Source organism: Juglans regia, chromosome 13, assembly GCF_001411555.2.
Source record: "Juglans regia cultivar Chandler chromosome 13, Walnut 2.0, whole genome shotgun sequence".
Taxonomy (NCBI): domain Eukaryota; kingdom Viridiplantae; phylum Streptophyta; class Magnoliopsida; order Fagales; family Juglandaceae; genus Juglans; species Juglans regia.
The window spans coordinates 12,992,144-13,064,232 of NC_049913.1; the positions used below are offsets into that span (position 1 = coordinate 12,992,144).

At 37.4% G+C, this 72,089-nt stretch overlaps 7 protein-coding genes across 7 annotated transcripts; 4 read left to right on the forward strand and 3 right to left on the reverse strand.

Annotated features, from left to right (window-relative positions):
- Window positions 1–13,771: 13,771 nt before the first annotated feature.
- Window positions 13,772–17,006, forward strand: LOC109015340 (probable isoprenylcysteine alpha-carbonyl methylesterase ICMEL1). Its single transcript, XM_035684313.1, has 8 exons — window positions 13,772–13,798; window positions 13,956–14,071; window positions 15,021–15,100; window positions 15,237–15,306; window positions 15,385–15,462; window positions 16,018–16,095; window positions 16,647–16,748; window positions 16,862–17,006. The coding sequence occupies exons 1-8, from the start codon at window positions 13,772–13,774 to the stop codon at window positions 17,004–17,006; spliced, it is 696 nt and encodes a 231-aa protein (XP_035540206.1).
- A 6,119-nt stretch (window positions 17,007–23,125) lies between these two features.
- LOC109015341 lies at window positions 23,126–24,856 on the forward strand. Its single transcript, XM_018997815.2, has 2 exons — window positions 23,126–24,314; window positions 24,426–24,856. The coding sequence occupies exons 1-2, from the start codon at window positions 23,126–23,128 to the stop codon at window positions 24,854–24,856; spliced, it is 1,620 nt and encodes a 539-aa protein (XP_018853360.2).
- A 15,119-nt stretch (window positions 24,857–39,975) lies between these two features.
- LOC108989317 lies at window positions 39,976–42,298 on the reverse strand. Its single transcript, XM_018962871.2, has 2 exons — window positions 41,354–42,298; window positions 39,976–41,169 (listed from the first exon to the last, which is right to left on the reverse strand). Exons 1-2 carry the CDS (start codon window positions 42,296–42,298, stop codon window positions 39,976–39,978), a joined length of 2,139 nt encoding a protein of 712 aa, XP_018818416.2.
- A 475-nt stretch (window positions 42,299–42,773) lies between these two features.
- On the reverse strand, window positions 42,774–43,541 carry LOC108989318. The gene has a single exon (XM_018962873.2). It carries the CDS (start codon window positions 43,539–43,541, stop codon window positions 42,774–42,776), a length of 768 nt encoding a protein of 255 aa, XP_018818418.2.
- A 333-nt stretch (window positions 43,542–43,874) lies between these two features.
- Window positions 43,875–44,900, reverse strand: LOC118344200. Its single transcript, XM_035684314.1, has 2 exons — window positions 44,754–44,900; window positions 43,875–44,576 (listed from the first exon to the last, which is right to left on the reverse strand). Exons 1-2 carry the CDS (start codon window positions 44,898–44,900, stop codon window positions 43,875–43,877), a joined length of 849 nt encoding a protein of 282 aa, XP_035540207.1.
- A 1,941-nt stretch (window positions 44,901–46,841) lies between these two features.
- LOC109013287 lies at window positions 46,842–48,050 on the forward strand. Its single transcript, XM_018995325.2, has one exon. It carries the CDS (start codon window positions 46,842–46,844, stop codon window positions 48,048–48,050), a length of 1,209 nt encoding a protein of 402 aa, XP_018850870.2.
- A 19,076-nt stretch (window positions 48,051–67,126) lies between these two features.
- LOC108998778 (aldehyde oxidase GLOX) lies at window positions 67,127–68,830 on the forward strand. Its single transcript, XM_018975480.2, has one exon. The coding sequence runs from the start codon at window positions 67,127–67,129 to the stop codon at window positions 68,828–68,830; it is 1,704 nt and encodes a 567-aa protein (XP_018831025.2).
- The last annotated feature ends 3,259 nt before the right edge of the window (window positions 68,831–72,089 follow it).

The window sequence follows — 72,089 nt, forward strand, 5'->3', positions numbered from 1 at the left end:
GGATAAATCTGAAATAGTAAATACATAAAAGATCATAACATCAAATGATCAAAGAACCCAAATGAAGAAGATAAAGAAATAAAAAAGTCTCTACTATAACTACAACTCTAATCTCTTTAATATTATCATCTTCACTCCAATCTCTTCTTCTTAAACCCTCTCGCACCAGAATAAGGTTATATGTGTATGTATATATGTATGTATGTATCTTTATATGTATGTTGTATGTATGTATGTGTGTATGTATATATGTATGTATGTGTGTATATATGTATATTTATGTATGTATGTATGTATGTATGTATGTTTGTATGTATATCTGAATGTGTGTATGTGTACATTGTTTGTATGTGTATATGTATTTGTGTTCGTGTTCGTGTGTTTGTATATGTATGTATGTATGTATGTATATATGTGTGTATATATCTATACATGTGTATGTCTTTATGAATTCATATGTATGTCTAAATGTATGTATGTGTATGTATATATGTGTGTATGTTTGTATACGTGTGTATAAATGTTTGTATATATGTATATTTTTATGAATGTATGTATGTCAGTATGTGTGTATGTTTGTATGTGCATATATGTTTGTATGTAGGTATATATATATATATCTATGTATGTGTGTGTGTCTGTAGGTATGTAAATGTATGTATTTATGTGTGTGGTATGTATATGTATGTATGCATGAATGCATGTATGTATGTGTGTGTATATGTGTACATGCATATATGTATGCATGTATCTATGTGTGTGTGTGTGTTTGTGTATATGCCATATAAAAGTCAAAAGTGTTTTATGCAAAGAAAAAGAAAGAGAGAGAGAGAGAAATACTCGATTAATCATTGACCTTGCATGAAACATCTCTTTCGCAGCAATCGCTCTTCTGTTGTAAATTAATTTATTCTAATTCATCCTAAAATATTGTTAAAATAAAATTTAAGAAACGAATTAGATTAGAGTAGCAAGAAATGTGGAGCTAAAAAGGGAAAAAAAAAAGTCACTAATCTTCCAATACAGAATATAAAGAGTTTTAATCTTTTCATTCTGCCCTCCTAGGCTGCAGAAATTGAATGTACACATTGATAAAAAAAATCTATTAATATAAAATATTTGGTATCAGATAATATCTATTAATTCTAATTTTGGAAATAATATACAATAATTCTAAAAGTGATTTTATTATAAATGAAATAATTTACACATCTTACATTAAAATTTCAAACATTTGAGTTGTTTACAAAACGAAAAGGATTAAAACAGTCAATTACACTGATAAATTTTGAATGAAATAAATAAAAAAAGTTGGTAAATAATTTGTCTAGGATGGAGTATAGACCTGAAGTAGTAAATCCACAGGAGATCAGATGTGTAAAGAATCCAAATGAAGAATACGAAGAAACCAAAAAGCCTCTACTATAACCACGACTCTAATCTCTTCAGCATTATTGTCTTCACTCCAGTCTCTTCTTATCAAACATTATCGCACCGAAATAAGGTAAATGTGTATATATGTATATATATATATGTGTATGTATGTATATATGTATGTATGTATGTATGTATGTATGCAAGCATGAATGTATGTATTTGTGTGCGTGCGTGCGTGCATATGTATATATGTATACATGTATGTCTTTATGAATGAATTTATGTATGTCTAAATGTATGTATGTGTACGCATGTCTATATGTGTATATGTTTGTATGTGTGTATAAATATTTGTATGTACGTATGTATATATGTATGTGTATGTTTGTATGTGTACACATGTTTCATGTAGGTATGTATTTCTGTATCTATGTGTGCATGTGTGATGTATGTTATGTGTATGTATGTATGTATGTATGTATGTATGTATGTATGTATGTGGTATGTGTATATATGTTTCTGTGCATGTATGTATGTATGTATGTATGTATGTAGGTGGTATGTGTATGTATGTTTGTGTGCATGTATATATGCATGCATGTGTATGTATGTATGTATGTATGTATGTATGTATGTATGTATGTATGTATGCATGCATGCATGTATGTGTGTGTGTGTGTGTTTGTTTGTGTATATGCCATATAAAAGTTAAAGTGTTTTAGATAAAAAAAAAAAAAGAAAAAAAAGAAAGAGAGATAGATTGAAATACTCGATTAATCAACCTTGCATGAAACATCTCTTTCGCAGCAATCGCTCTTCTGTTGTAAATTTGTTTATTTTAATTCATTCTAAAATACCGTTAAAATAAAATTTAAAAAACGAATTAGATAAGAGTATCAAGATATAGGGATTGAAAAAAAAAAATACAAGTCACTAATCTTCTAATGCAAAATACAAAGAATCTTGATCCCTTCGTTTTGCCCTCATATGCTGTAGAAATTAAATGTACACATTGAAAAATATTTATTAATATAAAATATTTTGTATAAAATAAAATCTATTAATTCTAATTTTTGAAATAATATACATTAATTCTTAAAAATGATTTTATTGCAAGTGAAATAATTAACATATCTTACACTAAAATTTTAAACATTTGAGTTATTTATAAAACAAAAAATATTAAAACAGTCAATTACACTGATAAATTTGAAATGAAATAAATAAAAAAACTTGGTAAATAATTTATCTAGGATGAATGATAGACCTAAAGTAGTAAGTTCAGAAGAGATCATGATATCAGATGGCCAAATAATCCAAATAAAAGAAGACAAACAAACAAAAACTTAAAATAGTAAGTCCACGAGAGATCATGACATTAGATGACCAAAAAATCCAAATGAGGAAGTGAAGAAACCAAAAAGACTCTGTTATAACCACAACTCTAATCTCTTCAGTATTATTATCTTCATTCCAATATCTTTTTCTCAAACCATCTCGTACCAACGTACCAAAATAAGGTATGTATGTATGTACGCGAGCATATGTATGTGTATGTATGTATATATGTATACATGTATGTCTTTATGAATGATTGTATTTATGTCTGAATGTATGTATGTGTATATATGTCTTTATGAATATATGTACATATGTTTGTATGTGTATAAATGTTTGTATGTAAGTATGTATATATGTATGTATGTGTTTGTGTGTGTATGTGTGTAATGTTTGTATTTAAGTTTGTATGTATGTATGTATGTATGTATGTATGTATGTATGTATGTGTGTGTGTATGTATGTATGTGTGTGTGTGTATATATGTTTGTATTTAGGTATGTAAATCTGTATGTATGTATGTGTGTGTGTGGATGTATGTATGTGTATGTATGTATGTATGTATGTATGTATGTATGTAGTATGTATGTATGTATGTGTTTGTGTGTGTTTCAAAAGTTAAAGTGCATCCATTTCGCAGCACTCGATTTTCTATTGTAAATTAGTTAATTCTAATTCATCTTACAATACTGTTAAAATAAAACTTAAGAAACAAATTAGATGAGAGTACTAAGATATAGGGAACAAAAAATGAAAAAAAAAAATGCAAGTCACTAACCTGCAATGCAATACGAGAATTTTAATCCATTTATTTTGTCCTCTTAAGATGCAATAATTGAATGTACATATTGACAAAAAATATCTCTATTAATATAAAATGTTTGGTATCAGATAATATTTATTAATTCTAATTTTTGAAATTATATATATTAATTCTTAAAAGTGATTTTATTGTAAGTGAGATTACTAACATATCTTACATTTAAATTTCGAACATACATTTAAATTTCGAACATTTGAGTTGTTTACAAAGCGAAAAAGATTAGAACAGTCAATTACGCTAATAAATTTGAAATGAAATAAATAAAAAAAAATTGGTAAATAATTTGTCTAGGATGAAGGATAGACCTGAGATAGTAAGTCCATAAGAGATCATGATATTAGATTGCCAAAGAATCCAAATGAAGAAGAAGAAGAAACTGTCTCTGCTATAACTCTAATCTTTTCAGCATTATCATATTCACTCTAATATCTTCTTCTCAAACCCTCTCGTACTGAAATAAGGTATATGTATATGTATGTATGTATGTATGTATGTGTCTATATGTGTATGTATGTGTATATGTGCATATATGTGTATGTATGTATATGTATATGGATGTTTGTATGTGTGTATAAATGTTTGTATGTAGATATGTATATATGTAAGCCTTTATAAATATATGTTTGTCTGAATGTGTATGTATGTCTGTATGCGTATATGTTTGTATGTGTGTATATTATATGTTTGTATGTAGGTATATACGTATATTTGTATATATGTATGTACGTGGTATGTGTGTGTGTGTGTGTGTGTGTGTGTGTGTGTATGTATGTATGTATGTGTGTGTGTATAAATGTTTGTATATAGGTATGTATATATGTACATCTTTATGAATATATGTTTGTCTAAATGTGTATGTATGTCTGTATGTGTGTATGTTTGTATGTAGGTATATACGTATTTTTGTATGTATGTGTGTGTATATATGTATTTGTATTTCAAGGCTGTGCAGCAAATGAATGCCCTAACATCTCTAAAAAGATAGATTCTATTAATATAAAATGTTTAGTATAAGATGTGTTAGAATGCACAGTGGAAAAATACCTCAAGTTCAGTTTAAAGAATTGCTCCACAAGTTTTTCCAGATTGATAAACTCCAAGCGTTTCCTCTTAGTGGCGAAAGTGTACTACGTAGTATGGAACAAGATTAACACTTAACAAATCCACAGCCTAAGTATTTTATCAAGAGAGAACAAAAAGAGAGAGAGTCTTTTTCTATTTTTCAGATGGTGCCAAAAATACAATTGATGCATGGCTGGCCTTTTAAGGCCAGCCTTCAATTGTTTCATGGAACGGCAGTAACGCATGGCTCATGCGTTATAAAAGTCATGTGTTACAAGCAGGAGGGGGTCAGCCCCACTTGGGCGCCCCTCCATCTAATATCTCCCACTCGCACACAGTAGGCATGACCCCAGCTCAGCATCTCTCTAATGTTCTCAATCTTGTTCATACAAATAAATAAGCCGTGCGACCACAAGCACATCTGTAGAAAGGAGGGAGTACATACACCAAATCTCTCCCAGAGAAGACCAGCATAGTAACATCCCTAACGTGTCTGGTCATGTCCTAGACTTATTCGATCGCATCAAGATCAAGCATTTTCGAACCCTCTTGAGTTTAAAAACTCAGAACAATGCTTGACTACCTCCAAATATTTCAATGTATTCACAACCTTTAGCCGCTACCGAGATGTAGCGTCATTTGTATGACGTCAGCAAACACTATCGAAGATACGATATTGAATAGTCTTCCCTTTACACTCATATCACTCAATTTTGGTCGAACTGTTTTCCCAACAATGCCTCTTTAGACCGTATCAATCATGGCCATAGACAGCATGCCAAAGTAGCAAACATCACAACCTCCATCTCGTGACATAGTTAAAAGTAAATGACATTTTTTAAGAAATGAGACTCACACAGTGAGAAAGAGGAAAACATTTTACTCACTTACTCATATGGTCGTATAAGCGCATATAGTATGAAACACATGCTACGGTGGATTTCTCTTTCTCAAAGAGCATATGTCTATATCAACACCGTACAGATCTCAGTCTAGCCGCTCCTTAAGCGTCTAACCCGAATTCCTCAATTTGCAAGTCTCCAAGGCGTCAAAGAGGAACTCGCATCTAGCTTACTACAGGCTACATGGATGGTGGGGTAACCCATGCATAGTCCTATCAATGGACCTCATCTTAACTCCCACTAAGGCGACATAACTTTATGTCAACCAACTTATCCATTTGGACAAGTACCTAGGGACACAATGTCTCATCTCTACTCGCTACTTAAGCGCTAGAGGTGATCGCTCGTGTGAGTGAGTCGATCTAAACCTGTTGACATATCTTGTGTATGTGTATTAAAATCAATACGATAAAGACAAGAACTGAATCATATTGTATTAATATCCCAAAGGAAATGTTACATCTTTATGTCATTTGAAACACAAATTACATTTATAGTCTACGCAGTCCTAGATTCCTAACATGAGCCTCAAATATATCTCTTGCTATAAGCTTCGTTAAGGGATCAGCAACCATGCGACTCGTAGAAAGATGTTTCAGAACCACTTCCTTTTGCGCTATCATGTCTCTGATGTAGTGATATCTGATATCTATGTGTTTGGTTCTTCCATGATACTTTGAGTCCTTAGCATATGCGAGAGCTGCCATGCTATCGCAGAATATTGTCACCGGATCTGATGTATCCGTGCCAATATCTAAATGCTTGAGGAACCTCCGTAACCAAACAGCTTCTTGAACTGCTGCAGAACATGCTATGTATTCTGCCTCCATGGTGGATAACGCTATACAGGGTTGTTTCTTGCTGCTCCATGTAATGGCGCCTTGGTTGAGCAGAAAGACATACCCAGTGGTTGATTTGCGCTCATCTAGGTCGCTGCCCCAATCGGCATCACTGTAACCTCTTAGCTGCAAATCTGAACCCTGATAGCACAGCACATAGTCCGCAGTTCCCTTGAGATATCGCATAATCCTTTTGACCGCTTTCCAGTGAGCTAGTCCGGGGTTTGATTGGAATCTACTCACTAAGCCAACTGCATAGCATATGTCAGGCCGAGTACACATCATTGCGTACATCAGACTACCCACAGCATTAGCATAAGGGACACGGGCCATCTTTTCTTTTTCTTTTTGAGTCTTAGGACACATCACTTTAGACAAGTTCTCACTCCTTGCAACATGGGTGTCAATGGGTTTACATCCATTCATTAGGAAGCGCTAGAGGACAAACACAAAAATCTCTTTGAGCGATCTCTGTAGATCTTAACTTCCAAAATGTATTCTGCCTCACCCATATCCTTTATCTCAAAATTGAAGGATAACCACTCTTTTGTGGCAACTATCAACCCTTTATCATTTCCAGCTACTAGTATGTCGTCAACATATAATGACAACATAATGAAACTCTTCTTAGACCTTTTGACATATACACAATGATCCTCTGTGATCATCGTAAACCCATTAGAGAGAATGGCTCGATGGAATCTGAGATACCATTGTCTAGATGATTGTTTTAGGCCATATATAGATCGTTTGAGCTCGCACACTTTGCGCTCTTGACCTTTGACCACAAAACCCGTTGGTTGATCCATATAGATCTCCTCATCTAGTTCTCCATTGAAAAATGCTGTCTTAACGTCCATCTGGTAGAGTTCCAAATCCATGTTTGCTACTATAGCTAGAATCAGGCGAATTGAGGCAAACCTCACCACTGGTGAAAAAGTCTCCTCATAGTCTATACCCTCCTGTTGGGTATATATCTTTTCGCCACTAAGCGAGCTTTATACTTATCTATTGATCCATCCGACTTGCGTTTGACGTTAAGAACCCATTTGTTCCCAATAGTCTTACGCCTTATTGGTAGATCAACCAGATCCCAGACCTGGTTGGTCTTCATAGACTCAATCTCATCATTAAGAGCTTTCATCCACTCATCTTTAGTAGAAGATGAGAGAGCCTCATAAATTGTCCTAGGCTCGTCATCATCATGCGGAGCTACCATAAAAGCTTCCCCTTCAATCTCAAAACGACGACGGGGAACACTTTCACGTGTGCTTCTACGCGGCTGAGGTTGTTGTGATTGATTGACAAGTGATGTGCTCCCACTCGGATTCAAATAATTTGTAGGAGTTTGAAGAATTTCTTCCTCATTCTCAACTAAATTCCTTGGAGCACTTTCCTCTTGTTCCACAATCTCATGAAGTTCTAAACTCCTATCAACCTCACCTCTACTTGGAAACTGATCTTCAATGAAATCCACATCTCGTGACTCAATCTCAGTCACACTTCCATCAGATTGTTCACCTATTAATACATACCCTTTAGAGTGTTCTGAGTACATTATAAAGATACACTTCTTCCCTAAATCCGTTGAACCCCATGGCTGCAAGTTACTCAAATTGAGTTTCTCGCCGGTCCATAGTTCATATGGGGTGGAAGTTACTAATTTGGAGGGCACTCGGTTAAGAATGTAGGCAGCAGTCAAAAGTGCATCCCCCCAAAAAGAAATTGGTAGGTTTGCTTGCGCCATCATTAACCTAACCATCTCAAGCAGTGTTCGATTTCTCCTTTCCGCCACGCCATTTTGCTGCGGCGTACTCGGCATTGTCAACTGTCTTTTGATTCCTTTTTCATCACAGAGCCTTTTAAATTGCTCAGAGAGATATTCTCGTCCTCGGTCAGTTCTTAGAGCTTTTAAACTCTTGTCTAACTGATTCTCAACCATTCTTAGATATCGCCTAAAGCATTCCAATACTTCAGACTTATGGGAGATTAAGTAGACATGACCGTAACGTGAAAAATCATCTATAAATGTGATGAAGTAGACACCTCCGTGTCTTGCCCTCACACTCATTGGACCACATATGTCTAAGTGGACTAATTGCAGTGGAAAAGATGCCCTTGTGGCTTTTCCAAACGGTTTTCTCTTAGCTTTTCCCATTAGACAATGTTCACATGTGGGCAAGATGACCTTAGCGAGATTGCCTATTAGGCCTTCTCTAGCTAACCTAGTCATTCTATCTTGCCCTATATGGCCAAGCCTAGCATGCTATTTATATGAATCCAAATTATCAGATGTAGAAAGAAAAGCAATAGACTCATTTATGAATACTCTAAATTCAAAATCATAAAACCGTCTTGAAGAAAAACATTGCCATAAAACACATGGCCCAAATGAAAAGAAACATAATTGTTTTCAAAAACAATTTGAAAACCAAGTCTTAATAAGTTTCGTCGGATCTCGGGAGCGTATAGCACATTGTGAAGGAAAAGAGTGCGGCCACCCCGCAAGTCCAGCTTGTAGGTACCAAGTCCCAGTACCTCCACGCTAGCTCCATTCCCCACCTTGATATCACGACTCCCAGCTGGAATCCGGCGATACTCAACAAATCCGACTCTGTCTCGCGCTATGTGTTCGGTCGCTCCTGAATCAACAGTCCACACAGGATAGGAGTGAGCAACCATCACATGGCTAGTTACAAAAACAATACGAGAAAAGTCAGAGTGTACCTTCTTCGGCTCAGTGCAGTCACGAGCGAAGTGGCCATTCTTTCCACAGTTGAAGCACTCTAATTTCAACTTGTTCTTCCCGCGCTTACCCCTTTTGCTGCGCTGATAAGTTCCTGACACCTTCTTAATTTGTCCAGCAGCTACCCCATTCTTGGACTTCTTGCGCTTAGGCCTTGATGCCTTACGCGAACCAGAATCAGCCACATAGGCCGTGTGATTGGGCTTGGCAGCCTCTAGGCGCTCAGCCTCCAATTCCAAGTGACGCGAGACATCATCAAAGTCTTTGATATTCTCGTTATGCGTCAGGTTCTGGCTTATATTCTCCCAAGAAAGATCACTGCCTGGACTTGCTGTTCATCAGTCAGGTTGTTTCCTACCGACTTAAGTTCGCGGATCATGGTTGACATAGCCCTAAGATGCTGCTTCATCGTGTGGTCAGAGCGCATCTTATAGGAGTCAAACCTCATGGTTAACCCACGCAACCTAATGGCTGAAGTTCCACCAAACTTCAATTTCAAAGCCTCCCACATGCTTTGGGCAGTGTCATATATGTCGAACTCACACATTAGATCATTGTGCATGCTGCTTAACATTATTATGCGCGCGCACCGACTTTTCTTAGCCCATTGAGTATAGGCTAGTTGATATATTTTGTGTTGTTCCGAGGTCCCTTCCCCGGGCTGAGTAAGGGAGTGAGATAAGGCCTCCAAGACCTCTTGCTCATTTAAAACATATTGGATCTTGCGATGCCAAATGTTGTAGTTCTCCCCATCAAATTTCTCCCATTTGTTTAAAGCGGCCATTTCATTACAATACGCAAAGCAGGGATATTACACACATAGCTAAGAAATCTGCCGCGTCCATCCAAGTTAGAAAAAAAATAATTTAGACATGTCGCAAGATCGAAAAATCGCTAGGCTTCAGAATCATCTCTTGCACCACAATATCCAATTATTAAATTTCTAACCTAATTCCCGCGCAAATTCAAAAAAAAAATATGGGAGAATTAATCATAAATCTCAACCATACTCCCACTATCTTAAGTAGTCATCTAGTCCTAGTCACATGTAAAGACATAACCTATTAAAATCGCAGTAACCTTTTGGGCCAGTCTACAAGGACAGCTACTCCAACCACAGTAACCTGTTGGGCCAGTCTACAAAGATGTTCATATAAGACCATTACAGTCCATTTTCTTGTTCCATCAGTGCATTTACAGTTCTTACTGGGGTCACTGTGGTCTTTTGGCTATACAGTGCATTTACAGTTCTTACTGGGGTCACTGCAATTTTTTTTTTCAGTCTATCATTTACACTGACAATTCTAACTAAGACTATTTAGTGGGAATTTTTCTATTTTATCAATAAAGACTAATGTATAAACATTCAAGCCTAACATTCATAGATGATAAAATAATCACATATCCACATATTCAATTCACATATACATGTAATCACATTTAATATAACAAATTAAATAAAAGATCACATGTAATATAACATAATGGAATAAAAAAAAAATAGCATGAATATAACTATATATTCACATGTGATCACATTTAATCTAAAACATTAAATAAATAAAAATCACATGTAATATAACAATATATCTTAGCATATATTAAGTCATGCAATTTTTTTTTAATAGAAACAAAATAAATGTATAATGAATACATTAAAAAAAACCCCACCTAAATCAAAGGGAAGTCGCAACCCAATGGTGCGCGCAGCCTTTGACCGGTGGTCCTGGGTTTGAGTCCCAGAGATGTCAATTTTTATCCCCTTCATTTTATTTTCTGTAAAAAAAAACAAGGTTGGGCCTTTTTTTTTTTTTAAACACTGAAGGGCCGAATGGCCCAAAAAAAAACAGTGGGCCAAGCCCAGCCCGAGTCACCTTCAACCTTCAGAATCGGTACTGTTCATGTGAACAGTACCGAGAAAACACAGTGGCTTGAAGCCACCGTGACAATGCGCCACCGTCCTTGGGCTGGACGGCAGAGCACTCACCGGAGTGCTCCGAACGCCGTGGGCTGCTCCACACGGTGCGCGCGCGGTGCGCGCTGCATCATGCGGTGCGCGCTGCATCAGGCGTTGCGCGCGGCACCGCTGGGTGCAAGCCATACCCGCCAGGTGCGCGCGGCACCGCTGGGTGCTTGCAGCACCGCTGGGTGCGCGCGGCACCCCCCAGGTGTGCGCGGCACCTCTGTGGTGCGCGCAGCACCTCGCTGGTGCGCGCTACACCGCAATGGTGCGCGCTGCACAGACAACACCTTGCGATGGTGCGCGCAGCACCACCGCGTTGGTGCTCGCAGCACCTTGCTGCGCGCAGCACCACCTGGTGCGCATTTTTTTTTTAAACAGATAAAAAAAAAAGAGGATAAAAAAAAGACACCATACAAATCTCAAGCATATGCAAGAAAAAAAATAAACTGGAAGCAATTCAAAAAAAAACCTGGCTCTGATACCAATGTTAGAATGCATAGAGGAAAAATACCTCAAGCTCAGTTTAAAGAATTGCTCCACAAGTTTTTTCAGATTGATAAACTCCAAGCGTTTCTTCTTAGTGGCGAAAGTGTACTACGTAGTATGGAACTAGAGTAACACTTAACAAATCTACAGCCTAAATATTTTATCAAGAGAGAACAAAAAGAGAGAGTCTTTTTCTATTTTTCAGATGGTGCCAAAAATACAATTGAGGAGGACTATCTCCTATGCACGGCTGGCCTTAAAGGCCAGCCTTCAATTGTTTCATGGAACGGCAGTAAGCCATGCGTTACAAGCAGGAGGGGGTCAGCCCCACTTGGGCGCCCCTCCATCTAATAAGATGTGTTTATTAATTCCCAATATTTAAAATAATATAAAATATAAAAGCAATTATATTGCAAGTGAAATAACTAATGTATTTTGTATTTTTATTTGCATGGATAGTAGTATAAATTTCATTAATATTTTAAACATTTTAGTCATTGTAAACGATTAAAAATATTAAAACAAATAGATAAAAAGATTATGATAAATAATTCACTTTTGTGAAGCTTGATCATAAAAACAAAGAATACTAGTTGAGAAAAAATAAGAAACGTCGAAGTTGCTAAAGCATTGTTTGGATAAATCCTAAATTGACCTGGGCCCTATAATAATAAAACATATTAAAAGTGAGATTCGATATATATATATATATACATATATATTGGTAAATAAGATGTAAATTTTTTTGATAAGATGTAAAGTGAAATTCAATAATTTTAGACCAACTAACCTACTCTCAGCATTAATACTACAATACATTAAAAAAAATCAAGACATTCGTAATAGCAAGAAAAGCACTCAATGGTCAGAAAAAACATACATACATATACACCTCTTGGTGGTAATAGCCTGAGCAACCTGTCAAAACAAATAACCATTTTATGATGATATTTGCATTATCAATTACAGTTTTCAATACAAGAAAACTAAGCTGCAAATGTGTTCAAGAACAAAATCCAATTACATTTCAGTTTCTTAGAACCAAACATCCCAGAGAAAATTAAGAAAATAGAAAGGTAAAGAACATAAAAAATTAGAGCAACATGATTTACAGTTAAAACTTGTGTTGAGATTTTGTTCTTGAAGATGTTCATGGTTGCCACGAGCAATCTTCTTCTGTTGTTTAATTAAATCCTTAAAAAGTCGAGAATTTTTTAATTTTATTCTCAAATAATAGCCTTTTCATCTTCTCTTCCAGGCACTCTCGGTCTCTTCTTTCTCACTATGATATAATTTACCAAAGATAAAAAATCAAACAACTGGCTAAAGGTGGGAGAAACATGCACTTGCAGTGACATACAAACATTTCTAATGTATATTTCACACCAATTTATATTTTTCCGTGACATACAATCAATTCAAATCTTCCAAAAAAACTGATAGCTCTGTATGATTTCAACACAAACAAACCAAATTTATCAACTGTAATTCTAAAATCTTCAGAGTCGACAATTCTCAAACCTTAAAAATCATTAAGGTAAACATTTTTCCCCTGACAATGAATGTAAATACATGGTTTAAGCAAAATTTCATTCCAACAAATAGAGAAATCATTTCTCATCTGAATTTTTCTCTTCATAAGCAAGCCCATATCAAAACACTCATTCACAAGAAATCAATCGCAGGGGACTGGAAAGATTACCGTAAGTGTGGCTGATTGAAATAGGAACGACAATGCAACAACGGTCCGAATTGGGTTGTGATGGGGTTAGCTGAGAGAGAGAGAGAGAGAGAGAGAGAGAGTGGAAAAGAGGGACAGTCGACAGAGTGGAGCTCGGAGGGGGAGAAGAGAGAGGGCGTGGAAGAGAAAAGAAAATGGCTATGTGAGAATTTAAATAAGAAAAACTTTAGGGGCTGAGGTTAACGGCTACTTAATTGGTTCATTACCGTTGGAAGGAGAAGTGGAAAATCGATCACTACTCAAATTGAAATATGAAATAGCTGCCCGAACATTTAAGACTCTACTCAAATTCAAATATATATATATATATATATATAAATATATATTTCTCATTATTTTTTATGGTTTTGTTTAAATGAAAGCTTCTAATTTTACAAGACCAACCAAATGGAGGAGTTGGGTCTTGTTCTTCAACGTATCTGAACCCATAACTGATTACCCCATATGATCATAACATTTTCTGTCTACTTGTGTCGGCAGATAACAAGAGAGAAATGGCTGTTGCCACTGGCCCACCAGAGGTATGTACCAATATATTCCATTTGTCTGAAAAATCTTGCTTTCCAGAGAAGTTCTTAAGTTATTCTTGAAAACTGCAGGAGGGGGGATGAGGAAAATGACTCAATTGTAGATTACCTACACTTTGTTGTTCCCCTTCGTACTCTAAATTCGAAATAGACTATTGAGGTCATAGATAGGAACAACAATGATTGCGTTGCCAACCCTAAAAAGTTATGCTTAGCCACTTCTGATAAGACTAGGGGTTTATTAATCAGGGCTATCCTTGCAAACAGGTTGCTTCTTGTTATCTGTAGTTAATTTGGACATTTATATTTTCCGTGGAAAGATTATATTTGACTATGACTAGACTTATCATCAAAGTAAGAGATTCTCATTCCACATACCACACATAATTATATGTGTCATGTTACTTTGAAAAGTAATTGAATCTGAAGAAAGCAAGAAGCAACCTCTATATGTAAATAGGGGGAATTTTGTTTAAAGTTTTGAACATGTGACAGCACCTCCGGATTAGTCAAGACTTTGTTACCGGACACCTGGTGCCAATAAAAAAATAAAGTTTTGAACACGTGATTGAGGCCATGGGCAATCTGATAATGAAGGTCTAAAGTTGTATTGAAGTAGGCAATTGGAATGGCTTATAAAAAGTAGGCTCTCTAAGATGGATAGAAAAGGCCTGTGTAATTGGACCATGCCTATTCTCTTATGAATAAAACTTATTGATTATCTATAAAAAAGGGATAACAAAAGTGGGAAGAAGATCTAGAAAGTTAGATGCCTTGCATGTCACTTATATGTCATTTATATGTGACTGTGATGGAGATATGATGATGAAGGTCTAAACACCTATGAAGTAGGCAACTGAGACTACGCATATGAAGGCTCTCTGAGGGAGATAGGAAAGGTCAACATTGAGAAAGATATAAAGAAGATAAATAATGTAAAATATTGGAACAATATGAACTTGTTAGAGCTAGTAAGAAGACATAATCTATTGTGTGAGGTTTTAACATGTAGGTCAGTTAACCACCCCCAACCACTTTTACATGCAATGAAAGGGTAACAGAGAAAACCTGTAGTCGCTCTGACTCCATTTTCTTATCTTGTAAGTCCTCAGGGAATTTGAAATTTCGGTTTGCTTGCTTTGATGATTGTTCAAGATGCTTTATCGAGCCTATTCCAAAATTACTTGAAGCTTTCTAATCATTTATTTTTATTCAGGGTAGGTTATAGATGGATTACAAGATTTCTTGCCCTAATTGGTTGTTACTCCTTACTACTTTTCTTAGGTTTTCTTCAAGGTCTGTGACATTTGGTGTTCTGCTGCAAACTTTTTCATGCATACCAAGTCTTTACTTGCACACAATAGAGACAACGTTGTGTGTGCCACATTTATCCAATTCTCTGGAGAACAACTAGTGTGCTTGTTTTTGGCAGTTGGATATTACTATTTCTTCTCCGGTCAAGTTTGCAGAAGCATAGTTTATGGTGATCAGCCAAGAAATAGGTAAAATATCAATGAAATTATACACCCATTTAAATTCATGTATATGATGGCATGAATTGTTTAAATTTTGTTCTGCAGGCTGGATCTGTATCGACCCAAAAATAGTGATGGGCCAAAGCCAGTCATTGCGTTTGTAACTAGTGGAGCCTGGATTATTGGGTGAGAGATGTTTTCATTGATAGCTGCTAATGTTTGAAGTGGCAGTAGGAAGTCTAATGTAAATAGTAATAGCAGAAAAGTTTTTGGTGTAGATATGTAACCCCTTAAGCAGCTAATAGAGTGATTATTGAGGCTGTTGTTGAATAAAATTTTGGGGCGCCGCCCTTTTCAATAAAAAAAGAAGTCATCTGTTAAATTATGCAATAAAAATACATTTTTCTAACGTTGACCTTGAAATGGTATTTGGTAAGTACTTGCATAATAAGCAGAAGATGAAACAACAATAGCAATGGGTATGAGTAGGTAGGTCTGGGAGCAAGTAACAAACTGAAAGGGGCTTTTCTGAGTAGGATGATTACATATGCGTGTTTTAAGTGTCTGAATCTTGTTTTGGCTTGTGATTCATGTAATTATTAAATTGGGTTTAATTGTTAGCAGAGAGTAGTCTTGTATGATTATGTTGATTTCACAAAATTACTTGTTTTTTCGTGCATCATATGCCTATTTATCTATATCCTTAACATGTTTTGAACTTTTTTTTTTTAATATCTACGGTTACAAAGCATGGGGTTGCCTTTTAGGACAACAGTTATCAGAAAGAGACATCATAGTGGCATGCATAGATTACAGGTGATATGGTTTCCTCCATGCAACAACTCATTGTTGTACATAATATATCTCATCTTGCCAGAGAGACTGTTTTGGACGAATTTCTTTGAGTATATTGAGATTTGTTTGTTTGTGATACTGCCTCTATATGATATTTATCAGAAATGGATTAGCATTCTATTTCTTTATAGGGTAAAGAGTTCTCCCTAGTGTCCTAAGGTTGCCAATATGCAGATTAGATGAGAGCTATTGGGATATGTGGATGCTCTCTCCTCAAGAAAAAATGATTACTACATTCTAAAAACCTTATAAGGCCATATGTCTGGAGATGGGTACTCAATTTCCATCATTCAGCAATCAGCACTATATATTACCATGTCCTTTGTCTCACCGTATTTTTAATTTGTTTATCACCACCCTTTTTGTTGGCTGCATTTTATATCCTTGTAGCACCCTTGTGATTTCTTTTTATCACTGTATGGTTTGACTGATTTCTTTGTAAAAGGCTTGACATGTATCCACCCGTGACAGTATCTCATACTACCATCCGTCTAAATTGACAATTAATGCAGGAATTTCCCCCAAGGGACCATGAGTCATATTGTAACAGATGCATCTCAAGGTATCTCATTTGTGTGCAAAAATACTGCTGAATATGGAGGGGATCCTGATAGGTACTAGATTCTTCACATTTTTCTATAAATTTAAAGCATGACTTTATGGGTGGGGAAAGTGATGGGAGATTGGAGTTGCTAACAAAGATGTTGCTAATGTTTCATTTTTGTAGGATTTATCTGATGGGACAGTCAGCTGGTGCACATATTGCTGCTTGCACAATCTTGGAGCAGGCAATTAAAGAAGGCGGTGAGGGAGAAAGCACCACATGGAGTGTCTCCCAGATAAAGGTTTATTTGGGTTTATCTGGAGGGTAAGTGTTCTGTTGTATGTTTTTTTGAACCTCATGGAACTTCTTCTGTATTTCAAGCACACTATTATATGCTTATGATGATTTGACACCCCCTTAAAAAATTTGATCCCATAGGATTAAGGTGATCAATCAGTTTGTCAGGAGGTCATAATTGGTTGATGCATGTTGTAGTATGTTGGGTTCTTATGCGATCGAGAATGCCATAGTCAAATGTGAACCTTTTTTTTAACCATATCATTCCGGCCTACTTCCTTAGTCTTTGTTTCTAAGTGTTCCTCCAAAAGTCCTAAGAACCGAAGTGCAGAATTGAATATGATATTGGGGTGTTAAGGTGGATCAACTCTATTGATGTTATCTTGCCTAGGTGTAGCTTCAAGGTTTCATAATGCAATAATGCTTAACAACAATTTCTTTATATATCATGCTCATCCAAGTATGAGTTGAAATTACCCAAGTATCCCTGTATCGTAACGCAACGGAAATATCTACCAATTCACTCAACAAATTGGTTAGTCGTACGTTATGTGCTAATTTGATAAATAATCAAATACATAGAATAAATAAAGTGTGTAACACCAATTTTGGTTCCGAAGGGAAACCCTTTGAAGAACTCCTCAAAGGTTTTTCCTATGGGGCAGCCAAACCTAAAAAAATCAATTTTATTATTTGAAAATTAATTACAAGTAAATTTCAATTACAAAACCTTTGTAACTTGACTATCTTATTTGACCAGACAAATGACTCATTTGTCTTCTACCATAGTAGCAGCCAAAACCTCTAGCAATCTTGAAACTATTGAATTCCCTCCTGGAACTCCAGTGACTAAACTCGATCACTTCAACTCCGATATGGAGTAAGCACGCAGTTAAAGAGAGGAAGAAAAAAACATTAGAATGTGAAGAATTTTCTCACTCAAACTCTTGGATCCCACTTAGATCTCCAAGCTCTCTCAAAATTAACTGATCAAAAGATGCAACCCTCAACTAAATTCCTCAATTAAATAATTTGCCCAATATTTGATCTGTAGTAGGATTCTGTTGACGGACGGAGTCTATTAGGAATTTCAGGTGTAGTAAGAATCTGCTGATGGGAAGACTCTACTGGGAACGAGTCTGCTGACGCGTCTATTGACACCTAACGTTGAGTCTTCTCATCAAATATAGTTTCCATTCAACTGAATAATTCTAGACTCCTTGAACTTCGGATACACACTCTTATGACATATCTAAGATGTTATCTAATAACCGTTTAATTCAAATTAAATGTTCTTAGATAAAGATAAAATATTTACATTCATCCAATCTCAACAATCTCCTAACTTAAATAAATTTCTATCGTCCTAGTCATCTAATCCTAATCAACCACTTTTACATTTACAATCTTCCCCTTTGGTGGATTGGTCACAAAATACTCAGTTGATAAATGTAGTGTGTACTTGAAACAAAATCAACCAGCAGACCAAGATCTCGTGAAGAAAATCTTAATATAGTAATGAGAATAAACAACTTCTGAACTAAAATATCAAACGTAAGCTTCAACTCTTGCCTCCTCCTGCTGCTACTCCCCCTCACTTTTTACTCACACTTCACAAAAGACTTTTTAACTCCCATTCAACAACACACTTAAATCTCTCCCTTTTTGTCACAAATCTATCAAGGCTTAAAACTCCTCCTCACCAGAATCAAAAGAATAAATACCAAGCCTATGTGTGCCGAGATAAGAACACTAAAAAAGATCTTGATTTGACACTGCTAAAACTCTCTCTGATCTTAACTCAACCATACATATTGATAAACCTAATGTATGCGTATGAATGCATGTCAAAAAGTGAGCAAATAAGAAAGGTAACCTAGTTGAGACATAAAGCCAAACACTTGGTGGGTACTACTAGAAAACCGATATGAATACTGTCGTAATCCACACAAAAACCATCCTCAATACATGGAAATCAAGATATACCCACTACTAGATCAAATATAGACAAACCAACTATAAACAAAATCCAATTTGAAACCCCAACAACACAAATCAACAACCAAAATTCCAATCTCCACTTTTCATCTGCGCCGAATCCTAGAACTGAAAAATAGATTAAGATGGATGATAGAAAGTAGTTACAGTGATAGAGAATCGTAGATTAGGATGGTCTGGACTGGTTCTTAATCACGAGAAAATCAAATATGATATGAAATGAGGTGAGACATGGCTAGGGCTCAAGGAAACAATGTCGTGAGTGAGTGGGTGGGTACTAGAAAATATAGGGGAGAGATAGTGACTTAAGTCACTTAAGTGACCAACGTGCTAAGCACGAGCCTCCCTTTTTCACGCCAATTTCCTACTGGGACTTAACCGATTCACCCATTAAGTCACGAGTCCCACTAGGACTTGGACAAAAACAATTACTCCCAGATTCATGCACCAGACGTTAAACTACTCAAAACTGAGTAAGATCAAAAAATAAAAAATAAAACCATTAAAAGAATATAAAATATACTTTATATTTTCCCCATTTAAAAAAAAAACTTTTTAATTTTTTTTTAAAAACAAAATTAGGCAATGAAGATACTTAAATACATCTCAGTTTAAGCATAGTGCCACTCACACAGAAAGATAAAATACACTCATATTTGTAACAATCACAATGGTTGTTCACACCTTATAAGATCATCAATATTAAAGTTCATGTGAGTGTGTGAGTGAGACTACTTACTTCGAGGAATCATCTATATATATATATATATATATATATTTCATCTCTCTCCCTCTCTTTTTTATTTTTTTATTTCCATAGATATTCCCAAGAGATTGTTTCTCACCTTAAAAGTCAAATTTTATGCTAGGGCCTAGATACTTGAAAGAGTATCTTCTCCAAACACATGTTTGCACAACCCTTTGATATGTCCATTTTTATTGCTCATTTTTTTTTCTCAATGATTAGAGCAATGATTTTTTCTATAAGGACTTAAGGGACAAATCCGTGTAGGGTGTTTGTCTTTTTTCGCAATGACTAAACACCGACTTTTTCTATATGGATCAACCATTTATGTTCGGGCAAGTGGAGATCTCTTACTTTTAGTACTAGATTCAATTAGTATTAGTCAATTTAAGGCATGAACTCCTACTATGGTGAGCATTTCAATAATAAATACAGAACATAATCATAATAAGCATAACTATAAGTTCCTCACAGTACTTGAAAATGAACTTTGTCAAGATGACTCATAGGGTTAGTAAGCTCAAAGTTGACTGCACAAAATAGAGAGATGCATAAGGTCAAGAATTTACTATGTGAAAACTCAAGTACTCAAACCTTGACACACTAAGTATGCACTTTCCTTAAAAAAATAAGCTTAAAGCAAACCAGAAAAAATAATGTATTTTAAACTGAAAAATAGAAACATAAAATAATATAAACCAAAATGCATGTCCTAGACTAATGCAATAACGTAAGATGCCTCTCACTTGATATCACACACACCAATAGCTTTATTTCTTGGCAAGGTCCACTCACTATCTTCTTTGACCACCCATTTTGATTTAAGTTTTTACTTATCCATATCACTTTGCACATTTTTTCCTTTGTTAAGAAGACAAAATTCTGCTAGTTCACCAAGCTTATGGCTTATGGAGGTTATTTGATGACTCAACTTTTCAACCTTATTTTTTTAAATCCTTTTCCTTCCTTACAATTTTTCTTTTTCCTTCTTTTTCTTGCACTTTTCTTAAATTAAAGCAGTGTGGTCTTATATGACCAAGCATACCACAAAAATGACAAGTAGGAGTAAACTTACATTCGGACTTACCTTGGTTGGGCTTCTTTGTCATTGATCTATCATGTAAGCCTCTTGCAACATGAGTTTTAGGCACGACCTTCTTTGGGGCTTCCTCATCTCGACTTCTTTTAACAAAAATGATACATTTTGATGAAGTGGCAACAAATGATGAGCTTTTAAGTTCCATACCTTAGGAAGTCATGTACCCTAAACCCATGCGATCACAGTTAGATTTTTTATAACTCAACATCTCGTCAAGTTTCTAAGTTGCATTCTTTTCTCTGCATTCTTGAATCTTTTTCAACTTCTTCTCAAGTACTCCTCGTTGAGCATGTAACCTTGATACTTCAATTTCAGATATCTTTAGTCCCTCAGACAGGTTACTGATGAGGACATCTCCTATTAATATTTTATTTATTTCATTTAGGGTTTGTATTGCCCTACTACTTAAAGACATTTTCTATTTTGTTATTTTATTAATGTGTTAATTATTTCATTTAGGGTTTGTATTGCCCTACTACTTAAAGACATCTTAAGGAATATTGGAAAGTAGTTATTTTGAATGTAGAGTTGAGCGCTAGCTGCCTCCTTCCAGTCCCTCTTTGCTTTCTTCTTCTTCCTCTCTTCTCTTTCATTTCTCTTCTCTATTTCCTATTACTCTGTTTCTACTCCTCCTTCTCACTTCTATCCTACATCATATTGGTATCAAGAGCCGGTTCTATTGTTTTCTCAAACAATAGATTAATTCCAAACCCATTCACCTTTTTCTCAGATCAACCATACCAGACCACACCGACAAAGCACCCAGCGCTATTCGTTTCATCTCCTTCCTTCGAAAACCAGTGCCGAAAACCCATCCACCTGAGTTCCCTTCGATCCAAGCCAAAACAAAACCCATTCACCTTCGCTCAGACCTTGCCGAAAACCACCAATTGAGACTACCTAAAATCTCCAGAAACCACCGCACCTTCCTGAGCAGACCTTCAGTGAATCGGCTCTCTTCGATTCTCCATCTCGTTCTCTATGAGTTGCAGTCGTCGCTGCCTCTCCCGACCCTGAGCACACTGCTGGTAAGCCTCTCGGCCTCTCCTTTACCTCCGTCTTATCCCTCGGCCTCTCCCGAAACACCCAGTGCCGAAATATCCAGAGACAACAGGTGCAGAAACAAAAAAAAAAAAAAAAAAACAATATAGACCTCGACTTGAGGCAGACGATGCCGAAAACCACTCGACCTGAGGCAGACGATGCCGAAAACATCTCAGCTCCGATTCTTCTAGCGCAAAAATAGCCAAAAAAAAAAAAAATTACAGGTGCTAGCAAACGAAGCTAGCCGAAATAAAAAGAAAGAAAGAAAGGGAGTCAGGGTGGCTTGTCCTTCCGCGTGACTTTTCACCGATTGTGCACAGTTCTCAACGAAAGGGAGTTTTACTATCTCTTTCTTTGGTTTTACACTATCGGTTTGTTTTGAAAATGTATTAATTGTTTCTCTGTGTTGCTATTACCATAGTGAATTTAGCCAAACCCGCATTTGCTACGGCCAGATTTATTCAACACTTGGATTTTGTTTTACTTCCTATTTCTTGTGTTCCCATTCTCACTTCCATTGCCTGAAGCTTTACTTCTCATTTTTGCATTGATTGTCTTTCCAAAAAAAAAATTCTTAAAACAAAAATATCAGCATTGCTATGTGATTGGATTTGTTTGATTGGCATTTGACCATTGCTTTGTTATTTTAAACATCAGCATTATTTGTTTGCCGTATTTTGGATTTACTTAATCCAAAAAAAAAAAGACTTATTATTATTTGGCTCAGTTGATATTTTTCATTGCTTGCATTTATTGTTCATTGATCTCTCCATTGCACTTCATTTAGCGGGTGTTGCATTGCATGCAGTTGCGTAGTGGTCATCTTGTCACCTCTAGTTCCAGTACCTTTACCATGGATCCTTCCCAATTTGATGCCCTCACTCGACAATTAGCTCAACTAGCCAATAACTAGCAACATGTACAAACTCAATTAGCGGCTGTCCAAACTGAGATGGCTACTACTCGTGAGGAGAACAGGGACCTAGCTGCTAGGTTGAACAATTTTGAGGAACCCTCTCATTCTTCTGACAACTCTGAAGTGTCCCATAATAGACACTATCGTCGTCGACGAGGTAATCGACAACATGTCAGACATGATTGTGGGGGTAGGGATTATGATCGTGAGCGAGAACGAGACCATTACCGTCAAGGTACTCAGTCCCCTACTCGCCATGAAGAGCACTTATTCAGAAACATTAAGCTAGAGGCCCCTACTTTTGATGGTTGCCTAGATCCTCGAGTTTTTACTCAATGGATTAGGGATATGGATTGTTTCTTTACCTGGTATAGAGTCCCTGAAGATCGAAGAGTTCAATTTGTTAGCCTGAAACTAACTAGCACTGCCCAACTCTTTTGGAAAAGTGTAGAGGATCTCCTTGAGAGGCATCATGCGCCTCCTGTTGGGAGTTTGGAAGAAATGAAACGTTCTCTTCAAGAGAAATACCTGCCCCAATCTTACAGGGGTAATTTGCTGGACCAATGGAATGCCCTTACACAGGGCAATTGGCCAGTGACTGAGTATGTCACTCAATTTGATGAATTCCGAATGAGATGTCATATTGTTGAGGATGAGGCCATGACTTTGAGTAGGTTTAGACAAGGCCTAAAAGATGATCTTAGGTGCGAGCTTGTCCTTCGGGGTGTCGCTACACTTGACCACGCTTTCTCTTTAGTCCGAGACTATGAGTCGGTTATGAGGACTCCGTATGGAAGGCGTGGTGACAACCGCCCTTCCATCACCCCAGCGCCCACCCTTTCCCCTAAGTCTCTCTTAGGACCTCCACCATCTAATGTTTCCCCCGCATGGGAAAATAAGGGTAAAGGTCCTAAAATTCCAAGGACTTCCTCCCGCTTGCAGTGCTTCAAATGTAATGGTTTTGGCCACATTTCTTCCAATTGTCCTAGTCGAACCCTAGTTATTGAGGAACATGAGGGTATACTTGATGAACCGTTAGAAGATCAAGTCTATGAGCCTAAGCTTGAGGAGTTTGGTGATTTAGGTGATGATGAGGATACCTTCTTAGGTTGTATCCGAACCTTTCTTGTGGATTTAAGTTCTGTACCTCATGCTCCCGACACACCCAGATTAAGTGTTGTACGTTGCACCCTTACCCAACCAAAAGGTGCTGATGATTGGCGCCGTCATGCCATCTTTCATACTTATATCAAAATCAATGATAAGGATTGTAAAATCATTGTGGATAATGGGAGTTGCATTAATGCGGTTTCTATGGCTACTGTGTCCCATCTTGGATTGCAACCAGTGCCACACCCTCAGCTGTATAGTGTTTATTGGGTTGATACCTCTTCCATAGATGTGAAAGAGCGTTGTCTGGTGCCTATCCAGTTATTAGAATATAAGGATTGTATATGGTGTGACGTCATTCCTATGGATGTCGGTCATGTCATGCTTGGCAGACCTTGGTTATTCGACTTAGATGTGACCATCCATGGTCGATCCAATTCATGTTCCTTTGTGTTTAATGGAAAGAAGATTCATCTTAACCCTTTACCTCCAAAACCTGCTGGTTCACAACAAACAAAGAAAATTGTGGAACGAAAAGGGTTAAATATCATTAACTCTACGGAGTTTGAGCATGCACTCGTGAGTGCTTCTGTTGTGTTTGCTGTGGTTGTTATGGAGGTTCCATTGGCATCTCCAATAGTGGCCCTTGATGAGGCCCAATCATTTTTTCAGGAGTTTCGGGATGTCTTCCCTGAAGACCTCCCTGACCACTTACCTCCTCTACGAGATATTCAACATGCCATAGATCTTGTCCCAGGAGCGTCCCTTCCAAACTTGCCTCGTTATAGGATGAATCTCACTGAGCATGCTAAGCTCCAAAGACAAGTGGGTGAACTTCTTCACAAAGGCTTTATCCGTGAGAGTTTAAGTCCTTGTGCAGTTCCTGCCCTTTTGACTCCTAAGAAAGATGGTTTTTGGAGGATGTGCATTGATAGTCGTGCCATTAATAGGATTACAGTGAAATATTGATTTCCCATCCCTAGGCTTGATGATATGTTGGATATGATGGTTGGTGCCACAATATTTTCGAAGATTGATTTAAAGAGTGGGTACCACCAAATTAGGATTCGCCAGGGTGATGAGTGGAAGACTGCCTTCAAGACGAAGGACGGCCTTTATGAGTGGTTGGTCATGCCTTTTGGACTAACCAATGCCCCAAGTACTTTTATGAGAGTGATGACACAAGCTCTTCGGCCTTTCATGGGTAAGTTCCTCGTCGTCTACTTTGATGACATTCTCGTTTACAGTAGGACTAAGGAACAACATCTAGATCATCTCACACAGGTTTGTTCCACTTTTCGTGAAACAAATCTATATGCTAATGTGAAGAAATGCTCTTTCTTCACAGAACGAGTTGTCTTCCTAAGATTCATTATGTCTTCTACTGGAGTAGCTGCTGACCCCACAAAGATTCAGGCCATTGTTAGTTGGCCTGAACCCAAGACTATACATGATGTCAGGAGTTTTTATGGTCTGGCTACCTTTTATCGTCATTTTATTAAGGGGTTTACCACAATCATGGCTCCTATCACGGAGTGCATGAAGAGGGGAGAATTTCAATGGACATCGGAAGCGGCTAAGACTTTTAAGTTAGTCAAGAAGCGAATGATGGAAGCTCCTGTCATGCGACTTCCTGACTTCTCCAAAGTTTTTGAGGTCGAGTGTGATGCCTCAGGGGTAGGAATAGGTGGAGTTCTTAGCCAGGAACGCCACCCTGTTGCTTATTTCAGTGAGAAGTTAAATGATGCCAAACAACGGTACTCTACCTATGATAAGGAACTGTACGCGGTTGTGCAAGTTTTGTGCTATTGGTGCCATTATTTGCTACCTCAGGAGTTTGTTCTTTATTCAGACCATGAGGCCCTCTGCTACCTCAATTCTCAGAAAAGATTGAATTCTAGGCATGGCCGTTGGGTTGAATATTTGCAAGCTTATTCTTTTGCTTTAAAGCATAGGAAGGGCATTGAGAACCAAGCAGCTGATGCTTTAAGCCGCCGTATCTCCCTTTTGTCTATCATGAATGTCAAGGTCATAGGTTTTGAAAGACTTAAGGAAGAGTATGAGTCTTGTCCTAATTTTAGGGATACTTTTCTCGCTTTGCAAAGCGGGCAGTCGGATACCACTGATGGTTTCCGTTTGGAGGATGGTTATCTTTTTAAAACCAATAAGTTGTGCATCCCTCGGACTTCAGTCAGAGACTTTATTGTTTGGGAAGTTCATGGCGGAGGCTTGGCTGGACATTTTGGACGTGATAAGACCATAGAAGAGATTGAACGTCAATTCTATTGGCCTAGCTTGAAGAGAGATGTGACTAAGATAGTTAGCACCTGTAACACTTGTCAATTAGCCAAACAAAAGCGACAAAATACTGGTCTCTACACACCCCTTCCTGTCCCTAGTTGTCCTTGGAACGTATGGATTTTGTGTTGGGACTTTCACGCACTCTGAAAAAGTATGATTCTATTTTTGTTGTAGTGGACCGTTTCTCGAAAATGGCTCACTTTATCCCTTGAAGCAAAACTTCAGATGCGTATAAGGTTGCTAGGTTGTACTTTAACGAGATTGTCAAGTTGTATGGTCTTCCTAAGACTATTGTTTCAGATAGAGATGTTCGTTTCACAAGTCATTTTTGGAGAACCTTATGGCATATGGTTGGCACTAAATTGAAATTCTCCACTGCTTACCACCCCCAGATAGATGGTCAAACTGAAGTTGTTAACCACAGTCTTGGCAACTTATTAAGATGTCTAGTCCAGGAGAATCTTAGGAATTGGGATTTGATCCTCCCTACAGCTCAGATTGCATATAACAGTTCGGTGAATCGGTCTATAGGTATGAGTCCCTTTGAAGTTGTTCATGGCTATAAACCTAGGAAGCCTTTAGACCTTATTCCCATGTCTCCTCATGCTCATGTATCTGTATCAGTTGAGGCTTTTGTTCAACATCTTCATGACTTACATATTGAGATCAATAAACAACTTGAGGCCAGTAATGCATCATATAAACTGCGAGCTGATTTGCATAAACGACATGTTGAATTTAAAGTTGGGATTATGTTATGATCCGAATTAGATCGGAATGGCGTCCACCTGGATCTGCTTCCAAATTGCAAGCATGTAGTCCTAGTCCTTTTAAAATTTTAAAGCGTGTTGGTCCAAATGCATATATTATTGATCTTCCATCACATTTTGGTTACCACTCTACTTTCAATGTTGAGGACTTAGTTGCTTACAAATGCCATTTCAATCCCTCCAGTGATCCTTATCTGCCTCCATCTGTGAATCCTGACCCTGAACCTTTTGTCACTCCTAATCCACTACCATCTATCACAGCACACAAAGATAAAATTGATACTATTCTAGATGAACAGATTGTGTTGACCAATGATGGAGAGGTTCAGCGTTTCCTTGTTCGTTAGGTCGATCGACCAGATTCTGACTGTACATGGATTCCCAGAGAGACACTCCAGTAGCTTGATCCAGATTTATTGGAGCTTTATCGGAGCCAACAGGATCTTCCTTTGCCCGGGTCACCTGGAACCTGTTCTAGAGAAGTGGGTAGGGACTCCAGATTCAGACCTCCACTCACACGTGTTTATGGCCGTCAGAAGAAGCGTGCTCAACCACTTAGCTTATGGTTGGGTGATTGATTACAGCCATAGTGTGACTCGTCAACTCGACAGAGTCAAGTTTTCCACCCCGGGAGAGTTGATGAGGACATCTCCTATTAAGGTTTTATTTATTTCATTTAGGGTTTGTATTGCCCTACTACTTAAAGACATTTTCTATTTTGTTATTTTATTAATGTGTTAGTTATTTCATTTAGGGTTTGTATTGCCCTACTACTTATAGACATCTTAAGGAATATTGGAAAGTAGTTATTTTGAATGCAGAGTTGAGTGCTAGCCGCCTCCTTCCAGTCCCTCTTTGCTTTCTTCTTCTTCCTCTCTTCTCTTTCATTTCTCTTCTCTATTTCCTATTACTCTGTTTCTACTCCTCTTTCTCACTTCTATCCTACATCAGTTACTTTACTCATTTTCCAAAACTGCGAGCTTTTTATACAGCTTCTTATTTAATTTCTTCAGCTCACCACCTCTTCACATAGATCATTGTAAGCTTCTTGTAAACTTAGCTCATTATCAACCACAACTAGAGCAACCTCTCAATCACTATCATCATTGTCACGTTTAGATTTGATTAGATCAACATCAGAAAATTCATTAACAACAATAGAAAAAGCTATAAATGAAGTTTCATCCTCAGATGATGATCTGAAATTTTCAGAACCAAAACAGTCACTAAGTGTGATGTTAAGAACTTTTCCTTTGTTTCTTTTAAAGTTTGGACACTTAATTCTTATGTGGCCATTATCTGAGCATTCATAGCACTTAACTTTATCATTTTGTTCAGATTTATCTTTATTCCATCTTTCAGAATCTCTCTTTTTAGCAGGAAATTTCTTACCTCTCTTTTGTTTTCCATTTGTTCTCTTGTTGTTAAACAAAAATTTTCTGAATTTCCTTGCAATGAGATCTACATCCTCATCATTTAGATTTTCTTGATCAGAAAAATCATCTCGATCTTCTTCCACAGTTTTTAAAGCAATCGACTTACATTTTCTTGTTTGAGGAAGGGAGGACTCATATGTTTGTAAGGAGCTGACCAATTCTTCAACTTTAATAGCATCCAAATCCTTCATTTCTTCAATGGCTGTAACTTTTGGGCGAAATCTTTTAGACAATGACCTTAAAATCTTTCTCACAATCCTTGAATCCTCCACCTTCTTGCCGAGATTAAACCTGGAATTCACAACATCGTTAAGTTTAGCATAAAAATAATTAAAACTTTCATCTTCTAGCATCTTAATCTCTTCAAATTTTGAGGGTAGCAATTGTAATTTTGAATTTTTTACAATCTTTGTCCCCTCATGTATAACCTCCGAGATATCCCATATTTCTTTAGCAATCTCACACATTGAGATTTTTTTAAATTCATCGGGAGATACATCCATGAAGACAACATTAAGTCCCTTGCTATACCAATTAGAGTTAGTGATCTCATCTCTTGTCCAAACATCAATAATTGTCTCGAGTTTAGTCCACCCTCGCTCAACTACATATCACACACATTCATCCAAAAACTTGAGGAAATCCCTCATACAAACTTTTCAATATGCATAGTTTTCCCATCAAAGTGTTGCGGGACATATAAAGACATGGTCAACAGGGGAACAAATCACACTCGAATGAGTAAACTATGCTCTGATGCCAATTGAAATTACCAAAGTATCCTTGTATCGTAACGCGATAGAAATATCTACCAATTCATTCAAAAAATTGGTTAGTCGTACGTTATGTGCTAATTTGATAAATAATCAAATACATAAAATAAATAAAGTGCGTAACACCAATTTTGGTTACGAAGGGAAACCCTTTGAAGAACTTCTCAAAGGTAAAACTCTACGGGACAGCCAAACTCAAAAAAATCAATTTTATTATTTGAAAATCAATTACAAGTAAATCTCAATTACAGAACCTTTGTAACTTGACTCTCTTACTTGACCAGACAAATGACCCATTTGTCTTCTATTGCAGTAGTAGTTAGAATATCTAGCAATCTTGAAACTATTGAATTCCCTCCTGGAACTCCAGTGACTGAACTCGATTACTTCAACTCCGATAGGAAGTAAGCACGCACTCAAAGAGAGAAAGAGAAAAACACTAGAAAATTCTTCACAATAATTTTCTCACATTCAAGCTCTTGGATCTCTCTTAGATTTCCAAGCTCTCTCAAAATTAACTGATCAAAAGATGCAACCCTCAGCCGAATTCCTCAATTAAATAATCTGCTCAGTAGTTGATCTGCAGTAGGATTTTGCTGATGAACTAAGTCTCTTAGGAATTTTAGGCGCAATAGGAATTTGCTGACGGGAGGACTCTGCTGGGAACGAGTCTGTTGACACCTGTCGCTCAGTCTTCTCATCAAATATAGTTTCCATTCAACTGAATAATTTCAAACTTCTTGAACTTCGGATACACACTCTCATGACATATTTAAGATATTATCTAATAACCGTTTAATTTAAATTAAATGTTATTAGATAAAGATAAAATATTTACATTAATCCAATCTCAACAATCTCCCAACTTAAATAAAACTCTATCGTCCTAGTCATTTAATCCTAGCCAACCACTTTTACATTTACATAAGTGACATTGCATTATCTTTTTCAAGCATTTGTGTATCTTATGTTTCTGGCAGTTCGACATAAAATCTACTATTATCTTACAGTTTTCCTTGTAATATCCACAAACAAGTACAACTTGTTTAATCTAGTAGATTACTTCCATAATCGAGGTCTGTACCGTTCTTTTTTCTAAAGGTACATGCCTTTTTAATTTCCTTGTAAGTTATTGTTGTACCTGAAATATGTTTTGGTTTACAGCTTAATCTTTGCCAATCACTTCTTTGAGCTGATTGCTTTAAGATTTAATACAGTATAATGGAAGGGGAACAATCCCTACGACGGTTCTCCCCTGAAGTAGTGGTGCAGGATCTGAACATTAGAAATGTTGTTCCCCTCTTACCACCTATTATTTTATTTCATGGTACTGCAGATTACTACATACCTTCAGATGCCAAAGCTGAATTTCTCTGGAATGAATTCCATTATTGCATATGATTGCATTTAAATTCAAATGGTGCATTAGGTTCATTTGGCTGTTGAGATTAGTTTCTATTGCTGACATTCTTGCTTCAAAGTAACAGTACTTACTACACTACTGTCAAATTTGTTAAAGATATGACTGAATGACTGAACTCTTGATTGAAGATGGGGATTTTTATGGAAAAAAAATATTTTCAAGCTCTTGTCCGAACTCGAGACTCAATGAATGCAATAGGGTCTATTTTATATATTTATCTCTTTCCCAAAACCTGACCTTGAATCAATCTTTTCTTCTCTCTCTCCCTCTTATGTTGCGGGCTTAGTGATTGATGACATAATAGAATGAGTACGGGGCTTCAGAAGATAAGACAAAGCCCCATATCTAAACCGAGTCTTTTCCAGTGTGTCTAAGGTTTTGAGTGATTGTGGTCTAGGGGATGTGGGTCAAAACTGAAGATGATGAAAACTTCATTACCGACCTCTGTCTCTGCGGACTATCCTGAGAGGCAAAATCTAAATGACAAGTGATTTTCCTTATGCGGATCCTATTTGAGAAGAGTGATTTTGTTGCAAAATTAAGTACCCTTGCCTTGTGTCTTGACTCATAGTCTGGAAAATTTTTGATAAGTCAATCAATCCTTCTTGGGCGAAAGAGACGATTAACATTTCTCATGAAAAAAATTAAAGTCTAGAGCTCAAGGGCCTAGTTATCCAATAAAAAGACCCATGTGTCATATAACTCATGAGAGATACCGTGCCTATTGTTTGTATTGATAAATTCTCGATTACGTATTAAAAATAAAAAATTCATGAGAGGGTAAATGGGGGCATTTAGAAAGGCTTTAGTGACCATGCCAAAGAACCATCATGGTCACAGTTTGAAAAATGGACAGTCGAATAGGCTGTCCTTTGGCAAGTCTGAGCTAATGGATTCTACTAGCCTTCAAATGATTGTTCATTCTTCTTTGGATAATGCAAACATGACTTGCCTATTGGATAATTCCAAATCCCATATATCGAGGGTTGTAAGGAACAAAATAAGAAGGAGAAGAGCACTATGGTGCAGAGAGCATGATGCATGATGCATGAAAAGGGCTGAAAAAATTGTACTATGCATTCCAGAGAATCAAATAAAATGGAAGGTACAAGAAGAGGCCTCATATAAACGTCCTGTTTTGACATCCTAACAGAAAGAATCTTCCTAAAATAAAATACAGCTCATTAAGAAAACATTTACCAAGGACAATGGAAAAGTAAATATACAGATGAAATCTAAATAATGGTAAGTCATCCTTTTCCACTTTTGTGTTGCAGCTAAGTGACTTGCAGTGGCTGTGAGAGGTAGACGACTTGCAACTTGACTTTGGGCTTTTGCAGTTTGATTGTGGGCTTTGGCAGCTTGACTTTGGGCTTCATGTGTATTGTGTAATAGCCCCGCAAGATGGAGAATATAGATTCACCATTCCCATCTTGGATAAATGTGAATGTAAAAGATAGGCAGGTAGTGCTTTTGTGAAAATATCGGCTAGTTGAGATTGGGAAGGAACATGAGAAGTGATGATGATGCCCTCTTGAATCTTATCTCTGATGAGGTGACAACCCAACTCAATATGCATGGTTCTTTTGTGAAAAATAGGGTTAGCGGCGATGTGTAAAGCCGCTTGGTTGTCACAATAGAGTAAGGCAGCTTGTGGATGTTGGACCCTCAAATCAGTGAGTAAATATATGAGCCAAGTGATCTCAGAACATGTGATTGCCATAGAGTGATACTCAACTTCAGTTAAGGAGTAAGAGACCACAGACTGTTTATTTGTCTTCCAAGAACAAGAGGATTTCCAAGAAAGATGCACTAACATGTGATAGCGACGGGTGTCAGGGCATGATGTCCAATCAAAATCACAATAAGCTCTAAGTTGTAGCTGAGATGTTGATGACAATAAGATGCCTTGACTAGGAGCTGTCTTGAGATATCTGAGGACTTTGTGAGCTATGGATAAATGTGAAGTTGTAGGATGATCCATGAACTGGCTCTGAAGTTGGACAGCATAGCATATGTCTGGCCTTGTGATGGTGAGATACAACAAACGTCCAATGAGCCTTCTATATGAAGTAGGATCTGGAAGAGGCTGTCCAGATTCTTTACTGAGCTTAAAATTCTGCTCAAGAGGTAATTTGAGAGGCTTACAGCCAAGAGTACCTGAGTCTAAAAGTATGTCCAAGGTATACTTTCTATGGCATAGATGTATCCCCTTAGATGATCTTGCAACCTCCAAACCAAGAAAGTAACGCAAGCAACCAAGGTCTTTGATCTTAAAATGAGTATGCAAAAACTATTTTAGGGAAACAATGGAATTGGGACAGTTACCAGCCACAATAATGTCATCAACATATACTAATAAAGTAGTGAAAGAGACACCATCTACTTTAGTGAATAGACTATAGTCTACTTTAGATTGTTCAAAACCAAAAGCAATGAGAGATGAATAAAACTTGGAGTACTATTGTCTTGAAGCCTGTTTAAGGCCATAAAAGCTCTTAACTAGCTTGCATACATGATGAGGTCCATCTTTATTATAACCAGGAGGTTTCTTCATGTAAATCTCCTCTTCCAAATCACCATGGAGAAAAGCGTTGTGAACATCAAATTGATGTAGAGACCAACCTTGTACTGCTACCATAGAAAGTAGGACTCGAACTGTCGCCAACTTGGCAACTGGGGAGAAAGTCTCAGTGTAGTCTATGCCTTCTTGTTGTGTGAATCCCTTGGCAACAAGCCTAGCTTTCAAACTGTCAATAGACCCATCAGAATTGAACTTTATCTTGTATACATATTTGCAATCAATGACTTGGTTACCAGGGGCAGATCAGTGATAAGCCAAGTGTGGTTTTGTTTAGTTCAGTTTCCATGGCTTGGTACCAGCCAGGGTGTTTTGTTGCTTGTTTGTAAGTAGTTGGCTCAGAAACAGTAGAAATAGAGGTGTGAGATATTTGGTTAGAGAATGAAGAGTACCAGTTGTTGCTGTGGAAGACTTGGACATCAATTGAGGGGGATCATTGAGGGAAGCCTGTTTGCAGTGGAAATCCTTCAAGTACTGAGGTGCTCTCCTTAGCCTAGTGGACCTACGAAGAGGGGGTACCAGAGTTGTGAAGAGTGGTAGGGCTGGTGACTGAATGATGGAGGGAATCAGAAGAAAGAAGAGGGGAAGAAGGAAGTGCATATTCTGTAGAGGGTGTGGGAATGGAGTGAGAGGAGGAATTTGGAAAGTCAAGAAAATTAGGCAAGGGTTTAGTAAAAACCAGACTAGGATTTTTAGTGATGGAAGGTGTTAGAGAAGGTAAATAATGAAAATGAAATATTGATTCATGAAACACAACATCCCTAGAAATGAAAGTAGTTTTGGTTTCAAGGTCAAGAAGCTTTAACCTTTAATGCCAAAGGGATATCCAAGAAAAATACATATGAAACCTTGAGGATCAAACTTGCTTCTACCATGAGAAAGGGTGGAAGCAAAACATAGTGAGCGAAATATTCTCATATGAGCATAAGTTGGTGGATAATGAAATAAAAGTTCATATGGGGTTTTGTTTTGAAGAAGTGGGCTAGGTGTCCTGTTAATGAGGTAAGTGGTTGTTAAAACACAATTATTCCAATATTCAAGAGGGAGGCTATCTTGTAAGTTTAATGCTCGAGCCACATTTAATAGATGCTGGTGTTTTCTTTCTACAATGCCATTTTGTTGGGGGGTGGCAACACAACTTTTCTAGTGAATGATGCCTTTGTTATTAAAAAAATCAGTCATTTGAAACTCACCCCCATTGTCACTTCTTAAAATTTTTATTTTGAGATCAAATTGAGTTTCAACTAGATTGGAAAAAGACTGCATTTTCTGGTTTCTAATTTATTTTAAGAAGATACAACCATGTGTTTCGAGTGAAGTCATCAACTATAGTTAAAAAGTATTTGGACCCATCATATGCAGTAGTTGAACAAGGCCCCCAGAGATCACAATGTATCATTTCAAAACAATGAGCAGTTTTATTTTGACTATTAGGAAAAGGAAAACGATGGAATTTAGCCAAAGGACAAATGCAACAAGGCTTATTCTTAATGGATGAAATATTGTTCTTTATAATGGGATCAGTAATTAAACTGAAACATGAAAAAGAAAGATGACCTAGGCGACAATGCCAAAGGTCAGTGATACCAACATTATTCAAAACAGAAGCAGAAACATTAAAAGGTGTAGGAGTGTAAGTTGAAACCGGAAAACCGGTCCGTACCGGACCGGTTTTCCTGGTTTTGAACCGGTCCGGTCCGGTCCGGGACCGGTTCTTATAATGTGAAAACCGGCCAATTCCAGTCCGGTTCCGGTTTTAAGATTTTTCGGACCGGACCGGTTGATAAAAAAAAATATAAAAAAAATATTTATATTACGATATATATAAGTTTTATACAAAATATTATATATATATATATTAATATATATAAGTTTTATATATTATGTATAATTATAATTTTTTATGTGAAAGTTTTATATATAATTATATATATTTATATATGAAATAATTTCTTATTATAATTTATAAATTATTACATAAAATGTTAATACTAAATCACTAAAAGTTTATAACTAATACTAATATTAAATATATAGTTTATAACTAATACTAATATATAACTTATAATAAAAGTATAAAACAATATTTTTTAAATTAGTTTTTTTTTATATATAAACAAATTTATAATGACAAATTGTGAAACTTACATTTTAAACAAATTGAAAAACCAGACCAGACCGGAAACCGGTGTACCGGTTTAGGAGGGTAACCGGTGCGTAGTCGGTTTTGAAAAATACAAAACCAGTACATACCAGTCGGTCCTAGATTTTGTCCAAAATCGGACCGGACCGGACCGGTTACACCCTAAAAAGGTGTATGTGAAAACTATGAAACTTTGACGTCTAGACTTGAAGGAGAGACTTCAGTAGATAGCAAGTGATATAGACCATTCCTCACTTCACCCTTTCCAATCGTTGCCCAAGTGAAAAGGTCCTGAATGAAGCAAAAATCAGAGAAAAAAACCAGGCAACAAGTAAGTGAAGCAGTAAGTTTTTTTGCTGAAATTAGATTAAAGGTGAAGGAGGGAACACAGAAGACCTCAGTGAGGCAAATGGATTGTGTGATTTGAACAGTACCCATGTGTGTGACAGGAACTTCAGTTCCATTTGGTAGTTTCATAGAGTGGGAAACGTTGGCTGTGATTGATGTGAACAAAGAGGGGCAGCAGACCATGTGGTCTGTTGCACCCGTGTCTATTATCCAAGGCAAAGTATAGGATTGTCGTGGATTTTGTGTGTGAGTGGATAAGCATAGAGAAATACTAGAGAAATGAGACGATGAAGGAATGTTGAGATTGGTTTGAATCTGATTAGCCGAATGCTGAGCAACAATGGAAGACTCCCTTGGCTGAAGTAAAGCCATTAGTTGTTGATATTGTGCCTTAATTAAACCTACTTTGTCATCACTGATTTCCTCATGGTTAGTGGAAGGAGATATGTTGGATTGGGTGGCAAACATAGCAGTATTTTGGGATTTGTTAAAGAGTTTGTGACCTGATGGATAGCCATGCAACTTGTAGCATTTTTCTGCTATGTGTCCAGACACAATGGGAACACACAGGGGCCTCGGCAATACCAGCTTTGAAGCAAGTGTCAAGAGAGTGGCTTGTAATTTTGCAGTGAGTGCAATAGGGTCTGTCTTTTTTTTTTTTTGGTTGGGTCGTGATTGGGGAGGGAATTTATAAGTAGGGAAGGGTTTCTTCATGACTAAGGCCATGGAATCAGAAGATGGGGCATGGTTAAGAAGTTGATGTTGTTGTTCTTGTTGTTGAATAAGTGAAAAAAACCTTAGTGACAAAAGGTATGGGGTCTAACAGCATAATTTGGTCACAAACATTGGAGTAAGTATCATGTAAGCCCATTAAAAATTGAAAAACACAGTCACGTTGATAACGATCCAAAAGAGTTTTCATAGTTCCACAATTGGAAACAGGTATTAGGTCATAGATGGCAAGCTCATCCTAGAGTGTTTTGAGCTTGCCGTAGTAAACACTTACCAGATGTCCCTGGCATCATCAACAAACACGACACTGAATTTGATGGAGGAGCTAATGGAATTCTGAATCCACGACACCACCATGTCCAACGTTCCCAGAGTTCAAGAAGAGGGTTTGCAGGGTTAGTGGGTCATGGAATGTCACTGGTGATAAAAACCAGTTTGTTCTTGGCACGAAGGGCGCGACACATGGCTCTCGACCAAGTGGCGTAATTATCGGTGGTGAGCAAGTCAGTGACGAGAATAACGGCTGGGTTGTTGCCATTGTCAAGACGGAAGGGGTTGTCGGGGTCACTGAGGATCAAATAACGAGCCATATTATTGGCACAAAAGGTGTTTGTGTTTAGGTTTGTATGAACTGAGGAAGAGTCGGGGAGAGTGGGGGAAGAATGGGCAGAGTTTTCCAGCAGGTCTTCCATGGATGGTGGCTCTTTGGCTCTGGATACCATGTAAGGAACAAAATAAGAAGGATAGAACACTATGGTGCAGAGAGCATGATGCATGAAAAGGGCTGGAAAAACTATTCTGTGCATTCCAGAGAATCGAATAAAATGGAAGGTACAAGAAGAGGCCTCATATACACGTCTTGTTCTGACATCCTAACAGAAAGAATCTTCCTAAAATAAAATACAACTCATTAAGAAAATATTTACTAAGGACAATGGAAAAGTAAATATACAGATGGAATCTAAATAATGGTAAGTCATCCTTTTCCACTTATGTGTGTTGTAGCTAAGTGACTGGAGTGGCTGTGAGAGGTAGACGACTTGCAGCTTGACTTTGGGATTTTGCAGTTTGATTGTGGGGTTTGGCAGCTTGACTTTGGGCTTTATGTGTATTGTGTAATAGCAGTTGCTGACAATCTTGCTGCAAAAGGTAGTTTCTTTGGGTCATTCTGGAGTTGTGGCTAATTTTCTTGATTTATGTTGTTATGGCTAACCCTCCAGTGGAGTGGGGGAAAGGGGAGGGCTTTAGCCAACTTAGGTGGGTTTGATGAGAGTGGATTTGGTGCAGGGGTTTTCGGCCTCTTAATTTGGCTTGGACTTGGTAGTGTTCTTTAAAGATGAGCCCCTCCCATTGAGCAGTCACTCGCTGCTTGCTAAAAAAGTGTTACAAAAGGGAAAAGCTCTGCACCCTAGCTTTTGAAGACTCTGAAGTATCTCCCTCATGTGATGGGACTTTCATGCCATAGTCACGAGGAGTCCCTTAAGGGGCCTAAGTCCTTGTTTACAGTCGTTGATAGAGACTCTATCGAGACATTTTATTTACAATGTCCCATTAAATTGTTTCTTCTATTGATGCATTAGCTTTGTAGCGACGTGTATTTGCAAATTGGTTAACACGTTTATGGGCTCTAATTATCATCATCTTTTGTGCAGTAAGAATTTTGCTGAAACTCTTCAAGGAGTTGGGGTAAAAGCCGAGTCAATTTTGTATGAAGGAAAGACTCACACATATTTGTTTCTTCAGGTAAGGGAGCAATTAAAATGCTTCCATTTAGTTTTTTTCATTAATAAGAGCAAGCTTAATTATCTAACTCTGTGGCCTCGACTAGAAACTGTTTCATGCCTGCATGACAGAGGAATTCGAATCACAAGTTACAGTGGAATAATGACAATTATTAGGGGATGGTGGCCATTCGATCGGATTATTAATTATTCGGAGAGCACTTGCTCAATTAGGGCTTTAGCATCATATGCTTTTGCTTAGTAATTTTTTTCCCTGGCATATATTATTGGCAACAAACTAGCTAAGCATATCTTGATGTAATTATACGTAGGTATGCTAGATACAGTTTTAGAATGTGCAAGCCTCGCACTCTCTTTGAAAAAGGATGGGGTCTACTATTAAAAAAATAAAATTTTTATGTGAGTTTTATATTTACCAAATTTTTTTTAAAAAAGTGCACTGGGCTTGCACACTTTAGGACTGCGCACAAATATCATTTCTCTTATATGTGTAGCTTCTAATTTTTGTGTTGATAATATGGCTTTGCACTCCATTTAAGATTTGATGCTTTTAGTTTTAGGAGCTATTTGAAGCCAAATATATGAGAGCTGCTAGCTAGCATGCATCTTGTTTTATATATAAATTTCTACAATATGTCATATATATTATTTCAAATTTTTGTTCAAAAAAATAAAAACTGTGTTTGCCCTCTATTTCAATGAAATTCAACCTTTTTTAAGAATGTCCCCTGTGGAAGAGAAGTAGTTGCTTAGAGGTTGTGGAAGAGAAGAAATGAAGTTATGTTTTAAGAGGAATTCACATCCCCAAATACAATCCTAAAACAAATCGCTCAGAAGCTGCAGAATCTCAAACTTCTCCATCAGAAGCCTACTGCACAGAGTGCAAATCATTCAGAAAATAGTTGCAACTGGATGGCTCCCCCAAGGGATGTATACAAGATCAATTGGGATGCTGCTATTGATAAAAAACAGTGCAAAGTTGGAGTTGGAGTCCTTGTCAGGGACTAGAAGGGATAAGTAATGGCAACAATGAGGAAGAACAGATCCTTGTTCCCAGATCCCTTACTAGCAGAGATGTTTGCTGCACTTCAGGCCACAAAATTTGGCAATGAACTAGGTCTTCAGAAGGTTATACTCAAGGGGGATGCATTACAACTTATCAATGCTATCAAAGGCAACGAAGACAGCTGGAACAACAAAGGAATGCTAATTTCTGATGTTAGACTTTTGCTCTCTAAGTTTACCAATTGGTCTGTAAATCATGTTAGAAGGGACATAAACAAAATAGCTCATGCTCTAGGCAAAGATGCAATGACTATCTCAAATGTAATTATTGATTTTTTTTTTTTTTGAATAGTCAAGCTTTCATCATTAATTTAGCAAGTGTTGGATACAAAGAGGGACTCCCTCCATAGTTATGCTCTCCTGAGAGAGTTTTAGTGCATCCTTAGCTAAACAATGAGCAATACAGTTAGAGTTTCTAGATATAAACTGAGCCGATCCAAACTCCAAGTTCTGAAGTTTGGCCTTGACGTCTTGGATAATCAGCCCTGCTGAGCTCCAGTCCTTTGTCTCTAAGTTGATGTCGTTAACCACATTGAGAGCATCCCCTTCTAATAGTACTCTTGAAATGCCTAACTGTTTACATAAGAGGACTGCTCTTAGTGCAGCCATTGCTTCCGCAAGTTTGGTATCAGGAAATATACTCCTTGATGATCTCAGAGTTGCTGTTACCCTTCCTTCCCAGTTTATGATCACTACCCCCACCCCCATTCTGCTATGTACTCGGTCCATTGAGGCATCCCAATTTGCTTTATAGACATTCAATGGAGGAGGACTCTAGGAATCTATACCAGTAGGCCTTCCAGGAACCAAGCTAACTTGCTCATTGTAATTGGCTTCTTTAAAGTCCTTAGTCAATTGAAGAGCTGCTTGAGCTATTCGAGATGGGTTCTCAAACTTTCCTTCAAACAAAAAAACATTTCTTCTCCTCCACACATGATAAGCTGTACAGGCAAACAGCTCAACTTCCTCCTCACTGAGGATTGCTATTACATGTTCCACTACTTCTTTGAATGACTTGAACCCAACCTTCATTTTCTGAAGTCCTCTAGAATTGACAAACCATACATCCATCACTGCAGAACATGACCATAATGCATGCATAACATATTCTGGCTCCTGTCTACAGATGGGGCATGAAGGGTCTTCCTTAATTTTCTTCCTCTTGAGATTAAGGTTAGTTGGTAAAGACTCGTGAGTAGCTCTCAATAGAAACATCCTAACAGCACTTGAGGTCTTCAGCTTCCATATTTTGGGCCGCACTTCCTTCTGGTTGGGTTGAGCAGAACTTTGCCCCTTTGGATACTGCTCCATTGTGCCTAACAAATGGTATGCGCTCTTGACAGTAAACATGCCATCTTTGGAGCACCTCCAAATGAGCTTATCTGGGTTGCCACACCAACTAATAGGTATCTTGCAGATATTACTGATGTCTTCTTCTGTGCATATGCTCCTCAAAACCGACAGGTTCCAAGTTTTGGAATGCTCATCAATCAAATTACTGACTTTCCAGTGTGCATGCCTCTGATCTAAAGGGGTCTGCACTTTGAATGTGGTCGGTTGAGGGATCCATTTGTCTCTCCATAAGCTAACCCCTTCCCTATTACCAATCCTCCATATCAATCCTTCCTCTAACACCTTCCTGGCTTCCAAAAAGCTCATCCAGAGAAATGAAGCATTGCTGCCCAGTTTTGCATGTAGGAAATCAGTCCTGAAAAAGTATTTAGCTTTCATCACCTTAGCTGCTAGAGATTGTGATTGTTGTATTAGTCTCCATCCCTGCTTGGCCAGTAAAGCAAGGTTGAAATGTTCAAAATCTCTGTAACCTAATCCACCTTCTGCCTTGTTCTTTCCAAGTAGTTTCCATGGCAACCACTGAGTCTTCGTTTTATTTTCTCGACTGCCCCACCAAAACTTTTGCATAAGCTTGTTAATGGCATTGAGAATAGTTTTTGGCAGCTTGAAAATGCACTTTCCAATTATGCATACGGTTCCTTATAGAGTCCAGAACTGGTCTAAATGATGCTAGCTTGTTCCTTCCAACACATGAGGGTAAGCTAAGGTACTTCTCAAACACTTTAGCTTCCACCATCTTAGAAACTGAGATAATAGCCTATTTTGTTTCAAGTGATGTATTCTTGATGAAAAAAATTACTGATTTCTCAAGATTGAGTCTTTGTCCAGAGGCTTCCTCATAAGTTTTGAGAATTTTAGACATTCTACTCCACTCAAGTGCATTTGCTTTGCAAAAAAGTAAGCTATCATCTGCGAAGAAAAGATGATTAACCTTCAACGATCCTCTTGAAAATGGAAAACCAGTTATGTAACCCTTTCTCTCAGCTTCATCCAACATCTTCCCAAGAACTTCAGTGCAAAGTATGAATAGGTAAGGGGAGAGAGGGTCCCCTTGCCTTAATCCTCTAAAAGGTATAAGGTGCTGTTGAGGGTCTCCATTAACTAGCAGAGAATATTTTACTGAAGAGACACATTGCATAACCAATTCTGTCCACCTCTTATCAAAACCCATCTTTGAGAGCACTGCCTCCAAGAAAGACCACTCTAATCTGTTGTAAACTTTGCTCATGTCTAGTTTCATAGCCATGTACCCCTCATGCTTATGCTTCATTCTATGTTTCATTGAGTGCATTGCTTCATATGCCACGATAATGTTATCAGAGATCAACCTTCCTGGTACAAATGCACTTTGGGATGGAGATATCAACTTGGATAGAAAAGTCTTAATTCTGTTGGCTAGTACTTTAGAGAACACTTTATAAATCACATTACATAGACTTATTGGTCTATATTCAGTCACCAAGTTGGGCCTTCTCTTTTTTGGGATCAGCACTATAAATGTTTCATTAATTTCCTCAATACCCCTCTTGGATTTAAAGATCTCTTTGACAACCTCGACCACACCATCACCAACTGCTTCCCAGTGGTCCTGATAGAATCCAGCAGAAAATCCGTCAGGTCCTGGAGAGCTCATTGGATCCATTTCAAATAAAGCACCTTTTAAATCTTCATATGAACATGCCTTTGTTAACTGGAGGTTCATCTCGGGTGTCACTACTGAGTCTAGATCAGCCAGGGCCTCCATGATACCATTCGGGTTAGAGGACTCAAACAACTTTTGATAATACCTTTGAAATATATCCCTGACTTCTGACCTATTGCTCACTTGCTTCCCCTCTTTCATTTGCAATCTGGTGAATACTGTTATTCTTCTTTGTTTGAGATGCACACTTATGGAAGTAGCTTGTATTTTTGTCTCCCTCCTTAAGCCACAATTGTTTTGCCCTCTGCCTCCACTTGATTTCCTCTTCAGCTAGAAGCTGATTAACTTCCCTTTGATATCCCTTGATGGTGTCATTAAAATCTCCTTGGTTTATTCTCTGCAACTCTTGGATCATCTCACTTCTCTGTCTAATTAGGTGTTTCTGCTTGCCGTTCATGTCTTTTGACCAAGTTCTCAATAACTGCTTGCATCTATCCAGACCAGCTAGGAAGTTCCTTGTTGATTGGGCCCCTCTGCACGAAACCCTCCATGAATTTTTTATTAGTTCTTTGCACTCCTATTTAGTTGACCAGTAAGCTTCATACCTAAATAATCTTGTCCTTCTATTAACTCCAGCTTCCTCATTATCACAGGTTATCAACAAAGGAGAGTGATCTGAATTGAGGGCAGGTAACACTGAGACCTCACTATTGCTGAATTGTAATGGCCATTCCCTGTTTCCCATAGCTCTATCCAGTCTTTCTTTAGTAAAATCTCTCCCCTCCCTATTGTTACTCCAAGTATACTTAGACCCTGTGTATCCAAGATCACTCAAGTCGCATTCATCAATAGCTAATCTGAAACACTCCATTTGAGAAAAAGATCTAGTGACTACCCCATACTTCTCATCATTACTCAAGATCTCATTGAAGTCTCCCATACATAACCAAGCCATTGGAGGCTTGGGTTTAAGCATTTTAAGGAGACTCCAACTAGCTTTCCTTTTGTCTGTGGCAGGGTTACCATAGAACCCAAAGAGTCTCCAGGGTTGACCACTACTCTCAGGAAAGATTGTCAAAGATATATGGCTATTTGAATAAGAAAGTAGTTGAGCATTTACCTCAGTTTTCCAAAGCATTGCAAGTCCTCCACTTTTGCCTATGCTGTCGACCACAAAACTTTGCTTCATTCCCAGCTTGTTCCTTACCTTCTCCACTTTACATCTGTTACCTTTAGTTTCTGACAAAAATATAACAGATGGGGTTCTTTCCTTCACCAATTGATGAAGTTCGTTAACTGTCCGAGGGTTCCCAAGCCCTCGGCAGTTCCAGGTTAGCAGTTTCATCGGGATTGGCAGTGCTGCATAGCAGCCACTGCCTTAAGCACACACTCTTCCCCTTCCTCAACATGCATCTATTTACTTCTTTTGCCAGCCAACCTTCCATTTTCCGTTTGACCCTTTCTTTTCCTTGCTTTACTAGGCTTATCCAGCTCCATGTCACACGCATTGTTCTGTAATTCATTGCTGATGCACGTGCTTTCCTCTTCCACTTGCCTGTCTGAGCTTTGACCCTTTGGGAAATTACATTAGTGACCTAGCAGAAGGATCTCCCTCTTCAGGGGACTGCACATGGTCCACCCTTGACTTCTCAATAGTCTTTATCTTAGAACTAGGTCTCTAGTCCCCTTTTTCTATCACGGTTATTTCCTTTCCCAATGAAGCTTCTACTGTTACACTTACTCCTCCCTCTTCGCAGGATATGTCAGCTTTACTCTGAGCACCATACCTACCACCCTGGTTTCCTGCCTCTTGTTCCTCCTCAGTTCCCGCCATTACACTCTCCTCTCTTCCCTCTGGTACAACGTTTTCCTGCTGTACCTCTCCATCTCCCTTTCTTTGGTCATGACCCTCCACCTTGCCCTGACCTGTTTCCCTTCTGGATTGAGAAACCTCAAAAAATGAGGTTTTTGGACTGGTTCGTAGCCATGCACCATACTGCTGGTTGAAGCCTTCCAAACTAGCTTTTCCTCTATCAAGTTTGTCGCACATTCCAGTGACATGCTTGATCTTCCCACAATGATAACAAAAGTTTGGTAACCTTTCGTACTTGAAAGGAATCCAGTGCTTTGAGTTCCCGAGAGTTAAAAATCTCCCTCTCGCCAAAGGTTTTGTGAGATCTATCATTACCATTAACCTTAGGAAGCTACCCCAGCATACCCCACTACTGTCCGTATCCACCATGAGAACCTCCCCCATTGACTTGCCCAGATTAAAGCCAGTGTTAGCATTCATCCCAGCAAAAGGAAGGTCATGACATTGCACCCAAAAAGGTTCATACTGGAATTGCATTTCCTTCCAAGACTCGTGGCCTTCACAATCCTGCAGGCAAATTAGATTTTTGTCAAAAGACCACGGCGTCCGTGCATGATTCTCTTTTTATTAGCTTTTTCTTTCAACTCCACCAGGAACTTATTTCTCCCTACTTCTTTGAAGACAACCTTACCTTTCTATTTGCCACACTCGTGCCATAGTGTTTCTAAGAGCACCTCTATTTACTTCATTATCTGTAATCACCATCATCATGAAACAGTGTTTACTCTTTTTCTCTGATATGATCACTTCTTCACTGCTAACCACCACCTCCTGTTGTTCTTCTTCCGTCAGCTTCAGACCCTCACATAACTTTGACAATTCACTATCCATTTTCTATCCTACAAAGACAAAAGTCTAGGAGGACCAGTCTCTAGGTTTACAAAGAAACTTAGAGAGAAAACCTTACACTCAGAGAGAGAAAGACTCAGACTTGGTTTTTTCATTGTATTGAATCTCTCTAACAGGGATAAATATCAATAAATACTTGGTTTTAAAAAAATAATAATAATTTCCCCTCTAAGTGAATATATGTTGTCCAGTGCCCAGAATAAAATTGGCATACAAGCCGTACGTCATTGGAGTGGGTGCGCAACGTGTTGTTGATCATTGAATTGACACTTTTGGCCGGTGCACATATTCAACATCGCTAGGCAACACTTGCGGCGGTTTATTTATTTTTTGGCACAAAAATCGTGTCTAATGATAAACCTTTGTAATTAATTGTTGTAAACGATCTTATTTTAACAGTCAAACTGAATTTACTTTTTCTTACAGTACTAATATTAATCAGCTTTCTAATAATCATTAAACAATTTTTAATGAAATAAGTACCAATTTTTTATTAATTTTTTGTTACAAGATTTCCTAGTTCAGCATATGCATGCATTCATATAAATTGACAACGAATTAATGTTCTATCTTGATAATAAAATTGTTCATATTGGGTTCAATCTTTCATGCCAAAGTACTCATTCTTAAGTGGGGGACAATATTTATCCAAGTATTTTTTTTTTTTTTGACGGAACCTCCAAACTTTATTGACAAGCTCTTATTTATAGTAGAGGAATACCGTGGTTACAAGACATCATTATGAAAAATAAAAATTATTACCAATCAACTACAACTTTCAAATAAAGAAACTAAAGAATACCCAAATAAAAACTAAATACGTCAGCTTAAAAGCATTTCAAATAAGAAAAAAACAATTTGCCAATACGAACCAAACCTCTAAAAAATTTAGGGACATGTAACAGAAATCTCCAAACCCAAGTAGTGCCCAAAGCTCCCAATTTTGCCAAATAATCTGCAGGAGCATTACCTTCACGAAAAATGTGATTAATGATAAAATTCCCACCTCTTAGTAAGCTCACAACCTCATCCCAAAAATCCTCAAGATACCAAACACCACATTTCTATTGATGAACCCAATTTACAAAAACTAAAGAATCTGATTCCACGTCCACCTCCTGAAGCCCCAATGCACGACAATATTGCAACCCAATCAGTAAGGCCTTTAACTTAGAGGTGATGCATGTTAATTCAAGAGATGATGCATGTAGTTTAGCTTCATATGATGTATGCCATGAATTGAACGAAAGACAGGAATGTGCCAATGTGATTTGTGCGGGTTTTATGTGAAATATTATTAATCTTAATGTACTCAAATGCTTTTAAATTCGCATAGATATATCGTGGGTTATCGTCTATTGAGTAATTCTAATTCTACTCGAGAGAGGGTCTTAGATAAGTTAAAATATTTCGTCGTCAAATAGGATGATAATTGAATCTTTTTCTTTTCAAGTGTTTGGTCAATTTTTCATTTATTGATTTAATTTAATTTATTGTTTTTTTTTCAAATTCAAAATCCACCACTTTTCTTAATTTTCAAATAAGTTAGAATTAGAACAATTTCAATACTTAATAGGTAAATAGTCCTCATGGGTTCGGCATCTTTCTTATCATTATATTTCTTGGTACGATTTCGTGCACTTGTAAAATCTTACAACAAATTTTTTGCGCCGTTGCCGGGAACTATTTATTTTCTATTACTTTTGATACAAACTAATTCTAGGTTAATTTGATATATATATATATATATATATTATCTTAGTCTTGATTGCTAATTTTGTCTTTTTTCTTCTTTTCACTTTTACCAAGTTGTGCATGAGATGTACTCGAAGTATGAAATTAGTAACTTTTGATCCTAAAATTGAACATACCCTTCATCGTTTGAACAAGGAGAAGGAAACAATGGAAGATTAACTTGGAAACATGACTTTAGGAGATTATGTTGTCCCTTTGGTCACTGGAGCTACTTCTAGCATTAGACGACCTATCATTAAAGCCAATAACTTTGAGATAAATCCAGCTATTCTTCAATGGTGGCTTCAACAATGCAATTTAGTGGCATGCCACGTGATGATCCAAACTACATGGGATGATTTGGCCAAAAAGTTTCTAGCAAAGTTCTTTCCCCCAGCCAAAATCGTGAAGATGCGAAATGATATCATCACTTTTGTCCAATTTGATATGGAGTCGCTTTATGAAGCTTGGGAGAGGTATAAAGAATTGCTTAGAAAGTGCCTACATCATGGACTTCCTGTTTGGATTCAAGTGCAAACCTTCTACAATGGTTTGCAACCTACAATACGTACAATGATTGATGCAGAAGTGAGAGGGACTTTGATGAAGAAATCACTGGAAGACGCATATGAGTTGGTGAAGGAGATGGTAACCAACAATTACCAATGGCTAGTGGATCGAGTGACACAAAAAAGAACCCAGGGAGTTCACGAAATTGATTCTTTTTATGCTTTAACTGCTCAAATTGCAACTTTATCTAAGAAATTAGACAATATCAATGTGAGTTCCATTCAATCTACTAATACAATTGCAGGGAATCATATGGGGGTAGATTGTCAAATGGGAAATCCATTCACCAACAATAGTTTGGAGCAAGCAAACTTTGTGTCAAATTACAAACGACAAAGCAATCCTTATTCCAATACTTACAATCCAGGATGGCGAAACCACCCAAATTTCATATGGAGCAACTCCCAAAATGTTGCCAATCCTCCACCGGGTTTTCAAAATCAACAACAAGAGAAGAAGCCGAATAAGGAAGAGGTAATGGCACAATTTATGGCCAAGGTGGATGCTAGATTTCAAGATCATGACATTGCTCTAAAGAACAATGAGAACACTATGCGGAGCATTGAAAGGACAATTGGTCAACTGGCAAAATTAATGTCCAAAAAGCCTCGACGATCACTTCCAAGCACCATGGAAAACAACCTGAAAGAGCAAGTGAATGCCATTACTTTAAGAAGTGGAAGGGAGCTTAATGTACAAGAGGAAGAGAAAAATTCTAGAAAAAAGGAGCTAACTATGAGAGTTGTGGTGCCCACATCCAAGGCTATGGTGCCCACCCCTGTTCTGAGCCCAACAATGAAAAACTTGGAAAAGACTTCAGAAAAATAAGCCAGATAAATAATTTTCTAAGTTCCTTGATGTTTTTAAAAAGTTGCATATTAACATTCCTTTTTTCAGATGCCCTGGAACAAATGCCTAGCTATGTGAAGTTCATGAAAGAGATTCTATCAATCAAGAGGAAATTAGGAGAGTATGAGACCGTGATGTTGATTGAAGAGTGCACCACCATTTTGCAAAATAAATTTCTACCAAAGCTTAAAAATCCAGGGAGTTTTACCATTCCTTGCACCATTGGAGACACTTATTTCGAAAACGATTTGTGTGATTTAGGTGCTAGCATAAATTTGATACCTTTTTATATTTTGAGGCAATTGGGGATAGGAGAGGTCAAGGCCACCACCGTTTCACTTCAATTGGTGGACCGATCCATTAAATGACCAAGAGGCATAGTAGAGAATATTCTTATTAAAGTTGACAAGTTTATTTTCCCTGCAGGTTTTATTGTTTTAGATATGGAGGAGGATCTAGAAACCCCACTTATTCTTGATCGACCGTTCTTAGCCACGGGAAGAAATCACATAGATGTACAACAAGAGAAACTAATATTGCGGGCGCAAGATGAACAAGTTACATTTAATGTATTTGAAGCAATGAAATACCCTTCAACATACATGCTTCAACATCGATTTGATTGATGAACTTGTGGTAGAAAATATTGAAGAGAACTATCCTAAGGAACCAATTGAGGCATGTCTTGTTCAATCTGACACTTTCGATTATGAGAATTCCAAGATAAGCAATTGTGCACAATACTTGGAAGCATCTCCACCTTACTTGCCTAAAGGGAAGTCGGAAAACATAACATTGGGCGAAAGCACTACTCCACAAAAGCCATACATTATTGAGGCCCCTTCTTTAGAACTCAAACCTCTTCATTCTCATTTTAAATATGCTTATTTACTTGATTCTTATTTACCTGTAATAATTTCTTCATCTTTGACAGGTCTTGAAGAAGAGAAGTTACTTCGAGTTTTGAGAGCTCACAAGCAAGCTTTGGGATGGACTATAGCCGACATTAAAGGAATAAGCCCTTCAATTTGCAAGAGAATTATAAGCCTACATTAATGGAAGAGAATTTATAAGCTTACAGTGCAGCCACAAAGGAGACTTAATCCGAACTTGCAATAAGTTGTAAAAAAGGAAGTTCTCAAATTGATGAATGCCGGAATTATTTACTCTATTTCTGATAGCTCATGGAAAGGAATTGTACTTGGGCATAAAGTTTCTTCCGAGGGCATTGAGGTAGATCGGGCTAAAGTAGAGGTCATCGAAAAATTACCTTCACCTAGCACGGTCAAGGGCGGGAGAAGTTTCTTTGGACATGTGAGGTTTACTATTCAGGGAAGTTTACTTTTATCCTTTCAATTTTTCATCTTTTTTTATTCTTCACATTGGAGACAATGTGTTCTTTAAGTTTGAGGGTAGGTGTCATTTATTTTGGAGTATCTATTTATTTTCACAAAAAAAAAATTTGAAAATCACAAAAAAAAAAAAAAAATCTTTTCCTTTTGTGTGCTTGTACTACATTAGTGGAGAGTTGATTTGAAATATAGGCATATGAAGTTCGAGAATCTCATTCTCATAGAGATCAATCATAATTCAATCGAGTTTGTATAAATTGATCTGAGTTAATAGAGTAGCAAGTTGAGATTGGTTACTCACACACACACACTCAAAGGTTTTCTTGTAAACCTAAGTATGCTCTTGAATTAATTTAAAAACTTGTTAAAAGTTTAGACTTTCCTTGAATTATTTTCTTCATGCAATCCATGAGGCAATCATTGTGAGAAATCAACTTATTCTATTTGTTTAATTTTTCTTTTCTCATTTCTTTTTGCTCGAGGACTAGCAAATCTTAAGTTTGGGGGTAATTGATGTGCTTAATTTCTATACAAGTTTTGTCATACTTTTACTCTTAATTTTATGCTAGTTTGTGTTTAATTTTCTTATTTATTAGAGTTTTTATTTATTTTGTTTATTTTTGTTTAGGAATAAATAGATTGAAGGAGTCATGGAAATTGAATGAGTCATCAAGAGAATAGGAAACATTCATTTTTCAAAATTCCTGAAGTACCCTTCGGTATTTGGAGGATAAATTTTTCTAGACAACTCCAATAAGGGAAATTTTTGTGTCTAGAAAAATACAAGAGAAAAACCTAGAACTTTTATGTTAAAGCCTTGACCGAAAACGAACATCTAGAAGGCGAAAATGGTGCATCAAGTCAAAAGTCACAAAACTGCGAAATTTCTAAAATATCCTTCAATATTGGGAGCATAACTTCTTCTAGAAAACTTCATTAAGAGCAATCTCAGTGTCTACGGAAACCTGAGATAAAACCCTACAACTTTCATGTTTAAGTCAGAGCCAAAAACGAACATCTTCAGAGAGGAAATGGCGCATCAATTAGAAGGTCGAAAATCTATAGAATTGGAGTTCATGAACGATTAAGATTCTCGATTTGCATACAATTTCCTTTTTAACTCTCTCATATTCTCTTTGTATAATTTTCATTATGAATTCCAAAATTATTATGGTTTATTTTGATTTTATTATGAACTAATTTCTATTGCTAAGGCTACGATGTAGTCTCCCCATGACAATCCCGAATCTTATTTCTATGTGATCATAATTTTATCATTCATTTTGAGTATACATCATTGAGTTTAATGCTTTCAATTATTTGGCCAATAGTTGAATGATTTGTTGTGCATGTTAATTCGAGAGATGATGCATATAGTTTAGCTTCGCATGATGTATGCCATGAATTGAACGAAATACAGGAATGTGCCAACGTGATTTGTGCGGCTTTTATGTGAAATATTATTAATCTTAATGTGTTTAAATGCTTTTAAATTCACATAGATATATCGCAGGTTATTGTATGTTGAGTAATTCTAATTCTACTCGAGAGAGGGTTTTAGATAAGTTAGAATATTTCGTCGTCAAATAGGATAATAATTGATTGATTGTATTGTTAGGATTTGAGATTGGATTTGTTAGGTGAGTCGGATGTCTTAGTGTTTTCTTTTTGGGTGAAATCTTCTTCTTTTCAAGTGTTTGGTCAATTCTTCATTTGCTGATTTAATTTAATTTGTTACTATTTTTCAAATTCAAAATCCACCAGTTTTCTTTATTTTCAAATAACTTAGAATGAACAATTTCAATAGTTAATAGGTAAATAGTCTTCATGGGTTCAACATCTTTCTTATCATTATATTACTTGATACGGTTTCGTTATCCTCAAGCTTTGGCTTACATGCTATTGCATTATTAGGCTTTTGGCTTACATGCTATTGCATTATTAGGCTTTGGCTAGCCTATCTGCTATTGCGTTATCCTCCCTCGGTATCTGCTTAAGGTTAAAATAGGCAAATTGATCACAAATCTCCAACACCCGTTTCAAATACTTTTTCAGCTTTTCCTCTTTTGTGGCATGCACTCGGCTTCATTATTGGTGGTTTTAAATGTAAGTGTGGTCATATAGTAGTGCTCTTGTCCAGCTTCTGCCACGATGTAGATCTCTATTCATCTTCCCGTTTGGCAAGCGGATCCATGAACGAAAACTAGCCAAGGTTGTCGGTGTGGTGAAAATTCAGCTTCCACTAGGAACTCATTAAATTCAGCAATGAAATCTGCCGAAGCCTGCCCCTTCACTGAGCACCTAGGTATGTAATCGATGTCGAATTCGCTGAGTTCCACTGACCATGAGACCAATCTTCCCGAGCTGTCTGGTTTTTGCAGTATTCTCTCGAGGGGGTGTTCCATTAATACCTTCATGCGGTGAGCTTGTAAATATGGCAACAATCTTCTGGTAGCTGTCATAGGGTGAGCCTTTTAATGCGCGACTCGTGTAATACACTGGCGCCTGTGTTGCCTCCTCTTCCTTAACTAGGACCGCAGAGACGGCATAGGGGGATACCGCTAGGTATACATATAAGGTATCCCCCTGTTGGGCTACTTTAACAGAGGTGGGTTAGATAAATACTGCTTTAACTCCTGGAAAGCCCGATAGCATTTTTCGTTCCATAGGTGAATCTTTCTTAGAACCCTGAAAAACCGAAGACATTTGTCCATGGATCTTGACATGAACTGATTTAAGGCTACCACTCTATCCGAAAACCGTTGGGCGTTGTTGATGTTCTGAGGTGGCTTCATATTCAAGATGGCGCCAACCTTTTCAGCGTTCACCTTGATGCCTCTTTCAGAGACAATGAAGCCCAAAAATTTTCCCTAATCTACCTCAAAAGCACACTTCACCGGGTTCAATTTCATCTTATACTTACGAAGCACAACAAAATATTCTCTTAGGTCTACTAGGTGTTAGGCAGGTTCCTTACTTTTCACCAACAAGTCGTCGACGTATACCTCTATAGTCTTCCCGATTTGCTATTTAAACAATTTATTGACCAGCCTTTGGTAAGTCACCCCGGCATTCTTCAGCCCCAAGAGCATCATTCGGTAACAATAGAGATGAGTGTCGGTGATAAATGACGTCTTCTCTTCATCCAACTAGTTCATGCGGATCTAGTTGCATCTCGAATATGCATCCATAAAACTTAGCACTCAGGCTCCCTTCGTGGCGATAATGATAATATTGATCTGTGGCAAGGGGAAGCTGTCCTTGGGGCAGGCTTTATTTAGGTCTGTAAAATCCACCCACATCCTGCATTTCCTATTAGCTTTCTTGACTAACACTACATTGGAGAGCCACTCCAGGTAGTATGTTTCTCTTATAAACCCTACAGCTAGGAGGCAATCTATCTCCTCCGCTATGGTTGTGCACTTCTCCGTGCTAAAGGTTCTTCTTTTTTGGTGTATCTTCTTTGTACTGGATCAACACATAGCCTGTGCTCTATGATAACATTGTCAATTCCTAACAAGTCTTCATGACTCCAGGCAAACATGTCTCTATGTTCGATCAACAATTATTTTAACGCCTCCTTATACTCAGGGGGAGCCTTGTTCCCACCTGTGTCATGGCGTTCGGCTGATCTGGGTGTAGGGCTAATATCTCTAAAGGCTCGTTTGTCTCTGCTTACATCAAATTGTTCTCTTCCCTTGCTTCCATGTCCTAGCTAGCTACGATTAATGGTGGGGGTGGCGACTTCCCTTCCAAACTTTCTGCGACACATACGCCTAGCACCCCTGCTCTGAGTTCCTGCACATAGCATTCTCATGCTAGGATTTGCTCTCCTTAAACCTCACTGATGCATATCTCTATTGGGAACTTCATTTTTAGATGGTAGGTATAAGTGACAACCTTTAAATTATTCAAAGCTGGGAGTCCCAATATGGCGTTATAGGATGACGGGGCTTTAACTACCAAGAAGTCTATAATTGTCGTAACCATGAGTGACCCTTGGTAGTCTGAGACTGGTAGTGCGATGGTGCTCATTGGTTGAACAACCTCGCTAGAGAATCCCTTTAGAGGGGTAGGTGACAGGAGTAGCCTATCGAGGCTAATGCCCATTTTGGCAAATGCATCCCAGAATAAGATGTCAGCTAAGCTCTCGTTGTGTCGATTAGGATCCGTTTGGTCGTATAGTTTGCGATTAACAAGGTGACTACCAAGACATCATCATGGAGGTACAAGACCCCTTGACAGTCTTCGTTTCCAAAAGAGATGGTAGGCGTGGTACCCAGTCTAGGGTGTTTGGAGAGTTTATCCACCACTCGTGGTACCTAGCTTTACGGGCGTGAGCCCTTATACTGGATGTTGTCACACCCCTGCCGACAAATCCTCCTGCTATGGTATGGATTTCTCCTAAGGGAGCTTGGTCTTGGTCGCGAAATTGGCAGAGGGCGTTATGTCTCTACCTTTTTGGGCTATTGCTCAGCTTGGGCTCATGCCCCTTGCCTTCTTCTCTCCTTGGCTTGACGTTCTCGGCCAACATTCGCTCGAGTTTCCCACTTCCCGCCAATCTGGCTACTCTTTTCTTCATGGTTGAATAGTCTTTTGTCCAATGGGTATCCGATTGATGGTATTTGCAATAGCTCTGGCCCCTTGTGGATGGACGCTCTTCTTTCCTTCCGGTTTTTGCATTTTCATGTACACTCAAATTGTTGTGGATGAGGCAAGGTCCTTGATCTCGTTGGGTGGGGTAGCTTTCTCGTCGCCCATCTTGATGACTTGACCTGATCTTCTTGTCTCTCTCACTGTTCTTGGTTTTCGACTTCACCTCTTGCTTCCTAGTTTCTAAGAGGGCTTGTAACGTGTCATTCACGTTAACATAATCATCAACCCTATCCATGAATTCCCTCAAAGTCGAGGGGGTTTTCCTGGCCAACTCGGTCATCAATGGACTCCGGGGCCATATACCTCCCAAAAGCGCGACTAGCTTGATCTTCTCACCTAATCATTCGTGGTTAGTTTCTCCTTGTTGAATCAGGTCAATTACGTTTTTAAACTCTCATCTTCCCTTTGCTTAATGGTGAGAAGATAAGTAACGGGCTGTCGACGTCTCCTACTTGCCATGAATTGTGTTAAGAATTTCTTGGCCAACTCTTCAAAACTATTAATAGATCCTGGTCGTAAAGTTCCAAACCAGTCTCGTGCTCTTCCTTTTAATGTTAACGGGAAAGCAAGGCAAGCTACCTTTTCTGGGAAGTCATGGAGAGTCATGTGTGCTTTAAAATTCTCCAAGTGATCTACACGGTCCTGGGATCCGTCATACATGTCAATTTAGGGAACTTTGAATTTAGGCGAGAGTGGTATTGCCATCACTTCATCGTTGTAGGGAAGATTAGTCCGATTAAGCAGCTGCTCTACGGAGGAAGATCCTCCTATTTTTCTTACCATCTCCTCATATTTATCTAGGAGGTTACGCAACTCGTCTTGTAATCTATTCTTTTCTAAGTCCTCAGCATTCATGCCTCCTGCGCTATGTGCATCTCCTTCTGTCTGTCCATTATGGACAGATGGTGTCGCAGGATTCTGTCATTTTAGCTCTTTGTTCTCCTTCTGCATGTGAAAGTCATGTTGAAGTCTGTGGAGATCCTATAGACTGCGCCAATATTAAGGACATGTTTCACACCACCAACTGCACGGATTACCTGCAATAGATGAGATGGCAACATAGGGTGCCCGGTGGAACTCCGATGCCTAAATTAGAGGGAAGTGGTCTCAATATAAATATATGAATGAATGCCAAATACGTTACATTTAGGTGTTATTTTTAGGAGTATGAAGGTGTTGATAACACTAGCTCCAGAGTTTATCTTTGATAACCCTCGAATAAATTGATAGGATAACTTTCCTGATCCATTGGAGGTGTTATCTATTCTGTATATTATTCATCACGTGTCCATAGGTTCAATCTCTGGGCTTGTAGATCAGACCCGATTCTTAAGGTCTCAGACTAGTGCCTTCCAACACATGAGCTTATTCCTCCGAGGCGCTAAATATCCCTTTTACAAACAATGAAAATAAACAGATAGATACCTTTTTTCTTGACATCAATTCGTAATGTATCTGAGTGTAATTATGCATCAGTCAATAGAAGTAGTTCAAGCTTGATACTAGCCATAGATTGAGACCAAACAAATACACATACATGTGTGTTTTTGGAATAGGAGGAGGGGAAAGAGGGGCATACCCGAATGGAGCTCTACTCTGTAGCCATAGATGTGTACAACACATTCCACAACATCATAAGCAGAAGAAGCCCATTCATTAAAGGAAAATGACTGAGCTTCATTAGCGCCATTCACTTTCTGATTATCTGATACAAGAGGCACTGAGTCTAGCCTTGCCTTTTTAGTAAACTCATAAAACTAAACAAATCAAAGGTAAATTTTAGTGATATTTCTTAAAAGACTAAAGGAAGCCCATAATATGAGCATGCTATTTATTCTTGAGAGATTTGGCATTGCTTATGAGATTTCTACAAATTTTGTAATGTTTGAGAAATACTATGTGACTTATTAAATTTGAAAGTTAAATGTGAGCATGCTATTTATTCTTGAGCCCATAATATAAATGTCTTTGTGACATGTTTGACGTCCCTCGTGGCGTGATGTTTTCGTGGCATGATACCTTTGTGGTATACTAATGCCCCTCGCGGCATGATGTCTTCATGGCATGATATCTTTGTGGTATGTTGGTAATTTCCTTATTATCATGTGGCCTTGAATATGATATTTGGCTGAACATGTTAGTTGAGATAAAATTTTATTGTTAACATTATTTTATTGAGAATTTATTCACTCTCTTATAATCAAGAAAATTGCCAGCTCTCATACCCCTATTAATTGCTACTTATCGAGCCCATGGCAACGCATCACTTCATTTCACATCTTTTTTAGAGTTGTAGAAAGTCTTTTCTTTTGAGGTGATAGCTTCTAAGCCAAAGATTCCAAAGTGGACTTGGGTTAGTCACTTGAGGTTAAAAGTTTTGAGACTTGATGGTTTTGTTGCTTAAAGATAGTTTTGGTCGTACATAGAGCTTTCTGTCTGGTCATATCCTAGTTACTTTTACAATTTTCGTCGAATTATCTACATTGTTATTATTTATAATTTAATGTCTCTAGTCGAACTTCTGAATGAAACTTTAGGAACCATTGTGTTATAGTTGTGAATAGTTTGGAGGTTGTGTATTTGATATATATATATATATATATGTATATATTTGTAAACAAGGAGAAAGTTTTAAAAATATAAGCTATTTGTAAACAAGGAGAAAGTTTTAAAAATATAGGCCGAACTTTCTCCGTTTATAGTTTTGGGTTTGGGGCATTACAACCTTGCCTAACCTTTATCTATTAACATTGGGAGGCTGTGACATTGTGTTAGAAGTAGATTAGTTAAGGAGTTTGGGTACCATTCGGTGGAATTTTGTAGATCTTAGTATGAAGTTCTCTCTTAGTGGACTGAAATTATTGCTACAAGGATTAAAGCCACCCGAGCCCAACCTTAAGGAGGACAAGAAAATTAGTAAGGCAACCAAAGTAGAAGGAAAAGAAGTTTGGCTCCAATTCATAGAAGCGAGTCCCAAATGCAAGTTTGTTGAACCCACTAGGTTACCCCTATCTAGGAGCCATGATCACCAAATAAAGCTTCAAGAGACAACCAATACCCTTATTATCGAAAATGGGAGATCAAGATGCTAGTTCAAGAGATGTTGCAAGCAGGAATCATCCAACCCAGTCAAAGACCTTATTCCTCATCTATCCTCTTGGTAAGGAAGGCTAATGGCAGCTAGCACATGTGTGTGGACTACAAAGCTCTCAACAGGGATATAATTAAAGATAAGTACCCAATTCCTAACATAGATGAGCTGTTAGATGAATTATATGGTATTGAAATATTCTCTAAACTCAACCTATGTAACACCCAGGCTCAACACTAAGCCCAAGCCAAGCACTAGTTCTATAATTTTTTTTTAGGTTAATATGTATAGGAAGCCTACTTGAGATTTAACAAGCATTTCTGAATAGGCTATGGGCCCAAAATTTATTTTGGCGAAATATGAATTTTTATTGGACTTGATATTTAGCTTAAAATATTTTAATGGTCCAAGTGAGATCTATTTATTTGGGTCTTAGAATCCTGAAGAATTTACGGGATGAGTCAGACTATTTTAGCAGTTGAGTCGAGGCTCATTATTATTTATTAAATGCTCGACCCATAAAATACGGACAAAGCAAAGAGATTATTTTGGACCGCTCTAACCAGCCCAATCCATTTGTCAAGTTCATACGATGATCCAAATATTTGAAATGAACCCTACCCGTTCACCCCCAAGGCCACAACAATTTGCTCTAAACTGGGAGACCAATGTGCAGTTATTTTTCTAAAAAAACTCCCCACCATGCATGTCTCCTTTGGCTAGGGTTAACAACAACACTATATATATACACACACACACACACACACACCTTATGCACGTTCATGCACACTTTCTCTTCTTCCTAAACACATGGTCCCATGACAGGACAACCAGCAACCTCTGCCCTCCTACACCACGAAACACATGCACTATAATAGAAACAGACCCGCCAAGGCCGCCCACACGAAGCCGTAGCATCAAGTTGCTGCAGTTGAAAGTGTTGCAAACAACGCAAACCAGTGTCTACAGCCACGAGAAACGCCAGACAGTAGCAACCACAGCGTTGCATGCCCCTCCCACGTCCAACATAGCCATAGTTGCACCGCAACCCCCTGCACGACCTCAACTGCAACCGCAAGTCATAGCATATCGCTGCCGCGAAACCAACCTCCACACCATGAGCCCTCCTTCCATTCAAAATCACCATGTGATAGCCCCACTTCCCAACCCACGCGAAACCGACAACCACCTGCATAGAGAATCGAAGTCATCTATGTTTTTGCACCCCAAAACAAAGCAAGAAATCCCCTCCCCACGTCCCTCCATTGACAACCATCGTTTCTCGTCGAAAACAGTCACACGTCACGGCCACAGCAGTCGTGCTACCCCCCACACCACCATCGTCTCGGTTAGCACACTCCACTGTATGTAGGTCCCTCTCTCTCACCACTTTCCCTCTCTCTCTCTCATCACTTTCTCTCACATCTCCCTCTCCCTCTTAGAACTGTACCGTCACCCATAAGGGAAGCAGCCATGAGAACTCTGGTGCCATTTCAGTAGCAAGTACTCCACCAGTTTCACAACAAGCCCCTGTGTCAACACACAAGGACACTCCACACATATTCAATGATTAAGCAAAAATTATTTTGGCCTGGGATGTGTAAGGATGTTAAAATAACTATAAGAGAAGTGTACGCCAGAAAAATAAATTAGAAAATCTCTAACCCGTAGGACTCCTTCAAACCTTGCATTTTCCAAAAAAAAGTATGGGTCGGCATTAGTATGGATTTTATTGAAGGATTACCTCCATCAAAAGGGTACAATGTTATCATGGTAATAGCGGATCGGTTTAGCAAATACAGTCATTTATTATGTCTTGCTCATCCATATATAGCTGTTGAACAGTATTTTCAAGTTGCATGAAATACCACAGAGCAAAGTCAGTGACCAAGATCCCATATTTAATAGCCAGTTATGGAAGAAGATTTTTTGCCTTAGTGACACTTAGCTTCGAATGAGCTCAGCTTACCACTGACAGACAGATGGACAAATTGAGGTAATGAATAAATGGTTGGAATGTTACCTCAAGTGTTTTTTAGGAGAAAAACTAAGAGATTGGCAGTGGTGGCTATCGACCCTTGCCAGAGTGGTCATATAACACATCCACCCATACATCAACTCAGATTAGTCTTTTTAAGATCGTGTACAGACACCCCCCCACCTTGCCTCCTGATAAGTGTTATTTTTATATGATTTTTATCACTATTTTATTTATGAAAATTGACATTTTCCCTTCAATACTATTGATTTTATGTTATTTTTATATATATTTATTTTATTTTCTTGAATTTGAAGGAATGAGAATATTTAATGCAAAGGGAGATCATTTTGGTACAAAAGAAGAGACTACAAATCCAAACCGATGAGAGGCAGCGATATTTGAAGAGAGTCGATGAGACTTGGGCGAGAAGCCTTGTTCCATGGGCAGCAAAGAGATTTCTCTCGTCCAAAGACGAGAAGACATACCTCTTGATAGGCAATGAGACTCACGACCAGAAGGCGCGAAGACTTGGCAACAAGGCTCTAAGTGGTTAGATTGGACGACTAGTCCAAACGACCAACTTAAAACACCACCTAAACGACATCTTGAAGTCCATCACGAGACAAAAGGCAAGCATCTTTACCGCTTGGTAGGTTGGCGAAAGGGTTTTATTATCCCGATTGGAAATCTTTCCACTTTGTAGGTAAGGAGACCAGTTATATTTAGCGCACACAACATCTACTCGGTGGGATAATTCCTCACAACCAGGATCAATCTGCTGCTGACCACCAAATCCGAGTTCTGCAATCAATCTGTTGGCGACCAAATCCTCCCGAACTCCGCAATTCAAGCCACATATTACTGAATCTTCCATTTTAGATAATCTCGTTATTCTTGGGATAATATCTTTTATGTTAACATTTATCTTTAGAAACTATTTTCTAGATTTCAAGCTAGATTGTAGCCGCATTTATCTTGTTTACAGATTTGAATTTTGACATCTATTTAATATCGTCTTGTAGGATGAATAGGGAGAGGTTTTAGAGTTTTGAGTTATTTTTAGTTTTTTTAGAGAGTCTGAGTTTAGGTTTCGATAGTCTAGAGTTTATTATTTGAGTTTCTTTCAAGGAGACATATTTGGGGGAGCAGAGGCGAGAGTTGCATGCTTCATCAACTGACTCTAACAAAGAACATCAATTTTATTGTTCTTCTTTTTAATTTCATTATGAACTAATTTTATTTTCTAGAGTTTTAATGTAGCCTAACAGTGAACATACGATTTATATTCTAAATTATTTTATTTTCAATATTTCTATGATTTAGTGTTTATTCATTGTTCTTAACGCTTGCAATTTTTTAACTATTATTCGATCTATTAAATCACAGTGAGACCGAGATATGATTTGTGACTAAAACTCTAGGATTCTAGGATTAAACATTATTAGTTGAGCGAAAGTAGAGATATTTTATCGCGATTAGTGTAGTTTTCAAAAAAAATCTAAAGAACTTAATGAGTCTTCAATTAATTAAATTCACATAGAGATATGGAGTTATTAGTTGGAAATATTTTTGGTATTATTCGAGAGAAAATATTGAATAGTTAAGAAATTTTATCATCAATTTGAAATAATTGAAATTCTATGACAAAGAAGAATAAATTGTGTAAGATTTGTTAAGTGAAATCAAACATTCTAGATTTATTCTTATTATTTTTAAAAATCTTAATTTTAATGCTTTTATCTTCAATTTAATTTAGATAATTCATTCTCCAAATTTTAATTTTCTAAATAATAATTAATTTAATCAATTTTAATACTCAATAATATAATTATTAATGTGAATTCGATATCATTTTTTTTAAAACAATTTATTATTTGTTACGATTACGTAAAGATTTATTTTTAGCACAACTCCTCCTTCCCTATGAATCCGGAACAACCGCAGTTCAAACAGTGGAAGAAGAGATGAAGACTAGGGACTACTTCTTAACCCTAGTGAGAGACTACAAAAAGCCCAAGAGAAAATGAAACATGATGCTGATCGAAAGAGAACAAAGAGATAATTTATCATTGGAGACCGGGTTTATTTGAGGTTGTGTTCGTATCGGTAGATGATGGTGGTGCTCCAGTGGAACAAGAAACTATCACCAAAATACTATTAGCCCTTCCAGGTGATACAAAGAATCTATAAGGTTGCATATAAACTAGATCTACCCGAAAGCTCTAAGATTTACCACATATTCCACGTCTCCTGTCTTAGGAAGAAGCTTGGAGCACAGGTGGAACCAAGCCTAACCCTTCCATTCATCATGGAGGATGGGACCCTCTCTTCTGAACCAGAGTCGGTGCTAGCTCGTCGATTGAAGAAAAAGAGGAATCGAGCGGGAGCCAAGCTACTAATCCAATGGGAGGAATCTATTGCCGATGACATGATGTGGGTGGATTTTGAGAGTTCCAGCAGAAGTTTCCAGACCTTGAGGGCAAAGAAATCTAAAGAGGGGCAAGGAATTTTGAGGAGTCCCTTCGGGTAGGTTTGGAATTTAAAATCATCTCAATTCATTTTAATTAATCATTATAATTTTTTTAAATATTAATATAAAATATAATAAATAATTTATTTTTTTTAAATTTTAAAATATTAATAATATTAAAAAATAATATTTTAATAATATTTTATCATTTCAATTTAATTTAATTAAAATTTATTAATTTGTGGAGGGTAATATTGTCCATTTTAGTTTTGATATTCGGCTGTTATCATTTTGGGCTGTAGTTACCGGTTGAACGGGTCTTGGGCCGTTCGGGCACGTGGGTCTAGTTAAAGGGCAGTTATTAGCCCATTTAGTTCATGTTTTTGGTTTGTTTAGCTTAAAAGTAATCTTACGTCTCTGTTTAGTACTGTACTGGTACATGAAATGAAATACAACATTTTTGCCCAGAAATTTGTTGGATTTGCTCCTTTGGAGTCCCACATCGGTGGGTGAAAAGTAAGGAGCAGGCCTTAAGGCCTATAAATAAGAGGGCCTAGCCTCTTAGTTAAGTACACCAAATCATAAACTTATTTAGTAACTTGTGACTCTAATAAAATTCCTCTATTAGTCTTTTCTTGTAAAAAGAAAATAGGTGAGAGTTAAAGTTTTGCTAGTGGGGAAGCTTTGTGGGTGTCATTTGCAGTGAGGAGAAAAATTGTGTGATTGTAATAATTTTTCACATAGTGTATTTTCTTCTCTGGGTCTGGTGGTTTTTTCTCCTATTTTGAGAGTTTCCACGTAAATTCTTGTGTTGTTATTATTTCTCTGTTTTTCTTCATATTTCACCAAAGGTGGATCCTAAGGGGTGAATTTAGGAAGTCCAAATTCCTAACAAGTGGTATCAGAGCCACTAGGTTCTTTTTGGTGGGTGGAGCTTTGGTGTGGTAGTGTGGATACGTACAGTCTAAGGAGGTTCTGTCTAGGAGATTGGTATTTAAGTGGTCCAGTGTGACCCTCCAATCTTTCCTGGGAACCTTGAAGTTCTGTCTAGAAAAGAATAATCTTTCTTGGGAACTTACTTAGTGAGTACCATTCATTTCTACGGTAAAATTCATCGAGGCAATGTCAGAAAGTAAGGTTTCAAATTCTATCAGATATGAGGTGGAGAAATTTGATGGGAGAATCAATTTTGGCTTGTGGCAAGTTCAAGTCAAGGATGTTTTGATTCAATCAGGATTACACAAGGCATTGAAAGGCAGACCAACCCCTGAAGTCAGCAGTGATACTAGCGTGACTGATGAAACAAAGAGCAGATCTGTAATGAGCGATGAAGATTGGGAAGATCTGGATTTGAGAGCAGCAAGTGCGATACGTCTGTGCTTGGCCAAGAATGTTCTTGCAAATATACATGGAATATCTACGGCAAAGGAACTCTGGGAAAAGCTAGAAGAGTTGTATCAGACAAAGGGCGTCTCAAATCGGGTGTACCTAAAGGAGCAGTTTCATACACTGCATATGAGTGAAGGTACGACTATTTCAGATCATTTAAGTGTTCTCAATGGTATTGTCTCTGAGCTAGAATCTATTGGAGTTAAAATTGATGATGAGGATCAAGCCTTGAGGCTCATCTGGTCTCTTCCATCTTCCTATGAGCATATGAAGCCTATTTTGATACATGGGAAGGAGAAAATAATTTTTTCAGATATTACCAGTAAACTCTTTTCTGAAGAGAGAAGACTAGGTGGTGGAAGAAATGGTCCACCTGTAAACTTAGCATTGGTAGTAGCTGGTAATGGGAAGAAGAAGAACTCCATGAAGATGAAAGTAGTCTGCTGGGGGTGTGGACAATCTGGGCACGTCAAGAAAAATTGTCCAAGAGCAGGAACAGGTTCGGCAAGTGGCTCCAAGTCAGTAAATGGAGATACTGATAATGAAACTAACGTTGTGTCCCTCTCCATGGAAGACGATGTCTGTTAAAGGGACATGTACATCCTCATGGCATGCCATTAATTCCCAAAGTTGTCATGATAGAGGATGTGTTAATGTTAGCTGGTCCACAAATTTGCACACAAGCATTGGTTTGGCATTAATGTAGGGTGTGTGGTGGAAATTTATGTCGATGGCAGATGAACTTCCAGAAAAGCCAAACGTGGAAGTTGCACCATAATTTTTCAGTAAGGTTATTTTCGACATGTGCCGAAATTGAAATGCTTGAAATTGGTTTATTCTGAGTGGGTATGCTTTTATGGTGGAGCATGATAGCAGAAGCTATAAAGATCTTCATTGCGGTGGAGCGTGGCTGTGGGATCAGCCAAAGTCGCAAGGTGGAGATTGTTGGGTTTGCTCCTTTGGAGTCCCACATCGGTGGGTGAAAAGTAAGGAGCAGGCCTTAAGGCCTATAAATAAGAGGGCCTAGCCTCTTAGTTAAGTACACCAAATCATAAGCTTATTTAGTAACTTGTGACTCTAGTAAAATTCCTCTATTAGTCTTTTCTTGTAAAAAGAAAATAGGTGAGAGTTAAAGTTTTGCTAGTGGGGAAGCTTTGTGGGTGTCATTTGCAGTGAGGAGAAAAATTGTGTGATTGTAATAATTTTTCACATAGTGTATTTTCTTCTCTGGGTCTGGTGGTTTTTTCTCCTATTTTGAGAGTTTCCGCGTAAATTCTTGTGTTGTTATTATTTCTCTGTTTTTCTTCATATTTCACCAAAGGTGGATCCTAAGGGGTGAATTTAGGAAGTCCAAATTCCTAACAAAATTTGAATTAATGTTGGAGGAGTTCTGGCTCCTCGAATTTTCAGTAAATTTTCTATCTTTCTTTATTACTACGATCATAACACGTAGGCGGTGCTGGCTAAAAGCATCCACATCTCATGCCCCAAAGCATCACTTTCTCTATAATTTGATATTTACTTTAAGATTTTAATCAAAATGTTCTCTACATCCCAATTTTCATTTTAGAGAAAATATTTAGAAAATAAACAGTAATTCTTTAAATATAGAGAATCACTATTCATCTTCTAAATTATTTTTTATCAATATTTTATTCTCATTTACACTTTTTCTCATATTCATATTTGTTATAGGTTTAAATAATAATTTAAAAAATAATTTAATTAATTACAAAAATATAAAAAAAATTAATTTTAAAAATATTATCATATCCCAAAAAAAAAATTTTAATTTTTGTTTAAAATATTCACTAGAATAATAGTTCAAAATATAAGAAAAAATATTGAAGAGTTAAGTTTGTAAATGGAAGTTAGAGAAAAAAGTAATAAAAAAATAATAGAGAAATATTATTTTAATAGAATAGAGAAATTATAAGAAATGAGATGTAAGAAATTTTTGAAATATGAGTAAAATTTAAGAAAGAATTTTAAAAAATATACTTTTTAGCTAAATTATAAAAAAAATTATGAAAAATGAATTGTGAATGCTCTAACGGAATTATAAAAAAGCAGCAGCAAGGATAGAAGATGAAGCAAACAGTGAAACGGTTTGGGACTTTTCGTTTCATACAATGGGACAAACCTAAATGAAACGGTGGTGTAAAAGTCACTTGCTTTTTTTGTTTTTTTTTTTTTTCAGACATACGGGCTTTATGAAACCTTGGGCTTGGGATTTTACTCTATGACTTGAGCCTTTAACCAACCAGCACTATCTTTTCAAACTTGAATGACTTGGGCTTTTACTTTAAGTATATTTTCTTTTATTTAATTGAAGACACATAAATTCATTTAAAATATATTATATTAGTTAGTATGATGGAGAATAAAGTTTTAAATAAAAAATCGCATTATTTTCTAAGAAAAAAGGAAACATCGTAATTCCTACGGAAGTTTAAGAAGTGTGGAAGTTCAACGGGTTAACTAAAATTTTTTGGGAGAGGGTGTCATAAACTTAGCATATATCCTTTTCTTTTTTTTTTTAACAAAATAGTTTATAGCAAACATATATATCTTCAATATATTGATCATAAGAGAAGAAACAGCTAGCGTGTATGTGTATAAAGATATCTAAATTAATCTTAAATTATCGTTACAAGAAAATTATTTATTTACTGTCAGTTATTTTCTGTCAAAATAAATTTATTCTCGTCGTAAATAATTATTTCATCTTAAATAACTCGTTATAAATATTTATTTTTCTTAGAGCACTCTCAATAACTCTTGTAAAATATATTTTTTTAAAAATATAAATAAATTTGTTTAAAAAGGACCTACAATAAATGTTGTATTTCATCTTCAATTTTTATTTTACTACAATACTCATCCTGTTACATCTAGAGGATACTATTCACATATGTAAAATATTTTTAATTCGTTTCTCTTTCCTCCCCACTGCTGAACTTTAGAGAAATTTCATTTAGCCCCTGTTTTCTTGTTTGGCGCGAGCTTTTCCTTGTGCTGTCGTTGTGCCTGCGTACGCAAAGTTCATCTGGGTTTGCTCTTTTTGGATGTTCCTGCTTCTAGTAAATAATCTCATCTTAATTTATTATTATAATTTTTTTAAATTTTAATACAAAATATAATAAATAATTTAATTTTTTCAAATTTTAAAATAATAATATTATTAAAAAATAATATTTTAATAATATTTTATCATCTCAACTCAATTCAACATCTAAACGTAATAGTTTTCTTTCTCTCTCTCTCTTTTTTTTTTTTTTTTTTCTGGGTTCTGTGATTAGAATAAATTCGTATATATTTGCTTTGCTAGTCTTACCGTTTACTTAGGCTTTGTTCCGTTGCTGAGAAACTCTTGAAGAATTTCACTTACTTGGGTGGAGACAAAAAAGAAGACGAGTGTTCTTTTTATTAAAACTATTTTCAGAGTCCAATACCACTGATGATTTTTGTTACATATCAGTTTTCGGGTGATGAAATTGAATTGAAGATGATGAAATATTGTAAATATTAAAAGATATGAGAAGATTGAGAAAATATTTAAAATAAATAAAAAAAATATTTAAATAATATAAAGAAAAAATAGATAAGTTGATGTATGATATATTGTAACAGTCAATATATAAAATAAAAAAATAAATTTTAAATATATATTTTAAAATTTTGGAAGTGCTCTAAGTGCATGAAAAAAGTGGAGAAAATCGTTGCGGTGAAAATTAGATAGCAACATGTTGTCATGTACACGTAGTACTGATGATCATATAAGGCAAAATTGCATGCCCACGAGACATTGTAAACCCGAGCACGCAACGTATAATTAACCCAAAATTTTCCTTCCATAAGTAAATACTTACCGACTTAAGATCAGTAATTATCTTGTAAATATGATTTTTCATAAAAATAAAAATAAGAATATCACGTAGCTAGCTAGCTAGGATCGTAGCTGCTTCCTCCCACTGAATGCTTCCGAACCCTTTATTTTTAGTCTCAGACAATCTGCATGCGTAAATCCTTTATTTATAAGATCAGTCTTTCACAGCAAATTATAATTACCTGGCTAATACGTACCAGGCAACAAGAACTCAAGAAACACCCACCATGGCCTCCAAGAACCCTTCTTTATTGATCTTGTTTCCAATATTCTCTTTGCTTATTGGTTTGTCTCTGTATTCAGTTCGTTCTTCGTCGGACGTTGAGATTCTGAAGCCGTCTCCTGCATGGATGGGTGGAAAGTGGATCCTACTCCACTCCAGCATTGGTGTTTCGGCCATGCACATGCAGCTCTTGAAGAACGACAAGGTCATCATCTTTGACCGCATGGACACGGGCCCCTCCAACCTCTCTCTTCCCATAGGCGAGTCATGCGTTCTTAAACCCAAAAAGCCCGCAGACTGCACCGCGCACTCTCTATTGTACGACTTAGTTTCCGGCACTGTCCGTCCCCTCCTCGTCAAGACAGATACGTGGTGCTCCTCCGGCGCCGTTTTCCCTGACGGCACTTTAATCCAAACCGGCGGGTACCATGACGGGGATCGCGTGGTCCGCAAGTTTACCCCCTGCGATGACGAGACCTGCGAGTGGAAAGAGCTTCGGTGGGGCCTTGAAAACCGCCGGTGGTACGCGACCAACCAAATACTACCCGACGGCCGCGTCATAATCATGGGAGGCCGGCAAGTTTACACTTACGAGTTCTTCCCAAAGAGCTCGGTAAAAGGCAACTCGTCGTCGAGTTATTACATGAACTTCTTGAGGGAGACGATGGACCGTTATGCCGACGAGAACAATCTTTATCCGTTTTTGCATCTCATGCCGGATGGGAATCTTTTCGTTTTCGCTAACAAGAGGTCTATCTTGTTCGATTATAAACGTAACCGGGTGGTGAAAGAGTTCCCGGTTATACCTGGCAAGTTCAAGAGAAACTATCCAAGTACGGGGTCGTCGGTGTTGCTTCCTTTGAGGCTGAATGGAACAGACTTTCCCGAAGCGGAGGTGATGGTATGCGGAGGAGCACCGGAGGGTGCGTTCAACATGTCAGATACGTTTCATGTATTCGTATCGGCGTCCAATACCTGCGGAAGGCTGAGAGTGACGGACCCGAAGCCCCAGTGGGTGATGGAGGAGATGCCAATGCCTCGGATCATGTCGGACATGATACTGTTACCTACTGGCGACGTGATCCTGATAAACGGCGCAATGAACGGAACGGCAGGCTGGGAAGATGCCACGAACCCGGTTTACCACCCGGTTCTTTACAGGCCCAACGATCCCCGCCCGGAACGTAGATTCGTGGTGCTCAACCCGTCGATGATTCCCAGGATGTACCACTCGACGGCAATTCTATTACCGGAGGGCAGTATATTAGTGGGTGGGAGTAACCCTCACCAGAAGTACAACTTCACGGCGCGTCCTTTCCCAACAGAGTTGAGTCTGGAGGCATATCGCCCGTATTACATGTATCCACGGTTCTCTCTACAGCGCCCTTCGATCCTAACGGTGGAGTCCCAGGACATGAGCATATCGTACGGGCAGACTTTTTGGGCCACATTCGTGTTGAACATGTACCAGCCGGAACGGGGGATCTCGGTGGCGCTCATAGCGCCGTCGTTTACCACTCACTCGGTCGCCATGAACCAGAGAATGGTGGTCTTGGAGGTGACTGTACTGGAGCAGCTGTCCATATTTACTTATAAGATTTCGGTCAATGGGCCCCCCACAGCCACGGTGGCCCCACCTGGGTACTATATGTTCTTCGTCGTCCACGCTGGAATCCCGAGCCACGCTGTCTGGGTGAAGGTTCAGTGAAAATATCGTTCACTAGATCATGATGACGCATGCAATTGTAATTTAGATCATGTAGATTACGTATTGGAAGCTCAAGTTAGGCCATTTATCTTGATGTTAATAATAAAATAATAAAAACCATTTATGATGACTAGTTATAGGAGCTTGATCATTTGCATGAAATACTAGATTAATTATCCTTGCTAGTATAGTGCTATATACGATTGTAATATGCTCTGTTTTCGCTTTTATCCCTGCTTTTACCATAATATTACTTGATGACGCGTGATAATTATTAGGAGTATTAATAATTTACTAGTACTGATCCGATAGTTTGCTAAAGATTATATATATATATAGTAATGTTATATAATATATTATATAATAAGATGATAAGATGTGATAACGTGATACATTTATCATTTTTAAATGATAAAAAATCATCTAATATATTGGAGCAAACCAACAAGATAAAAAAGAGAGAGTAAATGAAAGAAAAATTATACAAAATATATAAAAGAATAAACAAAATAAAAGATTTAATGCGGTTCGGATATTTGAGATTCTAAAGCGTAATCTTCGAGCGAGTAAAGCAGTTCCAACATAAAAAATTTGAAAGTTGTTGATGATAGAAGGGGGTTTTTCTTTCTCTGGGGGTCAATCAGGTTAAATTACTTTCTTTCTCTGATGATAGAACTAGAATTATTTATTTAGTAAGATGATCAGCTCTCTGCAGCATCTCCTCCTATATTTGCAGAACGAACGCTCGAGGAGTTCATGTAAAATCTGGAAAACATGCTAGAAAGAAAAATCTTAATGGACAAATACAGAATAGGAAATATAAAAAATGTACCTACGGAAGTCATGATTAAAGAATGCAGACATATCTTTCCCTCTTTGCTCCTCACAAAATATCAGCTTTCAATGGGGCAAGTCAATGGGGACATATGGAGAGGATGGGGGACCTAGCCTCTTATAAATAAAAAACTTACGAAGTCCTCCCATTAAGGACTCAAATTCCAATAAGATCTAAAAAAATTTCAGAATAAAACGCTTAAGCTTCCAGGCCTACATACGTAATTTACCCCAATTTAAATAGAATATAATCCTATATTACTAAGGTGCAATAAATCACAAATGATCACTCAACTTAATGAGTTAAACCAAAGTACCATTGCGAGCTATATATATCTAACCCATTTTATAAAACATGCAATCAAATGAAGCCCATGGGCGAATATTGATTGCTATAAAATACCAACTTGTTTTGAAAATGACTCTCGGATTAGACTACATAGGTGGCCACACAAATATATAGCTCAAACGATAGCACCTTAGAAAACATGATCCGGTCCAACAAGAATATCAACATCGAACATAGAAGTCATTACACCACTTAAATGATATAAGACCACTCCACAGCTACAAATGCCAATATCCTCATCGAAATGGATCCCCATCCTCCAACCAATATGGTAGTATGTAGTATGAACTTAGCACCAATGTGATCAAAAGTTGTGCTAATTCATATCAGTCCTCCTAATGCTTCAAAATAAGGCACATGTCTTTAAAAGAGACTCACCTTATGTCTTTATCCATTATATCTCGAGATCTTAATGATATCATAATAAAAGACATAAGCCAGATGCATGCTCAAAACATAGTTTATGAATAGGGGAGATATATATTATTATTGAAAGAAGCTATACCCAAACAACATATGGGTTGCCTACGTACCCCGTAAAAGGATCAAGCCAAAAAGTTCTTTTTACGTAAGTAACTCCCACTAATAAAAAATATCAAAAGTTTCCACAATACCCATTATTAATAACATGTGTTTTAAAAACTTTAGGAGCGAGTCCCTTAGTCAAAGGATCTTCAATCAACGCCTCTGTATTTATATGCTCTATCTTTGTTTGTCATTCCTTAACTCTATCTCTAACAACCAAATACTTGATGTCAATATGCTTGGATCCACTAGAACTCTTATTATTCTTTGAAAAGAACACCATTGCATTATTATCATAATAAATAACAATTGGCCTCAAGATGAAATCAACAACTTTCAGTCCATAAATAAAGTTCCTTAACCAAACAGCTTAGATAGTGCAATGGTTCTGAATATATGTGAATGATGTAAATGAAATGTGTTGCTGTAATGGTATTTGAATGATGTAAGAACAAAGAATGAAAATGGAAATAAACTAACTTTTGTATTGCTATGGGATCTTCAAGGGTTCCTAACCTCCAGAATAGTAAGTTCAAACAATAACTTTTCCAAGATAACCATTCTACCAATTCTCTTTCATCCTTATAGTAGTGGATGTCAGAGATTACAGAAGGAATCCTATAACCGCTTTTTATTCTTTTTTACGCTAAAGGACAGCAGAGGTGTGTGATGGATCAGCATCACAGCCACTCCCTTTCAAGATAAAATGACAGTGTATCACGGCTTTAGAGCCTCCCTTAAACGCATCACTTCATTTAACTTCCTGAAACGCATCACTTAACTCATTCAGTAAACGACGTTGTAAACTCCCTTCACCATCTTCCTCACTCATCTGCACAAGAGTCCTCTAACACAGCTTGCTTGTTTAATTGGGATCATAACAGATAGTAGCTCCATAACATGCCACAAATTCAGCATAGTAGAAGACGCCACCAGAGTTTTGCTTAACACTTTTCCAATAAATAGCACCCCTAGCCAACATAAAAACATAACTTGAGGTCGATTTCAAATTATCTTGACATCCAGCAAAATCAGAACCTGAGTAGCCTACCACCTAAAGGTGATTTGAACGCTAGAAAGTGAGCATGTAACCTTCAATTTTCTTCAAGTATCTCATAAATTTCTTAGTTGCTTTCCAATACTCTTACTCTGGATTCGACTGAAACCTAATAAGAACACTAACTGCATAGGCAATATCTAGTCTAATGCAAACTTGAGCATACATCAAACTCCTCACATCACTAGCATATGGTATGTTCTTTACGGATTCCCTTTCGAGCTCATTCCTAGGACATTAAGTTTTGTTAAACTTATCTCCTTTTATGATGGGTACATCACCAGGTGCACAGTTTTAAATTTCAAACATTTGTAGTACACGCCGTATATAAGCTTTCTGAGAAAGTTCCAACAAACCACGAGTTCTATCACGACATATTTCAATGCCAAGCACAAAAAGAGCTTCTCCAAGATCTTTCATCTCAAAATTAGCAGATAACATTTTATTTGTTTCATGAAGTAATCTCAGGTCAGTGCTAGCAAGCAAAATGTCAT

Excerpts from the sequence above, each read along its gene's own strand:
- LOC109013287 (XM_018995325.2), top strand. The coding sequence starts at position 46,842 with ATGACTTTAGGAGATTATGTTGTCCCTTTGGTCACTGGAGCTACTTCT.
- LOC108989317 (XM_018962871.2), bottom strand. The coding sequence starts at position 42,298 with ATGGAGGCCCTGGCTGATCTAGACTCAGTAGTGACACCCGAGATGAAC. Across the intron at positions 41,170-41,353 it reads GACTCAATCTTGAGAAATCA|TGCATTTTCAAGCTGCCAAA; the intron begins GTAATTTTTTTC and ends ATAATTGGAAAG.
- LOC109015340 (XM_035684313.1), top strand. The coding sequence starts at position 13,772 with ATGGCTGTTGCCACTGGCCCACCAGAG. Across the intron at positions 15,463-16,017 it reads ACTAGTGGAGCCTGGATTAT|CGGTTACAAAGCATGGGGTT; the intron begins TGGGTGAGAGAT and ends TTTTAATATCTA. Across the intron at positions 16,749-16,861 it reads TATGGAGGGGATCCTGATAG|GATTTATCTGATGGGACAGT; the intron begins GTACTAGATTCT and ends TCATTTTTGTAG.
- LOC118344200 (XM_035684314.1), bottom strand. The coding sequence starts at position 44,900 with ATGGATAGTGAATTGTCAAAGTTATGTGAGGGTCTGAAGCTGACGGAA. Across the intron at positions 44,577-44,753 it reads TGGTGATTACAGATAATGAA|GATTGTGAAGGCCACGAGTC; the intron begins GTAAATAGAGGT and ends ATTTGCCTGCAG.
- LOC109015341 (XM_018997815.2), top strand. The coding sequence starts at position 23,126 with ATGGATTGTTTCTTTACCTGGTATAGAGTCCCTGAAGATCGAAGAGTT. Across the intron at positions 24,315-24,425 it reads CTTAGATGTGACCATCCATG|GGTTAAATATCATTAACTCT; the intron begins GTCGATCCAATT and ends TGGAACGAAAAG.
- LOC108998778 (XM_018975480.2), top strand. The coding sequence starts at position 67,127 with ATGGCCTCCAAGAACCCTTCTTTATTGATCTTGTTTCCAATATTCTCT.
- LOC108989318 (XM_018962873.2), bottom strand. The coding sequence starts at position 43,541 with ATGAAACTGCTAACCTGGAACTGCCGAGGGCTTGGGAACCCTCGGACA.